This window comes from Nelumbo nucifera, chromosome 6 (assembly GCF_055504915.1).
Source record: "Nelumbo nucifera cultivar China Antique chromosome 6, China Antique-T2T, whole genome shotgun sequence".
Classification (NCBI taxonomy): Eukaryota; Viridiplantae; Streptophyta; class Magnoliopsida; order Proteales; family Nelumbonaceae; genus Nelumbo; species Nelumbo nucifera.
Genome location: NC_142654.1, coordinates 63,995,440 through 64,066,865, shown reverse-complemented (window position 1 = coordinate 64,066,865; position 71,426 = coordinate 63,995,440). Strand labels below are relative to the sequence as shown.

Here is a 71,426-nt window from a genome sequence, read left to right as displayed (position 1 = left end):
TGGTCCAGTTCAAAGATTCAATTAATCCTACACTGTATGTGCCTAGGGTCTCACCCTGGCAGCTGAGACAGGCCACCCCAACCGACTTGGTGGCACCACAGTGTCAGCCTTGTCAGGATAGGTCTCCCCAGACCGACCCACTGGCTGTGAACATTCTAAACTAACACGAGTCTCATTAAGTGTCCAGTTTAAGGGTATTACACAGAAACATACCAAGGGAACATGAATCAAATATGTATCTTTATTCATTTACAATAAACTCATAAAGTACATCATTCTGATTGAAGCTAAGGGCATACAAAACTGTCTAACAAAGCTAAGGTTGGGGCAGCTGGGGGAACTGTTGCTAATACTGATACTGGGAGACTTGGTGCAGTACGTGTTGTTGATAGAGTTGAAGTTGTTGGAACTGTTGCATTTGAGCCTGCATGGCCCTCATGCATTGCACCAGGTCCTCCAGCTGGTTCGGGTTGGCCGTTGGGGGCACGATCGAAGATTCGGTGAATGTCGTTCCGACTGTAGCAAGGAGTGGGGCGATGACAGGTGCCATTGTGAGAGGCACGTTCAAGCTGGGGATTCCGTTCGCTGAGAGGGGGACGGTGAACTGTCCAATACAGACAGTAGGAAGCTGGGGTTGTTCCTTGGAGTTGTCCATTTCCTTGCTTCGTCCGACGTTGCTAGAAGAAGCCATGAGCACTGGATTGTTTCAAAGAAGAAGAAGGAACTGATAGAGTTTGGAGGGAAAGGCCTTTTTGAAGCGTTTCCCACAGACGGCGCCAAATGATGTAGCACAATCCGGTCACTCCTAGTTGGCGCTCGCGTGGCTCCTGAGATGTACCTGAAACGAGAAGAAGGAGGAAGAACTCCCGTGGGGTTTCTTGGCGGGAACGCTCCGATGCTTAAGTTAGTACTATGTGCAAGAAGCTAAAGGAGAGTGAACACTAAGAGTGCAGGTTGCGCTAGCTATTCCCGATGCCCTGTTCCTTGAGGATAAGTTCCTTATAGCTGAATTCCGTTGCTCTAGGCCCTCTGACTTCTGACAGGGCAGGTATAACCGCCACTGTCAGTCTGTCACAGCCGTTACAGGTAGGGCTGAGGTGGCATGCGTGGGGCCATCATGCAGGATACGTGTCTGTCAGGTGTGGGACGCCTTTCTAAAGGTGGTAGGCGCGACGAGGGGACATGCCTGCAATTCGCAGGTTTGTTGGGTACGGTGGTCGGGTAGGAAGCCCTCCTACGGTATACCGAGCTATTCTCCTACGAATCGCCCTGAGTTGGACCGTCCCTTGAGTGACGGGCTGCCTGCAGCCGGTTATGTCGAGCCAGCCGACCCGAGGTCTTTGTGCCTCGGGGCGTCCGAAGAAGAATCGGTGCGTTCTTGCTTGGGAGTGGCCCAAGGTCCATTGGGAGGAGCTCGGGTCTCAAAAGGGGTTGGGGTGCCCCGAACTCGGGACCCCCCGAAGTGCTTTAACCCCGGGAGGAGGTGCAGGCGAGGCGACTTTCGGCGAGTAGTTTACCTGCCTAGTTGCCGTGCTGAACTTGGTGGGACCTCCCACCGAGTTGTGCTCACGTCCGTTGTGCTGTCATGCTGAGTCACTGTTTGAGCTAGGTCACGCCTACGTGTACCTGAGCTACGAAGTCGGGCCAAATCTCCCTCCATCAGATGTCATGTCATCTTAAAAAAAAGAAAATGGAACCAGTCGATAATCAGGAAATCACCGAAAATGGTGATCCTTGAAAAAGGGCTGGTTTCAAAAATTGATATTTGGTTGATTTCTTGAAAATCACCAAAATCAGCCAACCAAACAGAAATTTCAGTGCAACCAATTAGATCTATTCACGGGCTGGCCCGAGCTTTGCCTCTATATCAACATAATACATTTAGGCCTAAGCCCAAGCCCAACCCGACCATTGGGCCTAGATCTTGAGCTTAAGTCCAACTCTCATATAAAGCCTGAAACTTGGCTAGGAAATTGGGATAAAAGATTCTCTCTTTTTTTTTCTCAATAATAAAACTAATTTATTTATATTATAAAGACCTCAAAACCCAAAAATAATGAAAAATCTCACTACGATTTAAAAAAAGAGAAAAGAAATAAAGAAACCAACTTATTATATATTTTTATAATATAAAATATATTTTGTTATATAATATATTAATAGGCCGGTTTAGGCTTAAATCAATCTGTTTTTGAGAAATTCCAAACCCAACCCGAAATGTCGGGCCTGATGTTTTTGGCCCGAACTCAAACTCATGCGTTAAATTCATGTCCAAACTCAACTAAAAATGGATCAGACAGGACTGATCCATCGGACTAACCGGCCCATAAACAGGTATATTACTGATTACACCAAATAAATGGTCTTTATTATGTGCTATAAATAGAATGTTATTTTAATGATGTTTACCGGATAATGTCATAGTTGCCTTGGCCTTACGTCAGAGCTAACAGCAATTCCAAATCTGATCGTTGCACGTGCAACGTACGTACGTACACGTGGCAGCGAACGAATAATAAATGAGGGGAGACGCCAAGTAGGTGAAGTGGAGTTACAACGTATAAATACAATAATGGTTACATTACATGAACATGATATGCCCGGACCCGGTTTATGTGTCGGAGGTCCTAAACTCATATTCGTCTCATTCTATATATCTCTCTCATCCCCTGCCCAACAAACCAACAACCGACCGTGTACTCAAATTATATATAGAAATGGGTTTAGGACGATAATACCCTTCTTTAAAATAGATTCCTTGGTATTGAATTTGAAGAGGGGAGGGGAGAGAGAAAAGGAATGAACCGAATGACTGATGGAGGAAAGACGAGGAGGGGAGAGGGAGAGAGAGAGGGAGAAGGAGAACTCCATTGATTGAATACAATAAAAAATAATAAGAGAAGAAGAGAGATAGGGACAGGTGAGTGTGGAAAGTGGAAAGAAAGAAAGAAAGAAAAAAAAAAAAAAAAGAAAGGGGGGAGAAGAGAGAGAGAGAGGGCCGTTTCCCCTCCGAGGCTCCCTAAGCCCCATCATTAGTAGATCTCTCTCTCTCTCTCTCCTTTCTTTTCATACACAAAACACAGACTCACAAACAAGACGGGATAGACAGGGAGAGAGGGGAAAACCGGAAAAGCAGGAGAGCCAATTCTCAATTTTTCTTTCTCTTTCTTTCTCTCTGTCTGTCTTCGCTCCCTTTTCTGTTTCTCCTCCTCCCAACCAGGGCCTCAACAACCAAGGAACAAGGAGCAAAATTTTGAAAGGAAAAAAAAAGGAACAGTCATGGGCTGCTGTGAATCCTCTCTCCTTACCGAAGCTGACCCGGATAAAGAGAAAAAGCAGAATCAGCACAACCAAAACCCGCCCTTCAACCACCCTCCTCCCTCCGCCGACGATGGTCCTGCAGGAGCTGCCGCTGGTGGCGTTCCTCCTTTCTCGGAGTTCTCTCTTTCCGACCTTAGAGCCGCCACCAATAACTTCAGCTCCGACAACATCGTCTCAGAGAGCGGCGAAAAGGCCCCTAATCTCGTCTACAAGGGTCGCCTCCAGAATCGACAATGGATCGCTGTCAAGAAATTCACCAAGACGGCCTGGCCCGATCCCAAGCAGTTTGCTGTATAAGCCCGCCTCCTCCATTTTTTTCCCTCTTTCCTCATTTTATTTTTTGTCCTTAATTCTCTTTTTCTTTCTTTATTTCGATTTTATAGATATGCTTTTTAATGATGTGCTGATTATTGCTGTTTCTTTTTTGGTTTTTAGGATGAAGCATTGGGTGTGGGAAAGTTGCGGCATCAAAGGATTGCAAATTTGATCGGTTACTGCTGCGACGGTGATGAGAGGCTGCTTGTTGCAGAGTATATGCCCAACGATACCCTCGCTAAGCATCTATTCCACTGTATGTGCGCCTCCCTTTTGTTCTAATCTTACTTCTTCATATATCTGGTTGCAAAATTTGAACTATTCTTGGGGCATTATGAAATTCTTTGATTATTTCAAGCTGGCTAAAATTATGGAGTCAAATACAAACCACTTGTTTGGAAGATATTCGTGACTTTCGCAATCAATTGCTTGATCTTAATGGGTAACTTTCTGGGCACCTGATTGAGATTCATCTCGTTGTGGTGGCGTAGTAAAGTGGGTCTGTGGGAACATGAATAAATGGCTAAAGTCCCTAGCAGCATTCCTGGGGTATTGCATTTGTAGCTTTTGTTGGATTAAATTTTCATTGGGTATTCCTTGTCTGAGTCTAATAAGTTGGTAATATTATTTGATACGAGTTGTCAGACGAGATCAAATTGAATGGTCCAACTAATGCAATTATTTTATCCTCATTTCAATAGCTTTTGCATTTATGGTCAATCGCCTCATATTTCCTTGCGTTTCTTTTCTGTAAGTCCTAACTGATGATTATGAATTTAGTTTATTGGCTTTAGTTGTAAGAGGTATTAATTAACTCATCTTAGTTCAACTTGAGATTTTCCCTCCCCATCTCAGGTTAGCTACATAAGTTTTAGTCCTCCCTTTCAGCTGAGTGTATATAGCTCTAATAAATCTGTATGCCAATTCTCCTGCTTCCTTTGTACGAATAGATGTAAAACCTAGATGCTAATTCTTCTTTTTCACAGGGGAAAATCAAACCATTGAGTGGGCCATGCGCTTAAGAGTTGCTTTATATATTGCTGAAGCTTTAGAATATTGCAGTACTGAAGGCCGGCCTCTGTATCATGACTTGAATGCTTATAGAGTCCTCTTTGATGAGGTGTTATTATTCATCTCTTTTCTCAATTTCAATATTTATTTTTTTTCAGTGTTCTATTGTTATGTAATTCCAAAGAATAAAACTTATCTAACTTCTATATCATGCAATTATACAGATTTCTTCATTTCTTATGCAGTTCACCTTTGCATAGTACTATTCAAATGATGTAATGTGTCTTTAACTTCCAAATGGTTTGATGGTTCTATTTGCCCTTGTAGGATGGTGATCCTCGGCTTTCTTGTTTTGGACTTATGAAAAATAGCAGGGATGGGAAAAGTTATAGTACAAATCTTGCTTACACTCCTCCGGAGTACCTACGAAATGGTATCTTTTTATAATTACCTATGAAATGGTATCATTTCTCTTTTTTTCTTTTTTGTTTTTTGATGAGTGACTGATAGAATTTTTTAAGATTTAAAATAAGTACATGATCAAATCATCCACCCTATGGTGTAGTTAGCCTCGGAATGGTATCACTTACTCTTGGTCCTCAAATTTATGGTTTTGCTTGTTGTGCATCTACTCCTTGCTTGTTAACATCAATAACCCACATTAGATAAATCTTATTCAACTTTGAATAAGGAAAGATCATTCTACAATGATTACTGCTAGCCTAAGTATTGAATTTGTTCACACATTGTGGTTCATTCCTATAGAAAATGTCTCTTTAAGAGAAATCATTAGGGTTTAAAGGGTTTTGACATAAACATCCCAAACCCACAATAGCTGAAGCTTATTGCAATCTTTCATTTCTACTTTATGATTCTTTGAAGTTTGGGAATAAATACTGTTCTTCTTTTAGTCAGTAATGTATCTGGTATTCTGGTTACACTTTTTTATATATTTGAAAGAGAAAAAGGTTCAAGAGATGAGCCCATTTTTGTGCTTGTTATAGAAGAAAGCATGGTCTCTACATGATGATTGAAATTATGCATTGATACCCAAAATAAATTAGGTTCTCTATCCTCCTGATCAAAATAAGCTTGGGACACCATTTACTGATAAAAAATCCTGTTGTTTCCTTTCTTTCCGAAGACACCAATAGATCAAAAAGGGAGCAAGATACCATGATATACAACCTTACTGCAAAACCTTTTGCTGGATAAGAATCATCTAATGTTTATAAATCTGTTGGTATGATCTATTGGTGACCAAACAGCTTGTGAAAGTTTTGACCACACTTGATTTTTTTGGGGGATCAGCAACAGAAATTACTTTCATTAATTGAGAATTAAATCATTACATATGATGCTGGAAATTAATCCAGCAACCCATTCATTTTTTTTTGGGTAATACATTGGCTGAAGACAATGAATGAGTTCACAGATTTTTCAACAAATGATATGTTAAGAAATTGGAAAGAAGTTGCTAGCTCAATTTCAAGAAAGAAGACTTCGAATCTCAATTGGAACCCTCCTCCTGGTTTTATCAAACTAAATTTTGATGGTAGTAGTATGGGGAATCCAGGGCCTTTGGGTATTGGGGGGGGGGGGGTATTAAGAGATGAGAGAGGTTAGCTTTGTTTTCTGGCCCAATTGGAGTGGGAGACTCCTTGAGGGCTGAGGTGTTAGCAGCCTTGAAAGGGGTTCAAAGGGCCAAAGAAATTAATGCTAAGAAACTGATTATTGAGGGAGATTCTGCGATTGTAGTGGACTGGTTGAAAGAAGACACTGCTAAGATGTGGAGCTACAACAATGAGAAGAGAAAGTTTAAATGGCTGATCAAGGATATGGAAGTCCAATGTACTTGGGTAAAAAGAAATGCTAATTCCTTTGCTGATGGATTAGCCAGACAAGGGGTTAATAGGGCTTCTGAGTTTTGAGCTCAGTTGTAGGTTTTTGTGTTTTTAAGTCGGTTGTATTCTCATGCCTAGGGAAGCTAAGAATTTTTAGCTCCCATTCTTTGTAACTTTATTCCCTTATTAATGAAATCTGTGGTTATTGATAAAAAAAAACAAAACAATTCTGCCCAAAAGAGTTCTTCCCTGTAAACCCTTTGCTTTGCTGGGACGTCAGCCAATCCATTTCCCATTCTTTTCACCCACCTGAAAGTAGCTTCCACCTATGTAGTCAATATTCTTCTCTCTTATAGTTTGCCTGAATATTCCAAGCACCCGGATTGGATTGTTGCAGCTCATTGAAGAAATAACTAGCTTTGAGTCTCCATCAACCTCCACCTTCTTCAATTCAAGCTGTTTGGCTAATTTCAGTCCTTGTAAGAGAGATGGGACCTCAGCTTTTAGTGAGTCTCCATGCTCAATCAGTTCCAAGTAAAATGCTACCACCACACCTTCATTTCTAACACTCCAATTCTTGACGGTCCAGACTTACCCACAGAGCTTCCATCAAAGTTCAGTTTTACACTGTTATTGTGTGAATTGTGAAGGGGATTTCCATTCAGAGACAACTACATGCCTTTTACAATTGTGGACTTGTCATTGTTTCCAATGATCTTAGTATACCATCTACTGAGAAAGATTTAAAGGCTTGTTTGCTTGAATGATCATTCTACTCAACACACCAGCCACCAAAGTGAACAAGAAAGAGGAGGGGGGAACCCCTTGTCTCAAACCTCTCTTTGCAGGGAAGAAATCTCTTGCCACTCCATTGACCAAAATGGAGTAATGACAAGAACTAATACATCCTTTAAGCCATTTACACCACTTGTTACTAAAAACAACTTTCTCTGAGATCTCAATAATAAACTTGTAGTCCACCAAATCATAGGCCTTTGCTAATCCAACTTGCAAAGTACTCTTTCTTCCCCTTTTTTTCATCTTATCATCTGTATTTTCATTAGCAATCAGGATTTGGTCCACAATTTGACAACAGTTGAATTAAGATGAGATGAAGAGTGTTTGATGAATTTAAAACTTATTTGGAATATACTAATACACATTTTTCTTACCATGCCTCAGATTTGTTCACCATATGTTTCCTTCTGGTAATTGTAAAAAGCTACCTCTATAGAAACATTTAGCCATTCATATGTTAGTTTTCACAAATTCATTTCTCTTTAACTGTATAATTGAAAATTTAGTCCTTTTGATTCAGAATAACGATGTCATGCCACCTACATAGAACATGATGTTGGTATACTGTACTGTAGCATCCAGTTGGGAAGAAAGTAACAAGCTGATTTCTTCACCTTGTTCTTGAATATTTTGCACGACAATCTATGGAGTGTGAACTGTTTTATCATTGTATTACAATAATGGCTATTCTTCTTTGGTTTTGACTACTAGTCCAGTCTTGGTTGATTTCAACTAATTCCATCTGAAACAATGATGATGTGTATATTTGTAGGGAGGGTCACTCCTGAAAGTGTTGTCTTCAGTTTTGGTACAGTCCTCTTGGATCTTCTTAGTGGAAAGCACATCCCTCCAAGTCATGTAAGCTCTTTTACTTCTATAGCCCATTCAGACTTTTTTATGGACAAGCTGAGATGGAAGTTCTAAACCAGTGGAATCATGATTAGAAAAAGGTAGCCTGAGGTGGTAAAAGAGATTTATGGACTTACATTTTGACAGAAAACATGGTTGTTGATAAAGCACAATGGCAGGACAGGGTTTGTGTAACTAACCCCAAATACATGGGATTAAGTCTGAGAAGAGTGGAGTTAATATGTACTTAAGTTGATATAGGAAGACTGTTTCTATGAATATCTTCCATTCCCCATATTTGTCACGATTGACAAGATCAACATAATTCATTAAAAAGTAGTAGGAGTTATTCCTTAACTTATTTGAATGTGTGGTGGGAAGGGAAATCATCACTAGATGCATTTATCAAAAACAGAAAAAAAAATCACTAGAGGTCGACCATACACAAGAAATAACAAAATAATACCAATCCAAAACAACCATTTTTCATTTGAATAAGTTCTTCATGCTGGATGCTGAAGATGGTGACAATATGCCTATGGACCATCTGAAGTGTGAGCATCCAACAAGAACTATTTGGATGCTTCATAGTGTTCTCTCTTTTTTGGGATTACCAGTAATATGTCCTCCATTGGTCTGGAGGACTATCTAACATGTATAAATCTGCTAATTTAATTCATTTCCCTTCTTTCTGTTTTTTTTTTTTGGAAATTTCTAGCCTATTTACTTTCAAACACTACAATTTTTTCTTTTAAGTGATCAGTAAATCCCACCTTTTCCAAAAAGAAAGAAAAATTACATGGATCTCCCCTGTACTTTAGGGGTGTGACACTTAACCCCTGTTCTGTTTTCTGTGACTTAACTATGCCTTGGTATAATATTGAACCCCCTAATGGTGGTAATAATGAGTTAAAATCAGACCATTTTATAATTTTTGAAGCAAAAATTGAGACTGAATAGGGGAGGAGTTGGTATTTGCAATGGGGATTTTAGTAGAGATTATTAGGATGGGATAAACAGAAATAACAAAGGGCTGGTGGTGGGAGCAATGGTAAAGGTTAGGCATATATAAAATGGAGATGAATGGATTGTTTGTGGTGGAGAAGGTAGAGATAAGAAAGGTGGTGGTAAGGGGGAGATGAAACAAGTTGTGGAGTGTGGGCAATGGTGGAGGTGTAGGATACGAAGGTTCAACAGTGTTCAGGCAATGGTGGTGGTTATTAAAACATTGGTAAATCATTTGGAGATGGTTGAGATTAATTGACTGATCCTAGCTGATCAATTCATATGGTGAGTCACTATGGTTTTTCACCTAAAAAAAAGACTTAAGTCACTAAGGTACATATATCAAATTTCTGTTTTGAGTAAATGTAGAAGAAACCTACAAATCACATCTTTTTTTTTTCTTTTTTAGTAAAAGATCAAGAATTATACAAGGGGAAACCCCACAAAAAGAGCTAATACAGTTCTCAAGTAGAGGAGTGCCTTATAGTGTGAATGACTCATATGTACAAATTATCAGTGTCCTATTACCTTTACTTGACATTGGTTGATCATGGCATGATACTTAGCTAGAATGTTTGGTGTGGTTGGAAATTTTATGTTTATATATGTCCAATTTATTCTAGTTTGAAATAATATTTAAGATCCTTGATTATTTAATCTTTGTATGAGTGCAGGCACTTGATATGATACGAGGTAAAAGCATACTTCTCTTAATGGATTCACATTTAGAGGGAAACTTTTCCACAGAAGAAGCAACAGAAGTCATTGGCCTTGCCTCTCGATGTTTGCAATATGAACCTAGGGAGCGGCCCAATACAAAGAACCTTGTTGCCACACTTTCTCCATTAAATACAAAACCCGATGTAATTTCCTATCTTTGCTTATGGTCTCTATTTTTGCATGCTTGAAAAATGCAATAAGAACCTTGAATAAAGTGTTGGGCCAGAGCTACTACATTCTTATTGTGCATCCATGCAAAAACAATTTATTTCTACTTCACTGAGATGCTTTTTGTTTTCATTTTTATGAGAATGTAAGAACAGCTTATCAGGATAATCTTGGTTCTGATCCGACCTCTGTGATTCTCTTCATACAGGTGCCATCTTATGAAATGATGGGAATACCAAAGCAGGAGGAGGCCCCCACTGCACCCCAACATCCTCTCTCTCCAATGGGAGAGGCCTGTTCACGCATGGACCTTACAGCAATCCATCAGATTTTAGTGATGGCACACTATAGAGATGATGAAGGAACCAATGAGGTAATTGATTTGTATGTATGGGTAGTCTGGATCTGGTCCCAACAACTGATCCCAATAATCATTGCAGTTGTACATCAGGAACATCTTGCCATGAAGGACAAGGAAGATGTTCCCAGTGCATGGCTGCAATGGCTGTTGGGGCAATCTTATGACTAGATCCTGACTCATGAATGGGGAGTCTGGGAGATGCCTTTTGGTGCTTTTCTTATGGTTCTTTTGATGTTTATTTTTGCAGTTGTCCTTCCAAGAATGGACACAACAAATGCGAGATATGCTGGAGGCCAGGAAACGTGGGGACTTTGCATTCCGTGATAAGGATTTTAAAACTGCCATTGATTGTTATTCTCAGGTGAGTGTTCTATTTCTGGTGTGGTGAAGGGAATTATTTCATGTCTGTAACAAGTTTTTGTTTTCATATAAACGAAATTGGATTAGCTGAACGCTTTAGTTGTTTAGCAGGCTGTGGTGGGGCCCATGCATTTTATGACTGGTGCGGAATGTTATCATTGGTTCCACAGCCTTCTGAACAGCTATTGCGTTTAGCAAATTCTATCTCCATATAAACATGTTCTTATGGAGAATTTTGAAATAGTGATTGTTTCATCAATCTTAAAAGCAAACGTGAGGTTAATCAGCTTACTACCAATCCATGAGTTGATGAAAATTATTTAAAAATGACAGAAGGGAAAAACATAACGTGAAAAAAAAAGTGACAACCCAAGAAAAGGAAAAGGTCACAACCTGTGAAGGAAGTGGAAAGAAGTATCACCAAATACTAAGACCCAGAAACCATCTGAGTTGGAAGGCGTTCCCCCCATAGGTTTTGGTTCTTGGTGTTTTCCTGATCAACTATAGGGCCTGAGGGATGGTGCCAATTCTCAATTGCCTAGTGCGGTTTCTAAAATCTTATTTGACGAGGGCTGCAATGGATTAAATCAGATATACCTAGTTCTTTTAATATTTGAATTCCAATTGAATCCATTCCATCTGATTTAAGTTTTGATTCAGATAGGTTTAGATTTTATATTATACATTAATTTTATGTAGATATAAGCATAACATTGGTTTGGGTTTGATTTGAATTTGGACAAAAAGATGTAATTTGCAGCTCTATATTTGACTACCTATTCTATCATTTTGTGAATCCAAAGATCCATCAGTGTTTGATCTATTGTTTTTCTTTTAGCTATTTAGTTTTTTTTTTTTTGTTTTTTTGCTTTTAGCTCCTATAACGTCTGATATTTCGGTCATCAGCCTGAGCAAAACATTTCCTTTATTTTCTTTGGTGTTTTAACGTCATTCCTTTTTCGCAGTTTATAGACGCGGGAACAATGATTTCTCCAACTGTTTATGCACGGCGGAGCCTATGCTATCTCCTTAGTGACCAACCAGATGCTGCTCTACGAGATGCAATGCAAGCACAATGTGTTTATCCAGATTGGCCCACGGCCTTCTACATGCAGGCAGTTGCCCTGGCGAAGCTTGACATGCACAAAGATGCAGCTGACATGTTAAACGAGGCTGCGGGACTAGAAAAGAGGCAAAGAAGATGAGAGGCAATGATCCATGAGAATGAGATTCGAGTTCGACCATATTCATATTTATGATAATGCATTCACCATGCAGTTGTTGATAGGAAGGAGCACACCGAGCATGTGTAATCAAATCAATCAATCCAGTTGGGAAGTTGGCTTCTCAACCCAAAAGAAAAAATGTGAGGGGAACCCAAGTTTTTTTCTTTATATATCAATGCATGTTCCTTTTTTCTTCACTCTATATTTTCCATTTTTTTCTCCATTCTAAGGAAATAATTTCTTTTTTCAAGATGTGTATGTGTCTTATTAAATAATATTATAATACAACAAGAATTTTAAGAGGTGATAGGTGGGTGGGTTAAGCAACGTATAACTCCGCCTTGCCGTCAATGAAGAGGCTCATGAACTCTTCCCCATCCACGGTCTCTTTCTCCATAAGAAGTTGAGCAAGCTTGTGGAGGATGTCAATATGGGTCGTAATGATCTGCGTGGCCCTTGCATATGCCCTCTCTACCAGTTCTCTCACTTCTGCATCCACTACATCTGCAGTGGCCATTGAATAATCCTTCTGGGATGACATCTGGAAACAAGACAAATACCGGACAGACCTTTTAATCATATGAAGATAGAGAATCATTAAACGATAAAAACCATGTTTCCTCCAGATTAATCATTTATGCCATTTCACAATTTAAAATCACTAACATCTTTAAAAAAAAGCTGGATTTCTCATCCTCGAGTCTGGTTCTTGAAATTAATCCGACACATTTCGGTATTCAAATAAAATTTTGATTCAGAAATCGAAATTTAGAGGTTTCCTAAGTTTGGAAATCAATTCCCATGTGTAAGGTCCATCACTTGTTTGCTTTGCTAATAATATGGTTGGATCCAAAAAAAATGGAAAAGGGAGATGTTCTGAGTCTTTCGACACAAAATACACTAAAATATTTTATTACAGTTAAAATAGAAACAAATTGACACCACATAGGAGAATCAATGTGAAATGCCTTCTACTGGGAAATGTTTTTTCTGGGTAAATTACAGACTACCACATGTACTTTGGGTAGTGATTACTTAACCTCCCAAAGTTTCATTTGTAACAAAGACCTCTTTCTGGTTTGGGCAAATTTGCCACCACCATTAGCATTCCAAAAGTCGACTTCAAAAGCATTCTCAAGTAACTTCCATGTGCATATTTAAATATTTCTAAAACCCTAAATTGACCTTGTATCATTTTATAAGACCATTTTGTGCAAAATTGATAAAATACAATAAAAAACAGAAAATAAGGCTCAGTTTGGAAAGAGTACAAATACAAATGTGTAAAGTGCAAATTGTATTTGTACTCTTTCCAGACTGAGCCTAAGGAAAAGCAGGAAATTGTAAACTAAAACAAAATACAAAAAATAAAGAAAACACTGAATTGCAAAAAAAAAAAAATGCAACAAAAAGGAAATTGAAAAAAATATTACAAAAATACAGAAAATTGCAGACAAAAAAAAGGAAAGTACTGATAGAAAAATACAATAGAATACAAAATTTGATCTTTACTGTCAAGTCCACTAACAGAGTGGGGGCAAAATGCCGAAATCTAAAAAGAGTGGGTCTTTGTCACAAACGAAAGTTCATGGGAACTAAGGCCCCATTTCATTTGCGGAAATAGGGGTTTGGAATCAGAATTGGAATAGGTTATTTTGATTCCAACTGTTTGGTTGGGTGTAATGGGAATCCCATTCCCATTCCTGCTGAATGGCATTTCACCATTTGAGGGAATGGCCATTCCCTGCCCTTCCCTTGGGAATGAAATCCTATTCCTGCTGATTCTAATTCCCATTCCCATTCCTGTCTGGGTCTTGAACCAAACAGACTACGGGAATGGAGCATTCCGGTTCCAATTCCAGAGGATTTAGATTCCAATTCCAACTGCGAACCAACCCTAAGTGTCACAACTCCCAAAGTAGATGGCAGTCTGTAATTTACCTTTTTTTTTTTTACATTATCCCTTGCATAACCTAGGTAAAAAGTGGTGTTGCCGTTTGAAGTTGAATGTGCTCAATCATATCATTTTTTGGACGTTAAAATAAAATCATTTATGTGGAGTCAAAACAGGAATGCAACACCATGGCTTAAGACACCACGACCATTTGAAGAAACAGAAATAAATCACACATTGAAATTGTGTGGGCGAAACGTTTTATGAAGTGGCACTTCATAAAATTAACAGGTGGCAAATGCCACCAAGCTAGATCAAAAAACTCTAATCCATAATCACCTCCCCCCCTCTAAAAAAAAGAAATAATAATAATAATAAATAAATATACAAAAAGAGGTAAAAACACTCTTTACCTGTTGACCTAAGAAGGGATTGCCACCAGGTCCACCAATGGCAACCTGTCCGATCCTTTTACTGAATCCAAACCGTTCAACCATCTGCCTAGCCACACGTGAAACCTGCATGAAGTCGTTGGAAGCTCCAGTTGTGACATTATCTTTCCCGAATATGACCTCTTCCGCAACCCTGCATCGGCAGTGTGTAGATTAGAAATAAATCATATTTTGTTTTCTGCCAATCATGATGTTCATTCCAAATCCCCTATAGAAACCCAGAGGTTTCTCGTCTCCACAGAACAGAGATGTCCTAAGGTTGAGGTTAGTAAGGAACCCAAATGGGAGCTCTTTTTTTTCGACGAGTAAATGGGAGCTCTTCATAACGTGTATTCTTTTTCTTTTTTGGCATCACGTGTATTCTATTGAGAAAGGGCAAACAATGCTACAATGAGGTCAGTTGCATCCCCCCTCTTTGCACTCAGAAGCAGGCCCTCTAACTAGGAAATGGAAATCCATGGTAGATATGAAGGTTCACTAGAAAGAAGAGAGTTAGTGAGAATGGTTGGAAAAAAAGAAAAGAAATGAGAGAGGGAAGTGTTTGGACTGGATAAAAAAAGGAAATAAGAGAAACTAGAAAGGGAGCAAAGGCCAGAGAACATGATTGATGAGGCTGCAATTTCTATTTTCATACCAGGGGGGAGGGGGCGGGGAAGGGGCGGTTTGGGTGGAATATGCATCCATAAATATTCAAATAAACAAAACCCATACATGTGCCCAAAAACAGTTAACTTATTTTATTGGGGACACTGTTGAGGTCACAATATCCTGGACACAGCAGATCCAGACTTGTGGACAATTTGAATTCCTCTCAAGTGCGCACAAGGCAAATTGGCTGAAAAGGTTAGAAACTCGCAATGCAATTTTTAAATCTGACTTGAAAGCAATGGATTATTTACCATATGGTTCATTGATTTGGTTCAGCAGTGGATTATTTAGTTAGGAATCATCTGAATGTCTGTTTATGAATTCTTTACCAAATGCAGATGATGATGATCTCTCCACAGGTTATTTATTTCACTAAGATTAACAAACCAACTCTTTGATTTAATGGAATGATAAGAAAGATGGGTCTACGACAAACCTTCCACCAAGTGCTACAGCCATTTGGTTCTCCAGGTAGCTTCTGCTGTATAACCCAGACTCAAGCCGCTCTTCACTTGGAGCAAAAAATGTAAGCCCACCAGCTTGCCCACGAGGGATGATAGAGATCTTAGCAACTGGATCATATTCTGGCATGAGTGCACCTACCAGAGCATGCCCAGCCTCTGCAAATAGCTCGAATTATGTTAAACAGTTGACATAAATTGCAGTACTCCGGAAGGTAGCACCTACAGCAGTGGGTAAAACATACCATGATAAGCAACTAATTTCTTTTTCTCATCTGACACTACTGCATTCTTCTTCTCAGGCCCAGCAATTATCCTCTCCAAAGCATCAGATATCTCGTCTTTGCTTATCTCCTTGAGGTCCCGCCTGGCTGCAAGAATGGCTGCTTCATTCATCAAGTTTTGCAAATCAGCACCTGTAAAACCAGGAGTTCTTCTTGCAATCTTTTCAAAATCCACATCCTTTGCAAGTGCCTTTCCTCTGGAGTGCACCTGTCACAGAGAGAACGGTGTTATTGAAAAAAAAAAAAGAAAAACTACAATATATTCTATTACTTTTTGAAAAAATTGCCTGATATTTTCCATTCGAAAACTGCATGTATATGCAGGAATAGACTTCGGATCAATGTCTAAAGAACAAATTATTGTCAAGATATTGTTGCTTCAAATGAATGTGTGCATAAAAAAAGTAAACAAAAACAAATAAATAAATAAATAAATTGAACTGAAATATAGCAATTGGTCAGACTAGAAGAGCTGATAATTTTCAGGTTATCAATTAATTGCCCATTAATCACTTGTCTACTCCGAATCTAGATTAATCACTGGTTAAACCAGAGATCCATTTGGCAAGGACGAACCATATAATTCTGTCCACAGGAGGTGCTAGTTCAAAAATGTTAGGCACCTCAAAGAAAGCTTGATAGAACTTGAGCAGATTTAACTGGACCCAGCAGAGCTAGGAACATTTCAGGAAGACAGAGGCAATTTTATATATATATTTGACAATTATGACAGAGGTTGAGTTGTATCTTCTGACTCTTCAGATCCATTAAGTTACATTTGCAGTTTGTGCCCATTGTTATTATTACATAAAGCCTCTTACTGCATAGCTGGTATCCTCTCAGAATTAACATAGTTTCCCCTTCCATTGCCCCGCATTTGATCCTTGCATCAGGATAACTACATCCAGAATGTTCTCCAATGGCATTTATTATTTTTAATCTCTATCTTGGTCAGTACACAAGTTGCAGGAGATGCAAATCATCACTGAAGACCATACTATTGGATAAGCAAGTGCTTGACTACTTAATCATGTTTAAGTCAATTAGATATATCAAAACAATTTGTTGCAAAATGAATTTTCTTAAGACTTCTTTTCCGTGAAAAAAGAACAAATGGCCTGATTTTACTTCTTTCTACTCACACTAAAGATTTGTTGCTGACAAACCGAAGGTTTTTATTATTTGAGTTGAAAGAAAAAAAAATAGTTATTAACTGAAAGGAAACTACATCATAAACGATTTTAAGATAACAAGAAATGATATTTTCAAGCAGAGTTTTATTCTCTAAATTTGAAACTTTCCAATAGTTTTGTTCAATCAATTTACTTAACTTCAGTTCCCTTTAATTTCCTTTCCAGAGCTCCTAGGTTAGTATTGATTAATGATTTCACAAATTTCTAATAAGAAGAAAGGTTTGAAGAGCATGGAAAAAGCGTTTGATCAGACTTCAGATTAATTGAGCTAACCTGAAGTATCTTGACTCTACCGGCCACATCAGGCCTGTCGACTGTGACCTGCCGATCGAACCTACCAGGCCTTAGCAATGCGGCATCAAGGACGTCCGGCCTGTTGGTGGCAGCCAGGACGATCACACCACTGTTGCCAGAGAACCCATCCATCTCCGTCAGAAGCTGGTTGATTGTCTGCTCCCTCTCATCGTTTCCACCTCCGAGCCCAGCCCCACGCTGCCTACCCACGGCATCAATTTCATCAATAAATACAATGCAGGGGGCCTTGGACTTTGCCTTTTCGAACAAGTCCCGAACCCTCGATGCTCCAACTCCTACGAACAACTCCACAAACTCCGACGCAGCACACGAGAAAAACGGCACTCCAGCTTCTCCAGCAACGGCACGGGCCAAAAGGGTCTTTCCAGTTCCAGGAGGTCCGACCAAGAGACAACCTTTAGGGATTTTCGCTCCAAGTGCAGTATACTTGTCCGGGTTCTTTAAGAAATCAACAACCTCCTGCAATTCCAATTTCGCCTGGTCGGCACCGGCGACATCAGCAAAAGTCACCCCAGTCTCCGGGACCTCCTGGAATTTGGATTTCGACCTACCGAAGTCCATCGGACCACCGAGACCGCCTGGGCCACCTGGGCCTCCCTGTGCTCGTCGGAAGAGGAAGAACAATCCAGCGAAGGCGAGGAACGGGAAAAGAAGATTCCCGATGAAATTGAAAAGGCCGTTGCCGGAGTCACCCTCCGAGACGGAAATGTCGACGCCGTTCATCGCGAGGATGTCGATCAGATCTGGGTCGTTAGGGACGGTAACGGTGGCTCGACGGCCATCGACAGCGGTGAGCTGGAGGGCACTCCCGTCTTTGCTGAAGCGAACACGTTCGACCTTTCCTTTCTTGACTGCATTGAGGAATTCGCTGTATCGCCATTGACTACCTTCAGGGAGATCAGATGTCGACTGGGCTTGTGGTTTTGGGGCAGTAAGGAGAAGATTTTGGGAGAAAGGAGAGGATGCAGAGGGGTTGGCCTTGGTGGCTTCGGCTTCAATTGCAGGTGGGGGAGATGGGGTGTTGATGTTGTTATCTATGGCCAGGGCCGCGGGAGGGTTTTGTGCAATGGAGGAGAAAATTAGGGCAGCCAAAGTGGCCTGAGATGGGATGTTTCTGAGGGTGTTTGAATTTGAAATGGGGTTTCTTTTCAGAGTGGATTTAGTGATGAGGAATTTCCTTTTAGTGATAAGAGAAAGAGGGAAAGAGGGTTTGGTAGTTTTGGGGGTGGGGGGAGAGAGGTGGAGTTGAGTACCAAGGAAAGTTGAGGAGAGGAGGGGATTGGATATGGAAGCCATTGCTCGCTCGCTTTGGCTGTTTCCAAGTTTACTTGGTAATAGGCTAATAGTAATAGACCTTCTCTCTCCGTAGGAATTATCGAGTTTTTTCAGTGAAGTCGAATTCGAGCTCCCTGAGCGAGGCGAGGGAGTACTGTGCTGGCCTGGGTCTTGTTCTGTGTTGAAATTGGAGATAAAGAGCGGACGGAGGGGCGTCAAGAATTCACAGTAAAGGTTCTGCTAGAATCGATTAGTACTGTAGGCTCGGATTGATGAATGATGATAGATTTCCGGATGGAGATGGTGTACGTGGATGCAATTCTGATTTTCTTGTTAATAGAAAATGCAATTTAATGGGTGCCTTGGATTTTGATTGTTGTTCGGACTGCATCTACGTGGTGTAAACAGGTACCAGTCGTTTTTATTCTTGGCTTCTTGTTATTTCTTATTTGATCAAAGATACGGCCACGTAGTCGTAACACGAGGGCGTCGTGGATATTTTTCATACTTAAAAAAAAAAATGTCTTTTTTTTTTCTTTTATAGATATCCTTGCTCTTTGGTGATGAGACGCTCAAATAAAGAGGTGTTCATTGTTTGCTTCAAAAAGCAAAATCAAATCGAATCAAATTAAATTTACAGTTTGGTTCGGTCTGCACCTTCGGTTTTATATTTTGTTAATTTGTGGTTTATGGTTTTGGTTTGAGTTTTTGAATTTTATAAATCGAATCAAACCGTAAATCAAAATTATATATGATATAAAATATAATATATAAATGTTATATACAGTATAATATATCTTAAAATTATAAATATATAATAAATTCTTTAATTTTATAATAAAATAATAAAATAAAAGTTTTGATTTTTATAGGTTGATAGAATCAAAGAATGGTCCATAGTTCTCCAACCGTATTAAAAACCATACCAAACTATAACAAAATGGTTTGGTCTGACTTGGTTTCTATACCAAAACGGTTTGATTTGGTTTGGAAATTTTTTAAACCATAATTTATTAATTTGGTTTAAGATTTTCTCTAAACCGAACCATAAACACCCCTACTTGAATCTCGTATAAAGGGTGTTTCACTAGCGCAACACTGCACCTATTCCCCTCCTCTCAAAGAGTATGGGTCTGCTCCTTACAAATCCCTCCAGACACCCACGTCACAAAGCCTCACATTGGGAACATCTCCCGTATTTATTTGTTATTATTCATGGGAGATGTTTCCAATACAGGGATGTGGCTGTGAAATCGGTGTGAGGAGTTGATCCCAATTCAAATTTAGTGGTCTCCATCTCTCTGGAAAGAACAGATCAACTGAGCATAGGGCATCCCACAAGTGCCCCACATGCACATTTTTCACCATACACAAGTGGGAGGTGTTGCGGCTAGTGGTGCAATTTGGACAGGTTCAACCTAAAATATTTTATACTGACGGTCTAGGCTGTCCAATGTGGACTGCTAAAGTTTTCTCTTTTATTGTATCCTTTCTTTGCCACGTATGCACCTAGTTTCATGTGGGGCTGTGCAAGGGGCCTTCATCATAACAGCAATTAGGTGCCCAAAAGTGGTACATGTAAAGAATTAAGCTAACGAAGATCATGTCTCATTATCATATTATCATATAAAGTGATGACAAGATTCTCGTTGAAGTGTTCAAGGTGCTATATATGAACACTCCCAGGGTGGCTCATTACAATATTTAAAGGATCAAAAGAATTGGGTAGAGGTTAAAGCCCCTTTTTGAGAACATTTATAAGAAGTATTTCTTTTAAGAGCCCGGACCATACATTAAGTGGTTATTAAGTGATTTTGTGTGTTTGGTAAAAAAGTGGGAAAGTACTTCTTTAAAAAAGTGAGTTCAAGTTGTTTTTTTTTTCAATACTTCTTGAAGAAGTACTTCTCCAAAAAAATGAGACAAACCGATCCCTAATAATTTTTTGTAATACCTAAAATACCCCCACACGAGGGTTATACTTCCTTCTCCATTCACTCGAACATCTCTACTACCAGGTAGTGGCGCACCAGTTGCAGACCCACCGACGACCATCAGCGATGAGGAAAAGTGGCAGGCAGACTTATTGTTTGACCACTTTCTTCTATTTTTCTGAAGTTATTTTTCTCATTTAATCATTTTTTTGGCTTTTTTTTCTAACTTGAACTCTCTGTTCTTCATAGATCTACTTGAACTGTCTGTTTTTTCACAGATCTACACTTGAAGTTATTTTTTGCTTTTTTTTTTTAACTTGAAACTCCATAGAGATCGAACTTTGTTTTTTCTTCCTGGGTTAGTTCGCAAATCTGGGATCGAATACACTACCACAGAGGTAAAACTCTGGGATCGAAACCCAGATTTGGTTGCTGGTATGCAGCCTTGCCACTCACCGTTCCTGTTTTTTCTTCCTTAGTCTTTAGCCTTGCCACAGAGATTGAACTCTAGGATCGCAAATCTGTTTTTTTCTTCCTTAGTCATCGTTCCTATTAAACGCTGCCACTCACCACTGTTGCTGGTCTGAACCCGCCGCTGCAACGACGATGATGAACAGGGAAAGGGAAAGAGTGAAGACTAAGGAGAAGAAGAAGAAAAAAAAGAAGAAAGAGAGATGGCGTGGGAGAAAAAAGAGAGATGAGAGATTGGAGGTGGAGATCAGAATGGATTCACCGCCGCCGTTGGTTCTGTGTCGTGAGGAAGATGATGAACAATGGATTTCGGGGTGGGTGGTTCTGAAGCAGAAAAGGAAGAAGAAGTATGAGATGGAGAGGGAGGTCGGAGTATTTATTATTTATTAGGATTATTTATAATTATTATTTATTACTGATGAAGGGTGATTTGGCCTGACCTCGCAGCACGGGTACACGTGGGCGTGACCTTGCTCAAACAATGACTCAGCATGACAACGCAACGAGCGTGAGCACAGCTCAGAGGGAAAGTCCCATTGAGTCCAGCTCGGCAACTTGGCAGGTAAACTACTCGCCGGAAGCCGCCTTACCCTTACCTCCTCTCCGGGGTTAAGGCACTTCGGGGCGTCCCGAGTTCGGGGCGCCCTGACCTCTCTTAAGGCCCGAGCTCCTCCCAATGGACCTCGGGCCACTCCCAGGCAAGAACACACCGATCCATCTTTGGACACCCCGAGGCATAGACACCTTGGGTCAGCTAGCTCGGCATAACTGGCTATAGGCAGCCCATCACTTAAAGGATAGCCCGGCTCAGGGTAATTCGCGGGAGACTAGTTCGATATACCCGACAAATCTATGGACAGTAGACATGTCCCTCGTCAGATAGCACCGCGTCTACCACCTTTAGAAAGGTGTCCCGCACCTGATAGGCACGTACCCTGCAACGACGGCCCCGCGCGTGCCACCTCAGAAGTCAGAGGGCCTGAAGCAACGGAATTCAGTTATAAGGGGCTTATTCTCAAGGAACAAGGTATCTTCGAATCACCTGCGCAATCTGCACTCTTAGCCTTCATTTTCCTTTTGCTTCTTGCACACAATACTGACTTAAGCATTGGAGCGTTCCTGCCGGGAAACCCCCCGGGAGTTCTTCCTCTTTCCTCTCGTCTCAGATACCTCTCAGGAGCGACGCGAGTGCCAGCTAGGAGTGACCGGATTGCGCTACATCAATTGGCGTCGTCTGTGGGAAACGCTTCAAAAGGCCTTTCTCTCTAAACTTTCTCAGTTTTTTTTTTCTTCCTTGAAACAATCCAACGCTCATGGCTTCCTCTAGCAACGTCGGATGAAGCACGGAAATTGATAACTCCAGGGAACAACCCCAACTTCCTTCTGTCTGTATCGGACAGTTCACCGTCCCCCTCTCAGCGGACGGAATCCCTAGCTTGAATGTGCCTCTCACAATGGCACCTGCCATCGCCCCACTCCCTGCTACAGTCGGAGAGACGTTCACCGAACCTTCGGTCGTGCCCCCAGCGGCCAGCCCAAACCAACTGGAGGACTTGATGCAGTGCATGCGGGCCATGCAGGCCCAAATGCAACAGTTCCAGCAACTTCAGCTCTATCAACAACACGTACTGCACCAGGTCTCCCAGTATCAATATCAGTAGCGGTTCCCCCAGCTGCCTCAACCTCAACTTCAGTAGCCGCAGTTCCCACCTCGGCACCCAGCCTCGCAGCAAGCTAAGTCTCGCCGCCAGGATGAGCGCCCCTCTGGCCAAGGCGAGGCCCCCCAAAACCTCCCAAAAAACCAGGCCTCCCCCCGCAGCAAATGAGAGAGATCGGCTACCCCGATCTCATCGCGGGCGGACAGGTCGGGAGGACCCCAGCTCGCCAGATCTACATCACCTCGGCGGTCGAAGTTTGAAACCCTGCTCCTTGAGAACCGGTTCGAGGTCCTGGCAACAAACTCCAAGCAGGATCCCTCTGTCCGCAGCCATCACCAGCAGACCGGGCTACTTCCTGCACAAACCATTCCGGACAGCGCAGAGGTGAGCAGCACGAACGTCGAGCACACCAAGAAGCAGAGACGCCGCCGCCGAGCTCACCAATCTGTTACCCGCGATTTGCTCGAGCTCATGGGCAAAGAAGAGGTAAGCTCAGCCGAAGTCAAAGCTCCCCTCCTCTCGGTTCCATCCCCCCTATCTTCTGAACTCCTGGCAGTCCCAATGCCCAAAGACTTCAAGCTCCCCCCTCTTGACATGTATGACGGGTCGTTTGACCCAAATGATCACGTAGATGCCTTTCAGTCACAGATGCACCTGGCGAGAGCCAGTGATTCGTGCATGTGCATGGCCTTCTCCACTACTTTTAGGGGAGCAGCCCGTACGTGGTACTAGAACTTGGCACCTGGGTCGATAAGAAGTTGGGCGCAGTTCGCACAAGCCTTCACGTCCCACTTCGTCACAAGCAAACGGTGCCCGCAAACTGAAGAAAGACTCCTCAACATAGTGCAAAGAGAGGGAGAGTCCATCCGGGGCTATATCAAGCGGTTCAACGATTCTTGTATGCAGATACCGTGCCTAAACCCCGCCGTACGCCTTGCAGTAGCCAAGAAAGGCGTGACACAGAAAGAGTTCAAATGGCACATGGTCGTCAATCAACCAGCGACCATAACCGAGTTTCTAAAGCTCGCGGACAGGTTCATAGCCACCGAAGAGGAGATCAACCAAAAGGGCGAGGGCGCACCCAAAAAAAGAAAGAGGGAATGAGAGCTTTCCAGTCAAGGGGACAGCTGAAAGAAAAAGGATACAGTTCAGGGGGCAAAGTCGGGTCAATTATTCCGAGCTCCTGTAGCGGACCGAGCTGACTACACCCCACTGAACGCGAAGCGGGCCGAAATCCTGATGGCGATCAAGGACGCCCTGTACATGAAGTGACCACCCTGTCTGAGGGGGAATCCTAATGAAAGAAATAAGAATATGTATTGCAATTTCCACAAAGATCACGGTCACAGTACCGAAAGTTGTAAAAACCTTCGTGACGAGATAGATGAGCTCATCCGTCGTGGATATTTGAGAAACTTTGTACAAAACAATAATAACAGTAGTAATAAAACAGGTCAACAAGGGGAGCACGGTAAGGATGCTCCCGAGTCCAGCAGCAGGCCGGCCGAACAACCGCAGAGGCAGCCCCAGAGGAGAGGCCAGTTCGGGGGACCATCCACATGATAGTGGGAGGTTCGATCGTCGCGGGTTGCACGTTAGCAGCAGCTCGGACGTCAGTTCGTGAGGCCACCCGGGAGGAGCAGAACCCTCCAAAGCGGCCAAGGACAGAAGAGCCAATCTTCTTCACAGAAGATGATGCGCGAGGGGTCCACTATCCCCATGATGACGCGCTTGTAATAAAGCTAAGAATCAACGACTTCGAGGTCAGGCGTGTACTCGTCGACTCAGGCAACTCAGCCGACATCCTCTTCAAAGCTGCGTTTGACCAGCTTCAGTTGTAGAGAGGCGACCTGAAGCCTACAAACACTTATTTGGTGGGCTTCAGCGGAGAAGAAGTCCGGCCCCTTGGGAAAGTAACAGTACCTGTGGAAGTTGGCACATGGCCCTGTGTGGTCAGATTCAAACACGACTTCCTGGTGGTCGCGACCCCCTCCCCCTACAATGCCATAATAGGTCGACCGATCACCCATGTCCTGCGGGCGGTGGTCTCCACCTACCATCTGGCTATGAAGTTTCCTACAGACTTCGGTGTGGGGGTAGTGCGGGGCGACCAGCTCGAGTCCCGCAAGTGCTATGTCGCCGCCTTGAAGGGAAAGACCAAGGTAGTCGACGACCTCGAACTGGAGCGACCTACGGAGCAAGGCGAAGAACGAGCCGCGCCCACAGAAGAAACTGTCGCAGTCCCGACCTCAGCGGCAGACCCAGCTCGGACGCTTCAAATCGGCGCTTCCGTCCAGGAACCTTTATGATCCGAACTGGTAAGCTTCTTACTTCAAGATTTAGATATTTTTGCATGGTTCGCGGTAGAGATGCCCGGTATAGACCCCGAACTCATAACTCACAAGCTGAATACTGATCCTGTAGTTAGGCCCGTTAGACAGAAGAAACGCAACCTAGCCCCGGAGCGGTGGAAAGCGGTCGACGAGGAGGTCGAGGAGCTCCTCGCAGCTGACTTCATAAGAGAAGTCCATTACCCGAGCTGGGTAGTCAACCCCGTTCTGGTAAAGAAGGCTAATGGCAAGTGGCGCATGTGCGTCGAATACACCGACCTAAACTGAGCCTGCTCGAAAGACTGCTTCCCGCTTCCCAGAATTGACCGTTTGATGGATGCGACCTCCGGGCACGAGTTGCTGAGTTTCTTAGACGCCTATTCGGGCTATAACCAAATCAAGATGGACCCAGCGGACGAAGAAAAGACTGCCTTCATCATAGAGTTCGGTCTGTACTATTACAAGGTTATGCTCTTCGGGTTGGAAAACGCAGGGGCAACCTTCCAAAGACTTGTAAATAAGTTGTTTGCGCCATTAACCGACAGAAAAGTAGAATGCTATGTAGACGACATGATCGTTAAAACTCAATTCTCACATGAATTAATACAAGATTTACATTCTGTTTTTGAAATTTTGAGTAAGTTTAATATGAGACTGAACCCAAACAAGTGTGTGTTCGGTGTGACCTCAGGCAAGTTCCTAGGATACATTGTTAACCGGTGCAGCATTGAGGCCAACCCCGATAAGATTAAGGCCATTTTAGATATGAGACCACCTTGAAAGTTGAAGGAGGTTCAGAGATTGAATGGCCGCGTAGCCGCCCTAAGCTGCTTCATGTCTAAATCGGCGGACTGTTGTCTGCCATTCTTTAAGGCAATTAAGTAAAGGGTTCGAATGGACCTAAGATTGCCAGCTCGCGTTCGACGAGCTCAAGAAATACCTCGCTAGTGTGCCAACCTTAACCCGGCCCGAGGAGGGCGATGTTTTAGAACTGTACCTCTTGGCGAGCGACGAAGTGGTCAGTTCGGTGCTAATAAAGGAAGTAGATCGGGTCCAACGACCCATCTATTATGTTAGTAAAGTATTGTAGGGAGCAGAGACGAGATACCCGGAGATAGAAAAACATCTGAGGCAAGTATTACTTAAGCCCGAGGTCTCTGGTCGGTTGACGAAGTGGGCCGTTGAGCTCAGCGAGTACGACCTCCAGTACAAGCCGCGAACTGCCATAAAGGCCCAAGCTTTAGCAGATTTCATAGTCGAATGCACATTCAGCTTCGAAGTCCCCAGGCTGGTTGAACACAAGGCTCTCAACTCGGTTGAGTCTGAAGCTCCCAGGCCAGTCGAGTTCGAACCCCGTGAGGTAGCAACCAGTGTGGCATCTCTCCTAGCTCGGCCAACCGCGAGTTGGGATGAGGAGCCCTGGATCCTTCACGTAGATGGCTCCTCGAACCAACAGGGCAGCGGAGCCGGAGTGGTGTTATATGGCCCAAGCGGCATGAAATTGGAGTACGCGCTACGCTTCGAGTTCACGGCGTCTAACAATGAAGCAGAGTACGAGGCGTTGATAGTTGGACTAGCCCTAGCTAGAGAAGTAAAAGCAAAGCACATTGTTATCTGCAGCGACTCCAGCTCGTGGTCAACCAGGTCACCAGCGAGTACGAAGCTCACGAGCCAACCATGATTGCCTACTTGACCAAAGTCAGAGAGGCCCTACTCAACTTCCGGTCACACTTCATCAAGCAGATACCAAGGTCAGAGAACGCTGAGGCCGACGCCCTATCCAGACTAGCCAGCGTCAGCGACATCACCATGAAGACTGTGTACATAGAGAACTTGCTCCGGCCTAGCATTCTCGGGGGGGCAGAGGAGGTTGCTCCCGTTGTTCAAGTAGAGCCGAGCTGGATTGACCCACTCACGAGCTTCCTGCTACATGGGACCCTCCCTGTAGATCACAATGCAGCCAGAAGGGTGCAGCGCCAGGCAGCCAAATACATTATGATAGATGAACGGCTGTACAGGAGATCCTACACGCTCCCCTATCTGCGTTGCTTGCGACCACCTGAAGCCGAACTCGTACTCCGCGACACTCATGAGGGATTATGCGGCGGACACTTGGGGGGCAGGGCCCTCGCCTAGAAGGCACTTCGACAGGGGTATTATTGGCCAACAATGAAAGCAGGCGCTATTGAGTTCGTCAGAAAATGTGACAAATGCCAGAGACATGCCAATATTCACCATCAACCCGCTGCCGACCTCAAGTATCTCACCAGCCCGTGGCCCTTTGCACAATGGGAAATCGATCTACTCGGGCCATTCCCGCCAGCAACGGGTGGAAGGAAGTTCTTAGTAGTGGCAGTGGACTACTTTACCAAGTGGGTAGAGGCCGAACCCCTTGTAACGATCACAGCCCGAAATGTCCAAAACTTCTTTTGGAAGAACATCGTGTGCCGCTTTGGATTACCTCAGGTATTGATTTCTGACAATGGCATGCAGTTCAAAGATATCAAATTCCAAGACTGGTGCCAGGACATGGGAATCCGACAGAATTTTACTTCAGTCGCACACCCTCAAGCAAATGGCCAGGCAGAAGTTACGAACAGAGCCATCCTCCGTGGACTGAAAGCACGACTGCACCGAGCTAAAGGATTATGGGCAGATGAACTACCCAGTGTTCTATGGGCCTATCGGACAACGGAGAAGACCGCCACGGGAGAAATGCCCTTCAATCTCACCTATGGCACCGAAGTAGTGATCCCCGTAGAGATTGAAGTACCTACGCTACGATTAGAAGCATACAGTGATCAGACAAACGAAGATGAGTTACGTACCAACCTCGATCTACTCGACGAAGTAAGGGACCTCGTGTACATCAGGACTGCAGCCTACAAACAAAGAGTAGCCCGGTACTATAATGCCAGGGTCAGGAGGCGGAACCTCCGCATTGGCGACCTTGCCCTTTGTAAAGTTATGGTACCTGAGCCCGGCGCTAGCATACTCGGGTCCAACTGGGAAGGTCCCTACCGAGTGAAGCGAGTGCTCGAGGAAGGAACTTACGAGCTCGAGACCCTCGAAGGGAAACAAGTACCTCGGGCATGGAATATTGTCAACCTAAGACAATACTATCTGTAAGAATCGAGTAGGCCACAAGCCATTCCCAAATCCTAAGGGCCAGAATACCGAGCTAATATGACCTCGGCATAATAGGACCCAGTCATCTCTATGTTATGGGCAGACTCCGAGAGCGGGCCACGAGCCACTCCTCTAGCCTAAGGGCTGAAACGCCGAGCTAATGAAGGAACCTCGACAACATACGAAGCTAAGTTGCCACATCAGCACGAACTAAGTACCTGCAGCGCCTGAGGTGCAGGCGGCTCGGGCACGAACCTTACGACAAATAGCCTGCCCTGGCATGCGAAGAGTTAAACCCGTAAGGACAATTGACAACAAACTACCTCGGGTGTAGACAGGTCGGGCATGAGCCCTACTATGCCCCTCACCCGGGCATACACAAAGCTATCCCTACTAAACAGTTCGGGGCCGCGATGGCCGTTAAGGAACTCCCACCTTGGAAGTTCAATTCGATAAATTAACAGCTTGGGGTGAATGACCACTCCGACAAGATAGAATGCACAAATTCTTGGCAAAAAGAGAGAAAAAATCTCTTCATTACGGGAAGTTTGGTACACAAATTTCATTAAGAACGTCTTGATTACAAGGGAGATTAAGTTTACAAATACAGGGAGCAAACTACTTCAGAAGCTCGTTGCCCCTGTTAGGGACCTCCTCAGGGGCAGTAACTGGACCAACATCCTCTGCTTCATCCTCGGCACCCTCGTCTTCAGAATCTGGATCATCTTTTGACTGACGCACGATGTTGTCAGTGATCTGTGAAGTGGTGATGGCGCTCGTATCCAGGTCGGGGTAGAGGTGCCTGATCAGCCACCAACTAAGCTTGAAGCCCTTACGGTAGGCCTCTGTTATCACGTCGTCGAACCTTGAAGAGTTGACGTAGTCAATGACGGCCTGAGTCTTGGCCTCCTTGAGAGCACCCTCGAAGATTGCAGTCTTCTCTCTTATGTATTCCTGGAGGTACCCCACTTCATGCTCCAGCTTCCCCTTCGCCTCCTTGAGGCCTTGCACCTCGAGCTTCAAGGCATCCCACTCAGCCTTGAGGCTGTTCACCTCGATCCCTAAGGCCTCCTGACTGACCTTGAGGCCGTTCACCTCGGCCCTCAGCTTGTCTTTGTCTCGGGCCAGCTCCCCCTTCTCTGCCATTAACACCTCGATGAAGCTCTTTTGAGCCGAGGCGTCACTCTCCAGGCGGTGGACCTGACAGCGAGCTGCCCTCAACTCGGTATGGGCTGCACGAGATGACTTCTCAGCCTCCAGAGCCCGCCTTAGGTGCCGATCTGATTGAAGGGTCAAGGCGCGAATGGTGGTGTTCACCTGCAAAAGGGGAACCGGTCAAGAAGGAAATCAAAAAAAAAAAGAAAAGAAAAGAAAAGGGAAGGAGAAGAAAGACTCACCACTAGACCTGATCATGGGCCGGGTGGCCCGACGGGCCGGCTCGGCCCCGGGACGGGCTTGAACATTCTTATAGGTCCACGGGCTTAAATTCGGGCCAAAAAGCCCGGCCCGTAATAAATTCGAGCCGGGCTCGGGTTTTGTCATAATAGCCTAGCCCGAGCCCGGCCCGACCCGACCTAATATTAAACTTAAAATTAGTTATGTGATTATGTCCATTTGAATAAATATTTTGATTTAAGAATGTAAAATTGTGTTTTAAAATATAAAAAAAAGGGAAAAATACCATCTTGTAGGCCCATTGTTCATTTAAATAGAAAAAAATACTATCTGAATTTTTAATTCTAATTTGAATAGGGAAAATTGTTTTTTTTTTTTTCAATTAGGTTGGGCTTCGGGCTTTTTACCAGGGCCATGCTCGGGCCTAAGTTATAGGCCCGTTGGTCGGGCCGGGCTCGGGCTCAGGCCTAGTATATTTTCATTAGTGACAAGTGAAAGACCGACCCGGCCCATGAACAGGTCTACTCACCACCATAGTATGAGTAGCAGCTCGGGCGCCGAGCTGACCAGGAGTGAGTTCGGCCCAATCGCTGACCTCCCCCGGGTATGCAGCCAGCTTGCTCTTCTTCACGCTGCACTGGGGGTTCAGGACGGTTTGGCTCCCCTGACCCTCCGAGCTGGAAGCCGTCATCTCCACATCACGAGTGGAACTCTCAGAGAACTCAGCGGCAGCTTCGGCAAGATGAGCCCTGGCAACAGCAGCAGTATTGGCCTCGACAACGCTTTCACCAGCAGGTCTGGTGGGCTTGGTAGCAGGCTCGGTGGGCCTAACAGCAGGTTCTGCCATCACCTCGGGCCCCTTAGGCATGGCCCCTTCTTCCAAGTCGACGACAGGCGCGGCTACCACCTCGGGCCCCGAGGCAGAAGTCTGCGAAAGTTGGGGCTCGGCTGAAGCTCGCGGGAACTCAACGTGCGCCTTCTTGGCTACGTGTTTCTTTCTCTTCATCTGGCGAAAGAGCTTATAGTTGTCTATTCTCTCCGCCTCCGTGGGACCTGCAGCGAAACACGACATTAGCAACCCGAAGTAAACATATGAACAGAAAGCCGAAGTGGAGGAAAACCTACCCGGGCTCAAGCTCGCCTGGACGAGCTTCTCCTTAGAAGTGAAGTCTTTATAATTCAACTCGAGCTGAGCCAGTGATTGGAGCACCTTCTTGGTCTTCCCGTCTAGGATGACACCAGGGTCTTGAACGACTATCCTCCAATCGGTGGGGAAGGGCCACCCCGTACTGCTCCGGACTACGAAGTAGTTCCGCTTCCAAGCTGGGACTTTGCTCGGGAGCTTGTGCATGAGTTTGAAACCCGGGCGGGGGGGGGGGACAAGTAGTAGGATCGCCTGTGCCCGGAGAGAGCGCCCGAAGCGCTCTTCTTTATAGCCAAAATTGTACTGAGAACATCTAAATCTATGGAGAGGGAACGATCAAAGCAAAGAGAGATGAACCCCACCACATTCCGTATGGAGTTCGGGTGGAGTTGGTCCAGGGTGATGTTAAAGTGTACCAACACCTCAACGATCAGAGGGTGAAGAGGAAGTCGGAGCCTGGCTATCAGTTGCTCCCTGAAGATCACGATCTCGTCAGGACCGTGCTCCCATGGGAAGTTGCCGGTGGGAAGGCTATACGAGTATTCCTTAGGGAGGTGGAACCTCTGTACGAGGTCCTGAAGCCTCTCCGAAGTCATTATGGAAGGCCCGAACTGATCTGGTTCCCGATCTCGGTGGGAGGTGGACGCCAGATGACCCGAAGCCACCCGTACTTCGGATGGCTAGGCAGCAGAGGAGTCACCCCGAGCCGAGGTACCCACCTCGGGCTCGTCGATAAGGCTGTCTACACTAGATGACATAGCGAACTAAAAGGAAGAAACAAATTGAAAAGGGGAAGGAAGCTCGGGGAGACTCCCCAAAAGAAACGCGATCGGACTAGGAGAACAGGACGAACCAGAAGACCCGAGCTAAGAGACCTCCAATGCGAGCTCAAACGATAATGATGAGAGTTTTGTGGCGAAGAAAATGGCCAAGGGTCCCCCTATTTATAGCCAAAGCTGCGGGTTCCTCGAGGCGAAAATGGTTGAGCACGTTTTTGACGTTTGCGAAGTCCAAATCGCGTGAGATCCATGCATAATCCAGATGCGACTCGAGTCTTTTTTGATTAAACCGGGCGCTAGACCGGTCCAGCTGGACGGAGCGCGCGACAAAGCGGCATGAATACCAACGCCAAATCCACCCGGCGCGTCATGACCTCCCTGCGCTGGGTCATCGCCGCCAGCGCAGGGAGTGGGGGGCAATTGATGGAGGGAGATTTGGCCCGACCTCGCAGCACGGGTACACGTGGGCGTGACCTTGCTCAAATAGTGACTCAGCATGACAGCGCAACGAGCGTGAGCACAGCTCGGAGGGAAAGTCCCACCGAGTCCAGCTCAGCAACTCGGTAGGTAAACTACTCGCTGGAAGCCGCCTTTCCCGCACCTCCTCCCCGGGGTTAAGGCACTTTGGGGCGTCTCGAGTTTGGGGCGCCCTGACCTCTCTTAAAGCCCGAGCTCCTCCCAATGGACCTCGGGCGACTCCTAGGCAAGAACACACCGATCCATCTCTGTACACCCCGAGGCATAGACACCTCGGGTCAGCTAGCTCGGCATAACTGGCTACAGGCAGCCTGTCACTTATAGGACAACCCGACTCAGGGTAATTCGCGGGAGGCTAGTTCGGTATACCACAGGAGGGCTTCCTGCTCGACCGCCGTACCCGACAAATCTGTGGATAGCAAACATGTCCCTCGTCAAATAGCGCCGCGTCTGCCACCTTTAGACAGGTGTCCCACACCTGACAGGCACGTACCCTGCAACGACGGCCCCATGCATGCCACCTCAGTCTTGCCTGTAACAGCTGTGGTAGACTGACAGTGGCGGTTATACCTGCCCTGTTAGAAGTCAGAGGGCCTGAAGCAACGGAATTCAGTTATAAGGGGCTTATTCTCAAGGAACAAGGTATCTTCGAATCACCTGCGCAACCTGCACTCTTAGCCTTTGTTTTCCTTTTGCTTCTTGCACACAATATTGACTTAAGCATCGGAGCGTTTCCGCAGGGAAACCCCCCGGGAGTTCTTCCTCTTTCCTCTCGTCTCAAGTACCTCTCAGGAGCCACGCGAGTGCTAGATAGGAGTGATCGGATTGCGCTACATCAATTACTATTATTACGATTACTATTTATTATTATTATTATTCTTATTATTATTATTATTATTATTATTATTATTATTATTATTATTATTATTATTATTATTGGGTGCATATGGTGATTCACGTGTGGATCCATGCAGACTCTTAGTTAAAATGTATAACATAACATGTGAAAAGCATTGTATATATGTATGAGTGAAGCGATGGTTAAAATTGTCATTTGTGTCAATATAAGCACTTATGGGGAAAATAGCTTACCAAACATCCCCACCCTAATAAGTGCTTAAAAACATAATAAGTGATTTGAAAGGTGAATTACCAAACAACCTTAAGTGGTTGTTAAAATAAGTACTTCTTTGTTGCACAAGTACTTTTAACAAGTACTTAATCATCTGACAGGGCCTAAATGTTTTGTTGGTTTGAAGGAAAAAGTAGGGAAAGGTAGAGAAACCTTTACAAACCTTATATAGGTTACCGCACATTTCCCTTCCTTTCCCTACCTTTTCCTTCAAACCAAACATAGTCTTTGTAAATTAAAGCAAACAAACCTGCCTATCTTCTTGCAAATATCGGGGCTGATGAAAGAATGTTTCTTTGCTATATTTTCATGTTTGAGCTGCAGGAGGGAGTCGAAAAGCTGATTATTGAGGACGGAATTGTGGCTTACCTACAGTTTCAATTAGATGGTAAGGTCAGTTTCTTATTGTTTTTTGTTGTAGTAATGTTTATTTTTTGTTTTTCTATACGTGGGGATGAGTGCATAAGGGAGTGCTTTGTATGATGGGGTTTTGGGGCAAGGTCGCTTTATGTAGTTCAAGTTCATGTCACGAGAAGTACTAGAGAAGACAAGTGGGGCTATATTTGAATTCATTAATTTAATGTTATTTTTTTGGTTAGTAGTTTCTAACGATTAGTTTGTTAATTGACTTTGGTTTGTTAGTGGATTTTTAACAGTTACTTTTATTAAATGCTTCAAAAATTAGTTTTTCATATAAACTAATTTTATATAAAGTCTTGTAATCTTAAGTTAGTGGATTTGTTAGTGGATGTTCGAATAACTAGTTTTTGTTTTTTATATAAAGTCTTGTAATCTTAAGTTAGAGCAATCAATTTTTTCCTTTGTGAAGCTTAGAGCTTTTCTTTTGAAAGTTGAGAGAGTTTCTCTTGGGTGAGTGAATCCCAACCCCTTTTGGGAGAATGAATTCCCAACTAGTTGATTCTATATTGTAATTTGCATATTATCAATGAAGTTCCATCCAATTTTTTTTCTTCTCTTACAATTCATTTTTGAGCAAATTTCTTTCATTTCTTTTCTTCATACTTGAGCTATGTCATTGCTCCTTCACTTGGAGTAAAGTTTGGGGATAGAAAAAAAAGTTCAGTTAACATATGGGTCTCACACTAAATAATAGAACATTATTTTTTTTGAAAGCCTTATAATTAAGCACATTCAAGAAGGATATATTTGATTAGATTAGAAAGGTGAATTTCATGTAACAATTGTGAAAGTATTATTGGCATAACAAAGAAAAATCCTATTGAAAATTAATGATACTAATACTTTTGAATTTTCAGTTATAATAAAGCAATGGGCTGGGCAAATGTTACAGTGCAGAAATTGAACCAGGAAGCAAAAAAATGAACCAACAATGATAAAGTGAGAAGTCATAGTTGACATCTTAACATTGTTAAAGTCTAACATGGCTGATTAGTATACTAGTGAAATGTGAGCCAATAAAAGATAGATAGATCATGTGGTGTCTTTAAATGTTTTGTTGATATTGATGTTTAACCAGTTGCAAATATTCTTCAACTTAAACTTGTACCCACTAGGTCCTTTTCATATTCAACTTTTAGCAAATTAATCATAGTTTTAAAAGGCATAAAGCCTTGAGGCACGAGGCTTTGCCTTACGATTGAAGTCTCATGACTTTGATCTAAAGTGCCTTTGTAAGAAAAAGGTGTAAGCCTCAAGCCTCAAGTCATGAGGTTTAGCATGACCTAAGCCTAAAAAGCCTACACAAATGTGTTATTTGATACCAAAATAGAAATGATTGTTTTATGCTTGCTTTGGTAATTATGGGACAAATAAAAATATTCAAATAAATAGCCAATAGAGCAATGTTAAGGATTCTACCTGGACACATCAATGATGCATGATTAGTCATTCTTATCCTGGCTTTATCATTATCTTGTTTGTTATGTTTCTCCTTTTATCTCTTCAGTCACATCTTGTAATCAAACTTTAATATCTATATAATGAATGGATCTCATATGGCTATCACTAAGATTTTTCTCTCAAAACCTATGCTCTGTTATGGTGTCAGAGCTTAGAAGCTATCAAAATCCATCAACCATGTCAATCAGTAGCACTGTTCTCATTTCTTTAACTTTACAAAATATCACTCTTGGGCTTTAGTAGGAGAAAAATGTTCTATTGATATGTGGCACCACTAATTCGGTCATCTAGCTCATCGGATTGTGTGGCATGTAATCTCTTATAATAAATTACCTCTTTGCTCAAATAAGTCTCTTGCATTTTGCTCCTCATGTCAGCTAGGCAAGAGTTACAAGTTATCTTTCTCATCTACAGAGTCTCATGTTATTGCTCCATTATCTCTTGTGTTTGCAGACCTATGGGGTCCAACACCTTTTTGTTCAATTCAAGGATTCAAATATTATATTGCTTTTGTTGATGCTTATAGCAAGTTCACTTAGATACATCCTCTGGTTTCTAAGACTGATGCTTTGATTGCTTTTATTAACTTTAAGACAGTGGTGGAAAAGCTCCTAAATTGCTCTATTAAATCTCTTCAGATAGATGGTGGTGGAGAGTATCAGGCTTTTAAACAATTTCTTATTGAGCATGGAATCACTCACAGGCTTTCTTGCTCACATACATCTTAGTAGAATGGTACAATTGGGAGACACCATCGTGTGATTGTGGATATGGGTCTCACTTTGTTGGTACATGCCTCTGTCTCTAAAAGATTTAGGTGAGATGTCTTTGAAACAATAATTTTTCTTTATAATAGATTGCCAATACCTATATATTTGGGTGCAAATCACCATGGAAGAGCTTGTTTCAACTAAAGTCCAAAGTATCCGATACGTATCATTTCGGGACCCCTCCGATAAGCCCCTACAGTAGGTGTATCGAAGGTCTGATCGGTTCAGGGGGTAGAGGAGACCTAAACCGACCCCCTTGAATCAGTTGCAAAAAAAATAAAAAAAACATCTCCAAAATGTGTATCGATTCGCCTGATACACCCCTATCGACGTATCGGGTGTATCAATATTTTGAACCTTGATTTCAACATAAACCTAACCTCACCATGCTTAGAACCTTTGGGTGCACATGCTTTCTATGCCACAAATTTGATTTCAGATTTGTGGCATGTGTGTTTTTGGGTATAATCCATCTCATCATGGGTACAAGTGCTATAATATTGCCTTAACCCGGACTTTTGTCTCATGCCATGTCATTTTTTATGAAACCACTTTTCCTTTTACCACTTGTGACACATTAACTCTTTCAAGCCACCCATCTACTACAATTGGGCCTCCACCCCTTCTTCCATTACAATCTGATGTATCGAGGCCCCATAAGCTACAACTACCCCCTCACTCCCAGCCTGCACTATTATCTGAATCCATGCATGAAGAAATGCCTAACCCAAACATGCTTACTTCTATTAATGTTCAGCCCACCCCTATACCCCTAACCCAAGACCAAACCATTGCATCCACATCAATGCCGGTTCAGCTACAACCTAACCCATCTATACCACAACCTCTTAACTCGCATCCAATGGTTACTCGGGCTAAAGTAGGTATATTTAACCCTAAGAAGCTTTATATGACTTCCAAACACCCTTTCCCTGACCTCCTTTTAGAATCCACCTCTGTGAAACAAGTGCTCTCCCATCCCAAGTGGCGAGCTGCTATGGAGGATGAATGTATTACCTTAATGAAGAACAATACATGGAAGTTAGTTCCACATAAGCCCAACACTAATATTGTGGATTATAAATAGGTATTTCAACTAAAGAGGAACCTGGATAGATTTATTGCCAGCTACAAGGCCTGATTCGTGGCTCGAGGCTTCACCCAACAAGAGGGGATTGACTATACAGAGACCTTTAGTCTAGTGGTCAAATCCCATTCCAATTTGACTTCTCCTCCTTACGGTTGCATTCTCACATGGCTGGCTTATTAAGCAATTGGATGTCCAAAATGCATTTTTACATGGGTATATGTTTATAACAATATTTATGAAGCAACCCCCCGGCTTTATTGACACTTTTAAGCCTAATCATGTTTGCTTTTTTCAAGTCACTTTATGGGCTTAAACAAGCCCTTTGGGCTTGGTATGCAAAATTGTGTTCCTTCTTACTATCTCAAAGTTTCATATGCTTTAAGTCTAATAACTCTTTGCTTATTCATCGTGATTAAGTTGCTTGTATATTTGTTCTTGTCTATGTGTTGTCCTTATTGGGTCCATCCCATAACATCTTAATGAGCTCGTTAGTCGCATGCCATCTTCATTTGATGTCAAAGACCTGGGCTCACTGCATTTTTTCTTGGGCATTGAAGTCATTCAACTGAAATCTGGTATCTTTCTCCATCAACAGTGCTATGTAATTGATCTCTCACAAAAGCTTCATCTTGAGGATATATGTCAAACCAGCACTGACTCTAATGAGTTCCTCTTATCGTTTGTCCAAACATGCATGATAGTGATCCTCTCTCTTATCCCTTGAAGTATAGACAAATAGTTGGTGCACTTCAATATCTTTCCTTCATGAGGCCTGACATCACCTATTCTGTTAATAAAGTATGTCAATTTATGGGTTCTCCCACCACTGTTCATTGGAAGGCTGTCAAACAGATACTACGAAACCTAAAACATACCATTCATCATGGAATTTGCCTCATCCCCTCATCTTCTCTTTCTTTTCATGCATTCAGTGATGCAGACAGTGTTGGTTGCCCAGACGATAGAAAATCTCAAGGGGGATACTGTATTTATCTTGGTCCCATTCTTCTCTCCTGGTTGTCCAAAAAGCCACCCACAGTTTCCCAATCAAGCACTAAGGTCGGATATTGGAGTGTTGTTGTGGCGACCTCAGAGCTTCTCTAGTTACACTCCTTGCTTTGTGAGATGGGTTTCCCATTGCCTAAATTGTCAGTTTTGTGGTGTGACAATCTTGACACCACCTATCTTAGTGCCAATCCTGTTCTTCACTCATTTCCAAACATGTTGAGTTGGACATTCACTTTGTTCGGGATCATGTCACCAAAGGTACTCTAGCTGTTAAGTTCATTTCTTCACGAGATCAGCTGGCCAACATCATGACCAAACCTTTCAGTGGACCATGCTTCTCTTGGCTATGTCACAAGCCAAACGTTCTCTCCTTAACGTTCACCTTGCGAGGGGATATTAAGGATTCTAGATGGACACGCCAATGATGCATGATCACAGTCATTCTTATCCTGGCTTTATCATTATTTTGTTTTTTTTTTATGATTATCTTTTTTATCTCTTCAGTTACATCTTGTAATCAAACTCTAATATCTATATAATGAATGGATCTCATATGGCTATCACTAAGCCTTTTCCCTCAAAACATGTGCTTTGTTAACCAAAATAAAAAAGTTCCTAATTTCTCACAGGGTGTTTGAAGAGTTCAATGTAACAAAGAGCAAAAAGAACTTTCATCATTTCCCTTCATTTCTAGTTAAATCAAATGAGATATTTTTTGTTATTCTTACACTTTTTGGTGACAAAAAACATAGCATACTAAGGGCCTGTTTGTTTGCTTTGAAGTTTGACATATAAAAATGCAATAATTACATTAAGAGGTATATTGGTATTGGTGAACTTTTCTTTCCTATGACTCTAAATGCACAGAAATGTTGTTCTGAATTTTGAAATCTAAATTATGGAAATTATCAAATATTCGTTTTGACCTCATATATGAGAGTTTTTGTTTGCCTTTTCGGGGGTATCATTGGAAAACAAAAAATTGTATAATTGCACTTTACGAGATAAGAGATAAGAGGAACGAACAACCATTTTTCTCTTAAAATTAAAAGATTTTTCTTAAGAGATAAGAGTTAAGGGTATGTTTGGTTTGAAGAAAAAAGGTAAGGAAAGGAAGGAAAAGAAGAGGCCCTAAGTTTGTCATTTTTTTTTCTACTTTCTCCACATAAAATATTGTCTATCCGATTTTTGCTTCTCAACTCTTCCTAATAGATTTCTTTTTTATTGGATTTTTTTTGCATAGATTAAACCAAGCAAATTGTTTACTTTCTTATATAATGTTGGGTAACCAGAAATTTGGTATCAATTATGTGGATTGTTCATTAGAAGATTTCATTAATAATAGAAACATTAATGAACAAACAAGGCTAGACACATCATAGTTTTATGCCACCTATCCCCAACATATGAGAAGGAAAACATAGTTTTGTCAACTGAGTCCAAATGTCCAATACCTGAGTTGCTATTTGATCCAATTATCATGGATTTGTATATATATATATATATATATATATATATATAAGTCTTATATTTATATAATATGTGTATAAGTTAACATGTAAATAAATTTTCTTTTATTTATTTTAGGCACAATTTTAGGGTAAATTGCTAAAACCTACCCTAAAGTTTGGTAGTCGCAATACCCCCCTGGAATTTTTGACATAATTGCAAGTAGACAGCCCTATTAGAATCCTTTAACAAAGAGGCACAAAAATGTCGAAAATACCCATTCAATTACTTTTGGCCAAAATGTTTTTTTTCCTAAATTTTCTCTTTTATGAGATTAATTTATTTTCCAAATTTGCCCTTCAAATCAGTCACTCAAAGGTAAAAATACAACTTTAAACCATCATATTTTTGTTCATAAAGTTTGTATTATTTTTACCGTAGAAACAACCTCAATGGTAACCATGGTTATTTTGAACATCTTTATGCATCTTTATGCATCTTTATGCCTCTTTTTAAAGGAGTTGAACAAAAGGGTCTACTTGCAACTGTGTCAGAAAGTTCAAGGAAGATAATTGCAATTACCAAACTTCAAGAGAAGTTTCAGTTTTATGTAAAACTTTGGGGAAGGTTTCAGCAACTTATCATCTCAGTAAGAAAAGAGCTGATTAATACAAAAAAACTTAGCACTTTCCAAATTGCCCACAGGACAGGCGAAGGTAGTTATTTCAAGGGGGGTTTTGATTGGTGAAAGCCATTCCGGCAGCATACATTTTTACTATTATTAGGTGGGCAGTGGGCTGTGTTGGATCGACACGCGCAGGACGTGCTGTAATCTAATTGGTTGAGGTGGGTCTTGATTTAGATTGAATCTACGATTTGGTTTCGTGACGGAGGTTTGGTTTGTCATGATGTGTCGGCTCAGCTAATCTACTAACAACGATAGCTCTCTCTCTCTCTCTCTCTGTTTCTCTCCATAGAATAATAAACATAGTGGCCCTCCGGTTTCCAACATAGAGATATATTAAATTGGCAAATGGCAATGGGATTGCAGGAGGAGATATTTGATTGATTCTTTATGTCTGCATGTCTGCAGTTGCTTGATCTCCACGATAATTGATTGTAGAGAGGTATGATGTGTGCAACCTGCCCGCCGGCCGGAAGTGTTTGGCCCATCCCTCCTTGTCCTTTAATATTAACAACAGTAAGCGCTTACAGGATGATGAAATGGTTATGGTAGTGTCTCATCACTGAGAATTGTGATGTCGTAATGTCTTTGCCATGTTGTGTCTGGCGGGTTATCTATATATCCCCCTTCCCATTACATCTGTCTCATGACAAGGGTAGAAGCAGAACAGCAGTTGAACAAATTCATGGATTGGGAGACAATGGTTTATATTGTATGGTCCCACAAACATACAAACCTGTACTATTGGTTGATGATCTGCTTCCTTTGTTGCCACTGATCGATTCAGTTAACCTTACCAATCCTCAGGCGGTGGACAGTACTGGAATCCTTCCTCTTCCCTCAAAATTTAATTGATGTGAACTCATTGGAAAGACAACGACCCTCAGTAAATTAAGTAGCGTTGTGTAGAGTAGAGATCGATGACCATTTCATTAATTAATAACTAAGAAACAGTTGATTCTGTCTGGGAGACAATGTACTACTACTACTACCCTCTTGGTCTCGTGGGCTAACATGTTTTAGTTAATAGTTTTGTTTATTGTATGTCTTGGATTGGATCTCATATGTCAACAAGAGTTTGAACTAAGACAGTGAACCAACATCACCCACTATTTTTGAGTTAACAAATCAGAACCATATCAGTACTGTTAGAAGATGAAGACGTCGGGATGCTTTCTGCTGTCCTTCAATTCCCCTTGTCACAGAGTTCTCTCTCTCTCTCTGTATATATATGTATATTTGGGCGCTACAAAGTGAAGTGGCCTTTTGAGTTGAGTTGCACATCGATCGAGTGACACATCTCCTTTGTTTTGGGCTAGCTAGCTAGGAAGAGAAAAATCTCATCCTTTTACCCTTATAGCGGAGTATGTTTGTTTTGAAGGAAAAAATCTTTAAAAACCTTATAAAGGTTTCCCTATCTTTCCCTAGTTTTTCCTTCAAACCAAACATAGCCTTAGAGTGGATCGGAGAAGAAATCCCTTCATCATTATCGTCGTTGAGCTGCAAACTGTGTTGATGATTTTGCTAAGCTATACGATGTGATGGGTGGATCTCTAAGGCTAGCTGGTGGATGCATATGCCACTATTTATTGAAGAGAGGAGCAAATGACTTGGGAGGTGTTTGGTACCATAGATGCCCATTCCCTTCTCTTCTGGAATGCACCACATGAAAAATATATGTTCGTTTAGAACGAGTTAATTAGGTTGGTTCAATGCAAGAATGCATAATATTGCAGATATTGGAATCTACCAAATTCTTGCTTCCATAATACACCACACCATATCTATATTTCAAAATCCTGATACTTAGAACATTATCAAAGATGTGGTGAGTTCCAAAACCTAACATTTCGAACACACTAACAGGGCCAATAGTACAACACATCACAGTTTTTATGTCACAGTACCAAACACCCCCTTAGCCAACCAAGTTGGCACATAAATTAAAAGGCCTCTATTCCAAAAGGATGATCAAGTCCCGTTTCTTCTGTCTCACACCAAGGTCACGGCACTTTTGTTCAATGTTCAGCCAAAGACAACGTTAGAGTGTATATTATTGTCATTTTGTATCCTGGCTAAGGCTGAAAGCGCTTACACAAATTAATATTGCTAGCGCGCTGCATGTATAGCGCACAACAGGCAGAGTAAGCCCCATGAGAAAGCAAAAACAAAATGAAGGACAACTTTTGTCCCACCATGTTTGTACCTTGTTCATTAGATGAAGCTAATAATTAATAAACTGCCTGCTAGCATTTTTTTGGGGGGATGAGAAAAAGGGTCCATCTGATTGGCAGTCAAAATCAGAATCGGAATCAAAATCTATTGGAATTGGAATGGTCTACTTTCATTGTTTATTGTTTGTTATTTTGTTTAGTTCAAATGGAAACCAGAATGGGAATTAAAATCAGCTGGAATAAAATTTCATTCTCAAGGGGGAGGGGGAGGGAATGACCAGACCATTCCACCAGAAATGGGAATGGAATTCTAATATAATTCTGCCCAATCAAACACTTAAAATTGAAATGGCCAATTTTAATTCGGATTGTAGAATACATACGGCTATTCTCATGAACCAAAAATGGGCCCCAAGAAACTAAGAGCTTGTTCTTTTGTTCTAAAAATCTGACATTTGAAAGTGCAATAATTATATGAAAAGGTATATTAGTACTGTTGAACTTTTCTTTCTCTCAATTTAAATGCAAAGAACTGAATTCTGAAAATTATCAAATATCTATTTTAATCCTATATATGAGAGTTTTTGTTTGCTTTTTTGGAAGAATAATTGAAAAATAAAAAATTGTATAATTGTATTTTAAAAATTAAGAGATAAAAAGAAACAAACAACCATTTTTCTCTTAAAATTAAAAAATTCCTCTTAGATATAAGAATTAAGAGAAAACAAAGAAACCCTACAGTATTGATATTGCTAACCGAATCGAACTTATAAATTAGTTTTGCCATTTGCCAAAACGCCTAAAAAACAGGCGTTTGTTAGGACGGAGCTATCATAAAGTTGGAGCTGCATCAACGTACATATCTACATCGACTAAACAATGTGATGGCCAGTGCACCGTACACGTCAAAGTTCTGTTAAGGGTCTGTCGGGGAGACACGGTGATATCAGCACACATGGTTTTAATATATGCATGCATGGTTCGACCAATAATTATAAGATTTGGATCAACCGCAGAATCTCTCGCTTTCAATCATATTGTTTAACGAAGCTAAGACAATTATACAGAGGGTGTCCCATTTACAGATCATTAAGTTCTGAACTACATCCTAATTTGACGTTGACAAGCGAAGCCATAATACGACTTCCATCGCTTTTTTGATGATTGCTATAAGAATTGTTCATCATCCGTTGAGGATTTTCAAATTAATTTAGCAGACCCATCGTTGAGATTGAGCCAAGCGTGGCAGCAGAAAAAAGAAAAAAAAAATATATATAGAATGATTGGCTCAATCCTGATGGCGAAGAGTCCATGCCGCCATGTCCGTTCTGCAAGCTTTCCCTCTGTGTCTCATCCTCTAATGTCAAAGATTGAGAAGAAGCTGAAGGAATTGAGGGGTGACTGGGGAGCGTTGTCTTCGTCTTCTCCTTCATCATTGTCCCATCGCACAGTGGAATCACTGTGCAACGGCCTTACTGGTCTGGCCGACTTGCTTGAAAGCATTGAGAAGTTGCTTCAACCGCCGTTCGCCTGCCAGGCAGCTTCTGCACTAGTAGTCCATGGCCAACAACCCCGCTGTAAATGGGTGGACGAGGTGTTGAATGGATCTCTGACGCTACTGGATGTGAGTGGCACCATCCGAGACGTTTTGTTGCAGATGAAAGAGCAGGTGCACGGCATTCAGTCGGCACTCCGGAGGAGGAAGAACATTGCCGAGTTTCATGACTTAGAAAGTAGCATTGTTTCATACATGTCCTGTAGAAAGACAATGAGCAAGGTGATACCCAAGTGTATGAGCCATTTGAAGAGGATGGAGAAGAAACATGGCTCGTCTCTTTCAGGCGACGACAGCCATGAGATTGTGGTTGTGGCTGGTATTCTGAGAGAAGTTGAAGGGCTTTCGCTCATTATCCTTGACTCGCTCTTGTCCTTCATAGCCGGCCCGAGGGCAGCGCCGGCCGGTTGGCCATTGGTGTCGAAATTGATGCACAACAGAAGAGTACTGGGAGTGGCGTGTGATGGGCAAAACGAGGACTACGCCAATGAAGTAGAGAAGGTGGATGCTGCATTGTGTGGCCTCGTCAGTGGTGGTCGTAGGTCATCGTCGTGCAAAGATAATGAAGCGGTGGCCATGCAAGATGTGCAGAAATGGTTGAAGGTGTTGGAGATGAGCGTCGGGGCACTTGAGGACCGTTTGGAATGTTTGTTCAGGCATTTAATCAAAACAAGGGTCTCCCTTCTCAACATTCTTAGCCAGTAATACCTACCAATTATATATATACATCACCCTCGCTATACTTTGCTTTAATTTCCTCCTAAATGTAGTCTGGGATCCCGTTATTACCAAGCAAATGTCAATTAATTACAACGCCTCTCCGCTTGAATCTTGATACGTTTTCTTTTTTTCTTCTTTTCATTTCCATGCCGGCAAATGTTTATTTATTTGCCTCCAATCAAAGTGCAATTTTTTTCTTGCACGGCCGGGTGGATAATATAATGTTCAGTTCACTACAAGTAGGGGTGTCAATTGGACCGGATTTGGTCCAATCTTATCCGGTCCCATATGAATTCATTACAAATAGAACAGGTCCAGTCCAAATTGGTTTTAATATAGATTTCTTCCGATCCAAACTTGTTTGGTCCATTAACACCTGCATTCTTATATTCTATCAATAGACTGGACTGGATATTGACTCAATCGGAACCCATCCAATATAAATACATTACAGATGGATCTGGTCAAATCCAATAAATATTTTTGGAAGGATCCAATTCAATGTCTTATTGGATCGTCCAATTCGTCCAAATTGAGTGATAGGTCTTGGGGAACACCAGTCACGTGTGGGTGGGGAAGTATGTATGATACAAACACAAGCTTTTTAGAAGCCAATTAAACTAATGAGTGCATGATAGGTATTTGGGTAATTGTCAAAATCAACAAATTAAAGCATTGCCATTTGGCGGCCCCATGTGTTTGTCTGTAGGCGTTGCTTGCTGGGTGTGTGAAACGTCTCAGACTCTCAAAATAAACCAATCCGAGATGGAGAGAGAGAGAGAGGAAGGAAGCGCCAAACTCTGTTTTAATTTACACAAGCATGTGTATTCACGTGGCATTGGTATTTTATGTTTCTCTCGATGTCATTCCCAGAAGCAACAAGTAGGGCTTTCAGGAGTTGAAAGCAGCTGCACGAGTGATGAAGTTTTTTTTTTTTTTTTAATCATATAAACAAGCACACGTGGATTAACTTCTTCTTCTTCTTCTAGTAATAATTAGGTTGAATCAAAAAGAGACCAGCTGTCAATATGCCAATTGTTTCCGGCATGCATGGTGGGAAGAAGTAGCGTTATATGATATAAAAATCATCCAGAAGATTTGCAAATAAATGGAAAATGATAAGATGATGAATGCCACGTAACTATGCTAGGGCAGATCAACGTGGTTCATTCAATTCCATCTTATTAAGCAATAAAATATGTGCCCGTCCTCATCTCTTGTCTGGGGGACATGTTGCCACTCTACTCGTGTGTGCACATTTTATATTTGATATTTTGATTCCTGAGCTTCATGGCCAAGTTTCACCACATGACAGCTTAAGTGTAGTTGGGACTTGGGAGGGTGAGATTCTTCATGTCTCCTCCTTACTCTTCTCTTCTTCTCCCTCTATGCCTATATATAACAAGGTTCCAAAGGTGGTGAGGCCACATATTAATCTCTCTCTCTCTCTCTGCAACATAGATAACTGGGTTTCTCTGGCCTGTTAATTAAAAGAGAAGATGGCTACCACCCTTGCAACTCCTACAGCGCCTTCTCATGCTCGTTCTACCAGTTTGCCTTCCACATCTCATCCTCTAACTCTTGCCGTTGAGGAACAGGTGCAGAGGTTAAGGGCTTCCGAAGCCCTATCCTCCTCCTGCTCATCATCACCATCATCACTCTGCCACAACTTGAATGGTCTCCATGACTTGTTCGAGTGTGTGGACAATCTGCTTCAGTTGCCACTCACCCAACAAGCTCTCTCCCACCCCAAATGGGCAGACGAGGTGTTGGACGGATCTCTCAGGTTGTTGGACATCTGTGGCACCACTAGGGATGTTTTGTCACAGCTCAAAGAATCTCTGCAACAACTTGAATCATCTCTCCGGAGGAAACGAGGCGGAGAATCTGGTTTGGCAACCCAAGTTGGTGCTTACATGACATTCAGGAAGAAGATTAATAAAACTATCCACAAATGTCTAGCAGATTTGAAGAAGATGGAGAAGCACACCTCCTCTGCTCTCTTCATTAGCAAAGATCTTGACCTTGTTGCCATTGTCAACGTACTGAAGGAAGTAGAAGCGATCACTGTCTCGGTGTTCCAGTCCGTATTGTCGTTTGTATCAGGGCCAAAGGCACAATCAAAGACCAGTGGTTGGTCTTTGGTTTCAAAATTGATGCAACCAAAGCGCATAGCATGCGAAAGGGAAGAAGAGGATGGCTGCAGTGAGATGGAGAAATTGGATGGTGCTTTGTATGCTCTGATCAACTGCCAAAAGTCATGCATGGGCAGCGGACTGCAGAACGCACAGAATCAATTGACTGAAGTTGAGATGAATATCCAGGGACTTGAGGATGGTTTAGATTGCGTCTTCAGGCGTTTGATCAAAACCAGAGTCTCCCTCCTAAACATTCTCAATCACCATTAAATATATATGTCCATTGGAAACTCCTTTGAGTTTTGGACGTCTATACATTTTTGTAGAATGATATCAAGTATATGCATACAATACGCTCATGAAAAAATTAGTATTCAAATAATGAAACAGAAAAGGATTCAATCTCAAATTTCAAATTGTCTATTGGTTAGTGATCTTTCTCTTTGTTCCCCCACTTTGGTTGATGACATAGAATAGAAAAAGCAAACTTCTTCCAAAGTTATATGACCTCATCAGTGGAATATTCAGTCGAGTTTCACCCAGTTTGGCCTTGTCGACCCATCTACTTCCATCGGCAAAGCCAGTCTGCACATTGATCTAACCCATGAATTCGGTTGCGTTGAGCTTAGTGTTAAAACCGTGTCATGGACTCACCTTAATCATGCATGCGGATTGCTGGATCTGGTTATGCTCTACCCTCAACAGAAGAACTTTCAATTGAATGATTACTCTAAATTATTGTTGTTGTAGTAGTTATTAGGATGATTTCTCCAGAGCAATTAATAACAGAAGTTCTTTAATTTATACACAGATCAGATCGATCAACCAAAGATGATTAATACAATATATCTCAACAAATTAAATAACAGGTCAACTACCATGATTAAGATCAGAAACATATTAAATCTGTAACATAGACTTATTTCAAGGCTGTCAAGATTCCAATTGTCTCCCTTTGGTTATAGGTGAGATCCATTCATACAACATAACCTTTTTGTATCGGTGTATTTAAGCATATCTAAATACATCGATATTGATACTATACGTCTATTGGCCCATGTCACATTATATGGCCTCTATGAAAACTTATGAGGTGGAGGAATCTATAAGAACCGCTTTTTTTTCTTAATTTCTTTCTTTTTAATGATCTTATGACTTCTTTCCTTTGGGTTTAATTCCGAAAGGAAGAAATGTACATAGGATTATATCTCTACCATTGAAGATATATAGTAATGCTATCTTGGTGGGTTCGCTTCACATTTCAGCGTGCCCAAATAATGAATTAAAAGCCAAGCCAGTTAATTAACCATCTGAAATACTGAATAGGAGACAAGGTGCAGAACGTTCATGTGCAGAATCTTTATGGTCTTTATAATTAAATTAGATATCTATATATATATATAGTTAGTTAGTTAGTTTAGGGTTAGTCCATTGTTTTGTTCATATTTAATTTAAACATTATGGAAGCATCATGGAACATGAAGCAGTTACATTTTGATATAATATATGATAACAATAATGTGGCAAAGGGAATCTCATTTTTTCTTCTCACATTTTATTTATTTATTTATTTGGGTAAGACATCTTCTCACATTTTTAAGACATATACTCTTCATTGTGGTCGTTTCCTGTTTTCTTAATTTCTGTCACAAAATGTAGAAATCCATCTGTTATTGTGATCTTTGATTTCAAATTTAATTTGGAAATCCGTCCTAGCTAGGAGACTAAATTTGGAAGGTAGAAAAGTAGGTTTCCATAATCTAGAAAGAAGTTGCCATTTCTTTTGTTTTGTGATCTTTTGCTTGTCTATTGCCAACATAAATTGTCGGATCCACATTCCTAAAAATGAAAATTAACAGACAACAAAGAACTTATTTACACCACTTTTCTCATTGTAACGCTAGCTAGAGTGATGGACTGGGTCATACTCTTCTCCATGGAACTTTAATGATCTGGTTAGGATTTAGGATTTAAGCCTCTAATAGATTTGACCAAGTGAACATATAATTAAAATAGATGGAAACTGTGTAACAAAAGAGCAGTATACCAATTTATATTGAAAATTTATCATATACACTTGTTTTAAGTTTTAACTCTCGTGTACATGTACAAGAAGGTACAGTAGAATCCATAGGCAGTTCCTTGAGAAAAAACTTGGGATGCCCTTGGGAGACTAGAGAAATAGATCTAGTATGGTATAGCTGAGACACAGCTAATGGTTCAGGACGTTGAGAAAGGAAACTCTTGTCTTCACTAAACTCCCAAAAATGTATCCCAATCCATCTTCAAGATCCTGAATGCTCAACTCCAGTGTTTCCAGTTGTTTCCGCACCTTCTGGACAATTTCACCATCTTTATTGCTTGGCTTCTGCCTGATGAGGTTAGACAGTGCAATATCCACTTCCTCCATGTCGCACCAGTCCGCATCTTCCCCTTCCTTTGCCACCTCACGTCTGTTGTACATCAGTTTGGAAACCAAGGACCAACCCTTTGACCTTGATAGTGCTGCTGGTCTAGATAAGAAGGACAAGAGGGACTTGAGGGTGGAGAGAGTGATTTCTTCCACTTCTCTGAGCACACTGACCATGGCAACAAGGTCATGGTCTTTGCCCAGGAGAGAGGACGAGGACGAGGTGTGTTTGTTCTCTGTTCTCTTTAAATCTCCTAGAGACTTATGGATGGCCTTAATCAGCTTCTTTCTGGACAAGGTGTATGTGGAAACATCATTTGCTATACCAGAGTCTCCTCTTTTTCTACGGATGGATGACTGAAGATGTTGCAGGCTTTCCTTCATCTGAAGAAGCACATCCCTTGTGGTACCACACACATCCAACAGTCTGAGAGATCCATCCAACACCCCAGTGGTCCAGCTTTCGTGCTGCTGACGGGCCAGGGATTGTTGGGTAAGCGGCAGCTGAAGCAGATCATCCACACAATCATACAGATCTTTGAGGCCACCCAGGTTGTGGCATATTGAAGACAGTGACGATGAGGAGGATGATTCTGAAGCCTTCATTCTGCATAACTGCTCCTCGACTCTAGCAGTGAGAGGATGCGATCTAGAGGGAAAGCTGATAGATCGAGCATGGTAACGAGTTTTCAGGTTGAAAGGAGAGGCAGCCATTTTTCCTTTAGGTTATTGAGCTAACACTGCAATGTTAGATAAGTCTTGCAGAGAGACGCTTACCCTTGGCAATCTATATATAGCTAGAAGAAAACAAGGAGCTAGAGACATAAGGAATCTCATGTTCTGTTCCTCATGTGGCTCAACTAAATGCATGTTCAGCGATGTTTGTTCCATATGTCCCCCAACTCTCTATCATCGTATTGAACTCAGAAGTCAGATCCTAACATACATATAATAGACTACTTATTATTGCTTGGGTGGTGTGACAACCTTGTCTCCCAAACAAAAAAGAAAAGATGTCGGTAGAACTGGCAAACATTTTTTAACAGACCATGTCTACTTCCCAAGAGTCTGATCTGATCTTCAACAAAACTTTTTCAGGGTCGTATTCACACTAATGTTACTCAACCCAACAAATTAAGCTTTAATCCCAACTGTTTGGCCGGGGTTGGGTTGGGCGCACATACCCTGTCTAACCATTGCAGTCTATCAAGAGCCATGTCTCAGATGTTTTAGCCCTGTTAGCTCCTCGTCTCTTGAACAAGGAAAGAGCATTAATATCTAAGCCAGCCATTAATTCATGCACAACTCTATTGTTAACTTTTTCTGTACAAACTGAATGGCTAAGATAATTATCACCAACAAATTAGATCGTTGAATTATATTAGGGTTGTTGTGGAACCAAGGGGACATAATCAGCCACTCCTAAGTGTACAGATGTTCAACAATTTAGAACACTTTATTAAGCAACCATTTCACATTTGTTTATAGGATATATATATCAATCTGTAACACCCTCGAATCCACGTGCACAGCAAGATCAAGATGCAGATCTTGATCTTATTGCCGGATTCTCAGTCGACAAGAAATTAGGATCCCACATGAATAGATAGATGGGTTTCTTATAAAAAATGTGAACCAGAACTAAAGTTATGGAGGGAGACGGTGTGGAGAAGTAAAGAATTCGGCCTTGTAAAATTTAATTAGATATGAAGCCCAATGTTGGGATTGAGATCACAAGTCATTGATTAATATCAAATTCAATTAGATTCCAATTGTTCCCAACATCAATTACATTATAGGGATTCACATCATAAACAACACAAATATCATTACAAAAATAAGAAGACATGTTAGATAGATGATAGAGCGTGGCAACTCCCAAATCCCAAGCACAACAACTTCACTTTCGCTCCTTTTAAACTGGAGAAAACGTTCTTATTAACATCTAATAACATGTTTGATGATAGGCTGAACAGATGTTCCCTCAGCCAGGTCTAGATGTTCTGTTACTTATGGGCTGAAATGTAGGGTAGGCTGAATAGGAGAGTTGGGATCTCCTCCCAACAAAATCTGCATGCCCCAACACTTCAACCCCAAAGGGAGGGATCCATGAGATACATGTGATGAGTACATCTCAAACATCTAGCCATCTAAGCCCATAAATAGCTTTTTGTTTACTTCCCTATAGCCATGACAAATAAAGGGGTAAATTAAATCTCAGCGTTTAAAATTTTCATTATTTTTCTAACTCATATAGGATTGAAGATTTGGTGGTGGTATTATTCAAGTATCATATCCATTGTTCCCATTCCATTTATAAAATACGATTACATTATAAATTTTGTAACCCGATTTGTTCAGTTCAAAAATTCACATAGGACAGACAGTAAAAGGCAAAAGAAAAAAGTGAATATTCACAATACTTGTGCTATATATAGCTAAAGAGTATATATCTGATTATATTTTAGAATGAAAATATATCATACAAATGCATGCCTCCTCTTGATTTCATGTACAAAGAGGTTACAAGTGAAATCCATCGGCTATTCCCTTGAAAAACACAGAATGCCAAAGAGAAAGAGAGAGAAAGAGTAAAGACTATATTGTATGAGTATTTGGAAGGATCCCCGAAGGCTTGTCTATCAGTGGTTGAGGATGTTGAGGAGGGAAACTCTTATTTTGATTAAACCCCGAAAAACGCATTCCAATCCATCTTCCAGGCCCTGGATGCACAACTCCAGTCCCTCCAATCCTTTCTGTGCATTTTGGACTACTGGAATGATGCATTTGTCTGTCTTGTGGCGAATGAGGTTACTCAGAGCAAAGTCTAACTTCTCCATTTCACACATGTTTTGATCATTGTCTTGCTCTGCTTGCACACGTTTGGTGGGCATTAATATCTTAGAAACAACAGACCAACCTCCAGCTGCTTGGCTAGACATAGAGGCCATGAGACTTTCAAACACGGAGAGTGTGATTGATTCCACTTCTCTAAGCACACGAACAATGGCGACAAGGTCATGGCGGTCTTTGTCTAGGAGAGAGGAGAAGCCACACTTGTTCTGGGTTCTCTTCAATTCTGCAAGACTCTTGCGGGTCTCCTTAATCAGCTTCTTTCTCGACAGCAAGTATGCGTTGACATCCTGGGCTAGAGCAGAATAATAATCTCTTCTTCTTCTTCTTCTTCTACGGAGGGATGACTGAAGCTCTTGGACGGATTCCTTCATCTGCAGAAGAACACCCCTTGTACTACTACACACATCCAACAGCCAGAGGGATCCATCCGCCAACACCTCATCGGCCCACTTAGCATGGGTCATGGCTTGTTGAGCGAGTGGTAGCTGAAGCAAATCGTCAATCCCATGGTACAAGCCTTCAAGGCCACCCAACAGTGATGACAGCGACGATAAGGAGAAAGAGGAAGATGACGATGATGGTTGCGAAGCCCTTAATCTGCACAGCTGCTCATCGACTTTAGCGGTGAGAGGATGCGGTCTAGAGGGCAAGCTGATAGAGCGGGCATGAAATTGAGCTTTGGCTTTTGGAAAAGCCATTTGTGTTTGTCAAAAAGCCTAGCCAGATATGGCAATGGTGCCCCAAAACAATATATATAAGAGTGAGGTTGAACCATTGAAGGGGGGGGGGGGGGGGGGGGACACCAAGAATCAAATATTCCATGGGACATGAGCTAGTCATGTGGCCTCAGTGTGGAATGGATTTAATTAATAAGATCAACAGAATAATTAATACATGAAACAATAAAAATATGATGCACACGAGTGGTCTAACGCCTTGTCTCCTAAGCAAAACGAAGGCAGCACCACCAACGCCGCTTTGAATTTTGATCATTTATTAATTGATTAGGGGCATCAAATATCGCGCAGATCTCAATGCAGTTTTAGGTGTGTAAGCTGCGCGGGTTGGGCCGGATTTGTGGTAAGTCCAGGCCCAATTTTAAGATTTAGGTTTTAAGACCCGAGCATGAATCAAGTTTGAGGTCAAATTCAAAATTTTCAATTCAAGTTTAATCTCTATTAGGCCGGGCTTAGGTTGGAACGAAATTGGGCCAGGCTCAAGCTGGGTTCAGGCTATCTAATATCTATCCCAGGTCTAACTTGAAAAATAGAAAAGTTTAAATTCTTAAGCCCAAACCCAATCCGAGAATTGAAAATTCAAAACCAAGCCATGTAAAAAAGTAGAGCTGAATCGGTTCGAGCTTGGATTGGGATCGCCCAAGTAGCGTTGTGTTTAAACGAGAAATAAAGGTTTAGATGAAGATGCATTGGGTAGGGAAAGAAGGGGACATCAGCCCACTCGTGCGTGGTAATTAACCAGTTTAAAATTAAAATTAAAATTCGTGAAATCCATAATGTTTTAATGCATGTAGGAAATGGAAGTGCCACGAAGCAACCAGAGAAACATGTCACATGGAAGAGTAGGTGTTGATGATAGGAAAAAGTGTGGCTCCTTGTTTGATGCAAGCGCCATTTACAAACGCGTTGTGGATGGAACTTCTCAAACTGATTACGTGTTCATTAATTGAAAGGTTTTAACCTTAAGGACACTTAATGATCTCCTAAATTTAAGGAACCAACATAAACTCATTGAGGATAATAGTTTAACATTGAAGTGGAGGCACCACCGACTCAATCTAAATTTGGGTTGTGTTCTACAAAGTTAGAAACGACATTTTTGTTTGGTGATCCAATCTATACCAAAAGCAAAGCAAGTTCTTCATGTCACCCTTATTTTTTTCCCCTTATAAGAATGGCAATGGGGTGGTGGGTATCATACTCCCTATCTCTGATTCCAATTTTGAAATAAATACCTGCCCCTTGATCCTGATTCTTGTTAGGCCCTTCCTTCTTTACTTCTTCCTCCATAACTCTTTCTCTCTCCTTCATCCTTTCTCTCAACAATTCAATTCTTAAAAACCTTCCTAAAATCTCTCTCTCTCTCTCTGTATCTCTTTCCAAACACATGCATTTAAATTAATTTTCATCAATGTATTTAAGGGTTCTAATATGATACTGGAGAGACACATGATATTTGAAAATTTTATGATTGATCAACAAGTATAAGTGGAATTTATCAAAATTCACAAGTAGGTTTTGAATAGTCAAAACTCTTTTGGTACCATGTCTTTCTCGCATCATAAAATTTTCCAAAAAATATTAACATTTAAGTTAAAACTTTTTCTAAAAATAATTAAGTTAAAACTTAAATATTGAAATAGATGAATAAAAAACAATTAAAATACTAATAAGGGAAAAAATAGATAATACAATAAGACAAATAATAAAAGTAAAGTTATAAAATCTAATAATTAACTAAAAATCTTATTATAATTATAAAAATATTTTAATATTATCATTATACAATCTATCTCTCTCTCTCTCTCTCTCCATGAGACGTTTTGGGCCCCATGCAACAAAATTTGTATTGATGTTGAAATTTGGTAAACAACAGGAAGATGGGTCAAGAAAATACAAATTTTTGGTTACCAATTTGAATAAATCTTGATTGATCCACTTTGGTTTACCAAATCTACTATATAAAGTTTTAGAAAATATGTCTCGAAAATAAATATTAGAAACACTATTAAATTTACTATTAATTAACATATTTTTGTTAAAATACTAATTTCACTATTAATTAAATTTTGAATAAAATGTTTTTCTATTATATTTCAAAAAATATTTACTAAAATTCACTATAAACGTTTTCTATAAATTATGTGAAAATTCACTACTAATTTTTTAAAAATATTTTTTGTGAACATGAATTGTATCCTTTATCTTATAGCTTCATTCCAACAAAGATACGTTTTAGAAGCATTGAGTGGTAAATCGAATGGATTAAATTGATCAACCTACAAAGTCATATTTAGGTAATAAAATTTTTAAAATAGAAATAAATAGAAAAAATTAGACACATTTATAATATTTTATTAATAAAATGAAAAAATAAGTGTAATAAAAAGAATTATTTTTATTGATAATGGAAATGGAATACATAATATAGAACTGACCAAAAATGAAATATAAAAATTAATAATAAATAGTTCAACTTTTGGGTTAAATTTGTTAGCCTTTAATGGTATAAATAAATAATAAAATTAATAAAATATAAAAATACAAAGAATGAAAAAAATACATAAGTTTTGAAAAATAGCATTCAAGCACATTTATAATATCATATTAAACAAAACGTCAGTGTGATATAACAAAATTATTTTTATACACAAAAACTTGTAGAAAAAATTGAACATGTCTATAATTCTACATTTACATTACTATTAAAAATATGAATAAGATTTTAAAACCTTCTTTTGACTAAAATACTAATTTTTAAATTTAGTCCCTATTTACTTATAAGGTTTAAATTATAAATTGAACTACTACTTTTCACCTCCTTCAAGTTCCTTAATTTATTTAAATCTTACATTCTTTTGATAAATGGACAAAAAAGAAAGATACATCAAAAAGATATATGAAACACTACAAAAAGAAGAGTGTAGCTAAGCTGGTAGGCCTGTCAATGATACTTGAAACTTCACATATTGAATTATCACATATTCAGATGATGTGTTCATATGATCAAATTTGAGATTTTGTGATCTGCAACTGGTTATAATAAAAAAACAAAAAATATAAAAATGAAAAATAAAAATACATAAAATTTATAGAAAGTTTTGAATATATTATTATTACTATCATTATCATCATCTAGAATTGTCATATGTAAAGCATGTGCCTGCTTACCCTCTATTTCTTTGTTTAAAAAAGGGTATAAAAGCTCTTTTATTATAGTTTTAATGCCAACTTTAATGGCTCCTAAAATGCTTATACTTGTATATTTAGTCCATCTCTAATTGTAAGGGTTGAAAATGTAACTTCAATTATTACTTTCCACATCATTTAAGCCGCTCTTATTAACTCTTATACTTAAGGCATTAGCTCACATTTTCTCTTATTAAATCCTATATTTAAATTAGTTTTTACTAATAAATGCTACCAATTGGATGCATGTCAATATTTTTAACAATATAAACATATATATTTTAAAACTAACTCAAAAACAAAACCATTCTTTATCCAAGTGGTGGCTAAGCAATTCAACCATCCAAATCAAATTGATCAACTTATGAAGTCATATTTAGGTAATAAAATTTTAAAAATAGAAATATAAAAATATAGAAAATTAGACACATTTATGATATGTTTATTAATCAAATTAAAAAAAATAAATGTAATAAACAAGAATTACTTTTATTGATGATGAAAATAATATACATAATTTAGAACTGACCAAAAATGAAAATATTTTACTATTTGGCAAAGATCAATAGTTCAACTTTTGTATCAAATGTGTTAACCTTTAATGTCATAAATAAATAATAAAATAAAAAATAAGAAAATACATAATTTTTACAAAAATAACATTTGAGAACATGTATAACTTTATATATTTATCATATTAAACAAAAAGTAAGTTTGACATATTAAAATTATTTTTACACATAGAAATACAAAAACAATTATAAAAAATTGGACACATTTATAATTCAATATTTACATTACTATTAAAATATGAATAAGATTGTGGAATTTAATTTTGACTAAAATACTTATTTTTGAATTTAGTCCTTATTTAATTGTGAGATTTAAATTGTAAAGTGAATTTCTACTTTTCACCTCATTCAATTCACACTATTTAAATCTTACACATTTTTGATAAATGAACAAAAATAGATACATAAAAAAGATAAAGCATTACAAAAAGAAGAGTCTAGACAAGCAGGTAGGCCTATTAATGATGCTTGAAACTTTACAACTTGATCTGATTATCACATATTTGGATAAAGTGTTTATATAATCAGATTTGGATTTGGCAATTTGCATCCGATTACTAATTAAAAATAAAAAATAAAAAATATATAAAACTTGTTGAAAATTTTAGATACATTATTATTATCATTATCATCATTTAGAATTGCCACGTGCAAAATAGTTTAAGTAGCTTGGACTTGGTATAACTTGGCCTAATTGATATTGTCATTAAGCTCATACTACAACTTTTTCTAACAACACCAGTGCAATGGATGAGGCCCGACTAGTACCCAATATTACACAAAGTGAAAGCATGCCATGCACAAAATCCCATTTTAGCTTATAAATCTCAATTCATTTAATAAAAAAAATATTCCCAATTATAAAAAAAAAAAAATTAGTCAAAAGCTTATAAAAAAGTTCATTACCCTATGTTTTCCGGGCTCAATAGAAATGATTTAAGGATAAGTAGACTGCACTCCACCTCAGAATTCTGAATTCTATTGCAAACCTACAACAATTCAAAATTTCAAATACCTCCACCTAAACGCCAATACCCACCCGTGTATTGACATCAATTCTAAGATGACACCTATCCCAACTGTACGGTGGAGATACGATTTGTAGGGGTGGACTAAACAGTAAAAACCCAAATGATTTATTAAGTTTGTTTTTTGGTTTAAAAGAAAAGGTAAGAAAATGTAAGAAAACCTATAGAACATTTATATATATCGATCGGCATTACACCTTGTGTATGAGAGGGAGGCTTTGCATGAAGGTTGGCCCTAACTATGCCTGTTTACAACCAATCCCATGTCTAGGTTGATTGAGCTATTCCTTGCCAAAACACTAAGGTGTGTTCAACGCCTAATAGTTGCCCAGTCAAGTCTACATCGGCATAATCCCCCTTTGGCTTGTAAACAGTACTCCCTTGAAATGACACGAGGTAGAGAAGAGCTTTGTGCCATATGCAATGAGGTTATAATCTAGTGCCGCTGACCTTTTGGTGGAGCCATCAATGGCCTACACTTGACCTTTACAAAAGGCCTTGTATAGGTCTCTCCACCTTTTGTTTTGAACCAAACACAACTTAAAAGGTTATTAGAAAAAAATTGTCATATAATATCGTTTAGCTGCATAGAGGTTTGACTTGAATAGTTAAAATCATGAATATGCCTCTTCAACCGCTCTTGTGATTCATAGGATTCGACCCTTTATATGCCCAGTATATGGTTGAAGTCATGGGCCGGAGTATGCCTAGCCAATCCAATGGGATGAACAAACTCACTTTTTATGGTGAAGTGTTGTAGATTTTTACATCATTTTTTACTATTTTCAGTTCTTATATATACCTATATATCGTTTATGAGTCTCCATAAATGTTTCAACATCAACCTTTGATTTCACTCGCCTTTACATCTTAATTCAAAGTCTTTTCTTTGGGCTTAGTAATCTTCTTGATTTGCTCAATTTCTTTAACTCTTCCTAGGAATTGAGTTTGTTGTTGCTAAGGATGGGCTGAGGGCAATAAGGTAAATTTGTTTCCTTAGCCGAGGCCGATGTATCCAACCTGAAAGCAAGAAATCACATGTCAGAGGCCCCGATTGTTATTCCGAGGTGGAGATTCCAACGGTCAAGTTAGTCAAGCGTGTATGAAGGATTGGACGAGGTCCGAGGTAAGGGCTCAGACGAAGTCACTCGAGAACAAGAGTGCTCAAGAAGAGTGAGCAAAATGGTTTACCTAGAAAGGGGACACCCCTATTTGTACTTAACCTTACCTTGGGAGTGGTTGGAGGTGATTGGCAATGGGTGGCAGGAATTGCATCCGGCCGATACCACACGGCACCATCCTAGGCGTTGCCACATGCGCCTATATCAAAGTTGTATTAATTTGATATTTCGGAATTGATTGAACCAGTGATAGATATGCCTCTTTTTCACCTTCTTACTACACCTTTCAAAGCTTCAGCTCTTCTCTTCCTTATGCGTAACCTGGAACCAAAATATTTATTATTAAAATCCATTTGTTTAAGGCCTAGGTATTATTATCCATCAGTTTTGATGATTTTTGATAATTAATACGTTGTCCTGATATTGCTGCAATATCTTCTAGCATTTCATCTTTTAGATTTGGCAAATAACAAATGTGAAATTGATGAAACCCTTCTTACTAGTCTTATTCCTTGTACATTTTTCTTCACTCCCTCTCTTTTAGATATGGTGATATGGGGTCTCCATCACTTGGTCCTCTCAAAGTAGAAAACTTTGTTTCTGCATTCCCATTCAACATGATCGAAAATGATGCGATCGTTAACTCCTCAATCATCTCTCTCCATTGACTCGAGAAATTCATTTTGTCCAAGGTAGTAAGCAAAAACCTCCAGCCTTTCCGACTATAGGCCTTTAGCCATTCTCAAGTTCAAATTCATATTCAGAGTTGTCAATGAACCAGATGTTGGTCCAATCCAATCTGATCCAATATGAGTTCATTACAAATGGATCAAGTCCAACCCAGTCTGATAAATCTTTTGGATAGGACTGATCCAATTCAATGTCTTATTAGACCATTCAACCTGTTCATATTGGTTTTAATTCAGATTGCATTCGACCCCAAACTTGATTCATTGACACCCCTACTCTTATCTTCTGTCAATGGACCAGACATTGGTTCAACCTGACCCAATCTAATATAAATCCACTACAGATTGATCATGTCCAGTCCAATGCAATTAATAATTTAGACCATTAAGTCTGGTATAGCCCAATACTCCAATTCAATATGTCTTATTGGACTGTCCAATCCATTCAAATTGGTTATTGGTTTTGATTCGGGTGGATCCAACCTAAACTCGGTCCATTTAACACCCCTAGGTATTATCATAATTGCCAATCCAAGATTTTATCATTACGCCAATTAATGGGTCCTCTAATCCAACATCAAGTATAGGACCATAAACCCTAAACCCAACTTCAATATTCCCCATCTTTGCTTTACACTTGATGTACCCCATCTCCATAATTCCATCCCTTACTGTTTCTGGTCATGGTGCCGACCCTGTATTAACAAAATTTGTACTAACATTCTTCTTAGGATGGAGTAGATGGACTTACTCATTGGATCTTCTGGATTGACTATCCTGTGGACCTGGGCCTGATGGACTTACTCAGAGAGTGGATGGGCGTGGACTTATCTTTATTATAAGTCCATTACAGGCCTACTACACTTTTATGATATAATTTTGTTTTTCTTTCTTTATGTATATTTTTTAATGTTCTCCTTATTTTACTAATCTTCCTTTATTTGAACAGCGTCAATCGTCCTGTCATTTTTGCAACGTTGTGTCTGCACATTAGGCAACAACAAATAGACCACGGCATAAAAAGATGGTTAATTCAATTCCCCCAAAACATACATGGGAAAATCTATGATGCCGGAAAGATATAATATCGGAAAGGATTTGATCAATAATTAGAGCCCCAAAGGGATTTCCTACTCATTTTTCCTATCCAATCTAATTGCAGTCATATATGATTTGAGAGATGTGTGACTGCAATTCATGGTGGGTAGAGAGTGGGTAGGAAAAATGAATAAAAAATCTGGGTTGATCATAGCCTCTATCCCTGTATTTTGAACTTTGAAGAAAACCCACATGATTAATTACCACTTTTCTGATCTCCATTGAATGGTTATAAGTTTTTTTAGGCATCATATTCGAATCCCTTGCTCTTTTAACACTGCCTAATGCAATGCTCAACAATTCCATGTGGGGTTGCCTGCCTGCCTGCACGGTCCATATAGTCTAGCAATGGGGAGAAATTCAAACAGCTAAAAGCTAAGCATTTACGTATATTGGTTGCATCATCATCTACGTGGGTTTCTGATTGTTTAATAAAGGTCTTAGGAGCGTTTGTTTAGCAGCTAATAAATGACAGTCGTGCAGAATATCATTTGAGGTGTGAAGAGGGGGATTAAGTGCAATAAAAAAGAAAAAGAAAAAATAAAAGCTTCATCTAGAATTCAATTTAATTTGCGTGGATTACACGGTTGCTTTGATTTAATGGTTTTACACTTTGGGACTTTGACAATAATGAATGAACTACCAAAACAGATTATGTACAAGCGACATGCCTATTAATTAATTGTCCCCCACGCCAGTATTAAATATTGAAAACTGGGGTAGTCTTTGCAATCAGGGATTGATAGGAATTGATTTCTGTTTAATGGTTTTTATACAAGAGACTCAACTCTTAATATATCCCTTCTATCACATAAATATGTGGTTGAAATTTTCCAATCAAACCCGAAGATGAGGATCATATAGTTGTCATCGTTTTTGGTTTCAACATATAATGAATGGGGTATGCATACCCCTTACACCCATGGAATATTAAGTTTCACTGATTAATGGCTTACAACTATTAATTTTGCTACATTTTATGTTTAGGTTAAAGTCGGAATACATGTGAAACAAAAGACAAATTATATATAAACAACAAATAAATAAATAAAATACCATAAACAAGCAGCAAAGTTTTTCAATAATTTTCTTCACATAAATTCAAAATATTGTTACATTTAACGCCTAATACATAAAATTCATATGCTTTCTTACGATATGTGAATCGTAAAAGATTGGATTGGGCCGAATAAAATTTAATAAAATTTATTGGGGCAGGTAGGCGGGTCTCACCAAAATAGGGTAGAAATTGCATCTTTTTGCCTTCCTTTTGATAAATATTAATAAAATTTAAGTTGGTCGCCCTCCATTGGAGTAAGTTTTGAGATTATCGGGTTAAATAAAAAGTTTAGGATGATCAGAACATATAATTGAACATACAAGGTTACATTACACGCCATTGAAGTCGTTGCTCCCCTACCGTAGACCACCGTCGTTAGGTAAGGGTCCACCAATTCAACATGATGGAGGAGGAACTTGGGTTCCTATTTAAAGGGCCCTCTGTTCTAATATGCAATGCAGCTCAAGTATGTACACCATGAGCAAGTGTTTGATCATAGTGGTTCTCTTGTGTTTGGCCTGCTCCCTCTTGGGAGTTTTGGCAGAACAATGTGGATGGCAGGCTGGGGGAGCTCTTTGCCCCGGCGGGCTTTGCTGTAGCCAATATGGCTGGTGCGGCAACACCGATACTTACTGTGGGGAGGGTTGTCAAAGCCAATGCAGAAGCGGTGGCGACATCACCTCTCTCATCACTAGGTCTCTGTTCGATGAAATCCTCAAGCATCGAAACGGTGGAGGTTGCCCAGGAGGATTCTATACCTACGACGCTTTCATAGCCGCTGCGCGATCCTTTACCGGCTTCGCGACAACAGGTGACACCACCACTCGCAAAAGGGAGATAGCAGCTTTCTTGGCTCAGACCTCTCATGAAACCACAGGTGGGTTAACGTTGTTGCTCCAGATCGAATCCATACTTATTGGTAATTAAAAACAGTGATTCATTATTTGATTTGTTGATAAAAAAAAAATCAAAATCAAAATCAAATGTGTACAGGAGGATGGGCAACTGCACCAGATGGCCCTTATGCTTGGGGCTACTGCTTCGTACAAGAACAAGGCAATCCCGGGGATTACTGTAGCCCTACTCCACAGTGGCCATGTGCTCCCGGCAGGAAATATTACGGCCGAGGACCCATTCAAATCTCATAGTAAGACTCTCTCTCTCTCGCTCTCTCTAGATCTCTCTCTGCAAATAATGGAATAAAGAGATCGAAGTAAATGTGTTGAACATACATTATTGACTGGTGCGGTGCAGCAACTACAATTACGGGCCAGCAGGAAGAGCCATAGGAGTGGACCTCCTGAACAACCCTGATCTGGTGGCCACTGATCCGACCATTTCATTCAAAACAGCCATCTGGTTCTGGATGACCCCTCAATCCCCCAAACCATCATGCCACGATGTGATAACCGGACAATGGACGCCAAGCGCTGCCGATTTGGCTGCCGGACGAGCCCCGGGCTATGGCGTCATTACCAACATCATCAACGGAGGAATTGAATGCGGCAAAGGTTACATCCCACAAGTTGCTGACCGCATTGGCTTCTACAAGAGGTACTGCGACATTTTAGGGGTGAGCTACGGTGATAACCTTGACTGCTATAACCAGAGGTCTTTCGGTCTGTCTGCTGATCATCTTCTGGCTACAGCCTAATTAACTCTATACATGGTTTGAGCTTCTCTATGTAATAAGCATAGCCCATGCTTTATTTTCCTCAATAAATAATTAAATAAAAATAAAATGCTGATGAACAGTCATCGTCATCATCATTTATCACCAAGTATATGGTTGCTACAGCCAACTATATATATGAAGTCGGCCACTTGAATTCTGTTCTGTTTAGTTTTATTTGTCTGACCGCTTAACTTGCAATCAATTATGAAATCCAAGTTTTACAATGCTCTAATGTTATTTGACTGGTCTTGACTGTTCCAAGGGGACGACTACCTTCCTCCTTGCTCTTGGGATCTAAGGTTGTCCTAGTTAATTAGATTGCAACAAAATGGCGTCAATACTGGGGATGTAAAACTTATTGGACCAGATTGGAATTGGAGTATATCCCAATCCAATCCAATAATATAAATCTTATATCGAATCAAATCTTATAAAGTTCAATTCGAATTTAACAGTTAAATGATATCGGATATGTGAATCTAATCCATTCCAATTTAATTTCTACAAAATTTAACATATTATTCAAAGGAAAAAAAATAACTTTCTATATATATAAAGACAAATTACAAAAAAAAAAAATGTGCCAATATTCAGTATCTTGTATTTTGGGCCTAGTGCCACTTTGGTCCTCAAACTTTAAAATGTGCCAATATTCAGTATCTAAACTTTCAAAATGTGCCAATCTATAGTACCTGTTGTTAACTAGCTTGTTAATCAGTCGTTAACTGAACAAAACTAAGAAACTAAGGTTATAGACAAAAAATACATTTTGAAGTTGCCCTATAAACCTTAAGATTTAGAGCTTCATGATAGAAAGAATGAAAGCAAAATTTAAACTCATGGAAAATGTAAATGGGTGTAATAGATCAACCAAGTAATCTATTACACAAACAGAAACTAATATTTAACTTCATGTTTGAAATGAATATTGATCTTGCTTGAAGTGGTTATCATGCAAGCTAGGTGGTCTATAACGTTATTACTCCACATATGTACAATATTGTCGCCTACTTATGTTATAATACTATCTCTTGTACTCCACATAGTGCTGGTAGTGTTCACTGGGGAATATATCGATTCTAATAAAATTTCATGTCACTACCCATGGAAGTGGAAATGGGAATATGTTGTGCAGATAATCTCTTGTACTCCACATAGTGTTGATAGATTTGAAAAGACACAAATGCCCTTCAAGTGTTATCTAATTCTATTTATCAACCATTCAAACATTGACAAAAAAACTGAATAGTCCCAAATCCTTGCCTCTTCTATTCAAGAAAGTTGGGGTCACCAGAATGTCCACGTTGACGTGACTCTAACTTTCTTGAATAGAAAATGCAAGGATTTAGAACTGTTCATTTTTTGTCAACGTTTGGATGGTTGATAAAGAGAATTAGATGATATTCAAAGGGCATTTGTGTCTTTTCCAATGCCACTTAACGGTTGGTTAACGACATGCAGTAGATTGACACGTTTTGAAAGTTCAGGTATTGAACTGTCGCATTTTAAAGTTTGGGGACCAAAGTGGCACTAGGCCCAAAGTACAGGGTACTAATTGGGGATTTTCCCTAAAAAATACAAACATCTTTTCAATTATTTTTACCATATATATGCATGTCTTTTTATAAAGCATAATATAAAATAAATTACAAAAATGAAATACAAACATATTTATAAATAAATAAATTATAAGAATGTAGGGAGTCCGCCAGTCCGGATCACCTGCCAACAAAACACGTCCTAACCCTCTACGAACATGATCTTACACCACATCTCATACATGGTGGGTCCCTCTTTTATGGTGGGTCCCAGTCTCACGGTGAAATGTGCAACGTTAGATCAAGTTGGCAGAGTGTTGGAATGTGTTTTATTGGCAGAAAATCTCAACTATGTAGGATTGGAGCAGATTGGATTCATTCAAATCTGATAAGGGATTAACTGAATTTGATTTGATCTAATCTGAAAATCCGATACAGAATAATTAAATTTGGCAAAATAGAATTGGATTCAAATTCGATGATCTGGTCCACAAGTTAGCTGAGATGAATACACCTAGCCCATGGATGTTTATATTTGAGACTAAAAACGCAACGGTCCAGGCCCAGGCACATCTGCCATGTATGCGATGGACCTAAGTGACTTGATGCCAAGGCCTAAGAGTAAGGGGCTCTTTGATAACAACTGAACTGGATGAATGAATCAACCATGGAGGAGGTTGTGAACTCCTTAATAGCTGAAGCTGAAGTTGAGCTTATTATTGCCCATTATAAGATAAACCATTAAGTCATTCAGTTCAGCCAACTTGGTCTGTTATCAAATGACCCCTAACATTTCTTCTAAACTAAGCTGGCATTTGGCAACCTCTGGTTAGTTGTAGTAGAAACTTGGGATAGAATCCCATTCTCACCAGGAATGGGAGGTCTAAGGGTTTGAGGGAGGCTACCTCTACTCTTGTTGTTTAACCCATTACCCAAGAAAAGAATAAAATCTGTATAGTTAGGCTTGTCAATTATACCTAAAATTCTGCGCCTGATTCAACATCCAATTCAATTATTTCATATTGGGATAAAATAAATACAATTTTGAATCGGATTCAAATGGAAGAATACATTCTAATTGAAAATTGGATCGGATTCTGATGTATTCCCATCCAATCAAATAAAAATCTAACTTCAATATATAATTATATATTAATATACTATATATCAAAGCCTTTACACTATATTTGATTTAAAGAAAAAAGTAGAAAAAGATGGAGAAACATAGGGAAACCTATACATTCCTAGCTTTAATTTAATGTATTTAATACATAATCGGGCTTCTGAGCAAGACATATCAGAATCAAAATTGGATGCCTTATTCATACATCGGATCGACTTTCGCATGATGCCATTAATATCTTATCGCATTAATTGTGCTCGGACTAAGTTGCATCCAATGCGATTACAGAACTATGTATAACTGTTTGTCGACTTTAGCAGTGTTGCCCTTTAGCTGCTGAGGGGGCTGTTGGAAATGTCCTTGGATATGAAACCTTACCATGTATGTGGGGTAAAAGAATACTTACATATAATATTCCTTTGACCAAAAAACAAGGACTAAATGGCTTGTGATGATCAAAAATGGTCCCAACAGCCGAAGTTTATCACATTTAATTTTGAAAAGGGGTTAAATACTTAAACCATCCTTATAATTTAGGAAATGGATATATATATATATATATATATTCATATATTCTATATTTTTTTAAATTACTCCTGCTTAGCTTGTAAGCTGTTTTACTGTGACAACATTGTTGATCTTCTCAACAGTTGTTGGATTTCCAGACCTTGTGTTAGTGAAACCACGTCCAGACCTTCCTGGTCTCCGAACACCATCTCCAAGATCTTCATCAGTAGACATTTTGTTCTTTCTCAAAGGCAATACTAGAATAGCAACCTTTTGAATACTCAATCCAGATTTCTCATCTATTTCACCAGCTAGACTTCTTTCCTTTGTTCTTGGTAGCTTGTTGCCATTGGGGAGAGAGATGAACTTGAAACCTTCATCATCTCCATGACCTTCAGTAAATGAAGTTGTAAATCTCTCAACCATTACCACAGAAAAAGGAAAGGAAAATAGACAGAGAAGTACTGCTCAATTAAATAAAAGAGCAGGATGGCTTACAATATCAGCATGGCACAAAACAACACAGAGCTTGAAGTTTTTATTTAATTCCCTTATTCAATAATATAGGTAATCTAGATGAAGCAAATGATACCGAAGACTGCATCAACAATCAATTTAATCCAAGAAAATATATAAAAGCTAGTATTAGCGGACAATTCAAAAAAACCAAAAAAAAAAAAAAATCATGGGTCCCTCCAGTTCAGGTTATTACTTGGTGCTCAAGTTGAGTGCTCAAGACAAATGAGATGCTGCATGGTTAGTGAGATGCGATGGCCCAAGTGAATAACAAACATAATAGAGGATGACACTAATTGCATATGGAACACGGTGATAGAGACCTTCTAAAAGTATTTTAGGATCATTAAACAGATCAAAGAGCTTCATTTTTGAAGTAGTTGTTTTCCACGAACATGTAAAAGAAGTTCTGACAATAAATAAAAGATTGTCAGATGTGGCCAAAAGTCAAAACTATCTCTCCCAATTCAACCTCTTTTTTTCGTCTTCATACATCTCTCTCTCCACCCTATTTTCCGTCTCCGCCACTGCAAGTTGCAGCGATGGTTCTCTCTCTTTCTCTCTCTCTCTCTCTCTCTCTCTCAATTCCTTGTCTTCCCGCCACTGCCACTGCAACTTGCAGCGGCAGCTCTCACTCTCTCTGCCATGTCTTCCTACCACCGCCACTGAAATATTTTTCTGAAAATGTCATATAGTAATTAATTACTGAAAATGTCAGAATAAATTGATATTTTAATTATTGTAATTAAAATATTTTTCTGAAAATAATTATTGTCAATTTTAGATAATAATAATAATATTTAATTAATTTCATATAGTAATAAAAATAATATTGAAAATTTTCATTAATATGTTCATTTAATAATATCAGTAATTATGGAAATTACTAATAATTACCAAATATACATTATCAATATTAAACTTTTCCAATAATTTTCCATTTTAATAATTACCAAAAACAAATGTAAATTTCTCCAATGTTTTAGTTATTAATGTTAATTATCAATAAATTTCATTAATTATTTGCATATAATTATGAGTAGTGAAGTACTGATAATTATCAGTATTTATTAACTAATGGTGATATCAGTAATAATTAGTTTAGTAATCTTTTACTAAAAATTATTACTAATAATTATTTTAGTTATTAATAATTTCATAAATTGTTTACTATTAATTATTGAAGTAATTGAGTAATGAAAATTATTAATTATTTAATTATTTCCCTAATAATTATTATTTTCTGTTAATTATTTAATAATAATTTATTTATTTCACTATATATTTAAATAATATCAATAATATTAGTAATTTCTATAAATTATCACTAGATTTCACTAATTATTTAATGGTAAAAATCAATTAACAATAATTATTATCAGTAATTACGACTAATAATGATTAACTATTATTGATAATAAATAATAATTATTACTTATTATTTTAATATTTCTAAATCAATTACTATTTAATATTTTTTTAATATTCAAAATCCAGTGAATGGTCCATTTCCGTGTGGTCAATTCGACTCGGGTTGGGTAGGACCAGATCGGTTAGATCTAACTTGGTGAGTTGACTCAGCTAACTCTCTGAGTTAACTCACAAAGTTGGTTCTGTTTCAATTTGCCTCGGTTGGGAGCGCTTTGGAGCAATAAAAATTATTATTCAAAATTCTCATACCTACCGCAATTTTCATTAATTCTATAATTTTGGGAATTTTGTGTTACTAAATTTTTTAATTTATTGAATTAAGTTTAATTTATCATTAACTAATGGAAAATTTATATTTTATAACAAATACTATTTCATTTTACAACGAAATTTGAATAATAATTTTTAGTAATTTTTGATTAACTACACTTTTCTAAATTTATAGTAATTTTTAAATTAAATGGGTCAGACTAAGACCCTAGCCAAACATATCAAAGATCCAAGCCGTTTGATTCTTCTTCTAGATCCGATTAACATCTACAGTAGCTAACAAAACAAATGTGAATGGATCAATAGAGTGGTGAGCCCCCTAATTTCGTTGGAGTAAGGACCTCATTAGTCATTACTTTACATGGTTTCAACTTTCTAGTGGCTGCTTTGAATATAGTATTTCAAGTGGACCTAAATTTTTGAATGGTTATATTTGATTCTTGTACCGAATCAAAGCTGGACCTATACATTACTCAATTACTCTGCCCTTTGATCGTCTATTCCTTTTTCTTAGGGTAAATTACAGATAAACACACTGTACTTTGGCAGTAGTGATAGATAGGTACTTTGAATTTTCAATTGTAAAATTTGAGAGTCCTGAGTTTTAAAAAATAGACACTTAGGGTCTGTTTGATTGCTGAGAAAAGTGGACTGAGAAAGGATGGGATGAGAAGAGGAAAATTTATTTTCTCAGTTAGTTATAATGTGTTTGTTTGCTGAGAAAAATTTTGTGAGAAAATCCACTTTCTAGTGTTTGTTTTGCAAGAAAATTTATAGGAGAAAAATCATGCTAAACTATAAAAATGCATGTAATTTACTTTTATGACAACTTGCACCCCCCAAATGTTGGGATGACAAGTTGTTTGCTCTCAAATGTTTCAACAGAATTTACATGTGCATAACCAAATCTCTACATTCAACCATCAGCAACTCCCTGCATGTTATTTTTTCCTTTCTCTTTTCCATAAATCATTATCTGCAGTTCTTAATGAAGATATGTGTTCTTTGAGAGAGTATCCAGTGCAAGAAGAATCAATTACCTCCGTGGAATAAGGGGACAAGATGAGAAAATGGGAGAATATATTTGTTGTTATGGTGATTTTATATGTTCCATAACCCGTTTGTTGAACAAAGTTAGTTATTTACCTTGGGATCCAAAAGTCTATTTTGAGTTGCTCTCACTGTCATGTTTCTTTAAATGAATTAATTTTCTATTATCTTCATTCTTCCTTTTCTATGCTAAAAGTTGCAATTTTCTAATTGACTTTGCAACCATTGAGGCCATTCAAAGCATAGATTCATACATGAGCAAGTTCAATATGATGAGATGATGAAGCTGCCTCAGAAAAATTCATCCTTTCCATGAGGATAACTGAGACTACATTTGTGCGATTGTACTTTTTAAAATGTGATCAGAAAGTGCCAATGTAGGAAATAAGTCTATCCACAATTTTTAATAAAAAATAAGTTTACAATCTGGAAGTGAGGATAACTGAGACCACATTTGTGCAATTATACTTTTTAAAATGTGATCAGAAAGTGCCAATGCAGGAAGCAAGCCTGTCCACAATTCCTAGTAGTAAATAAATCTATGTTCAATCTGACATTGTTACTTCCCTTTGGCTTCTCTGCCTAAAAACAACAGCCTCCAGAAGACCAATGGAAAGTGGCAATTGAAAAGAGTTGGTTTCTTCCTCTTGTAAGGAGTTTTTCATAATAGTTTATGGGCCTCTCCAAATTATTTTTGGTGGTGCTCACAATGCAATCTGAGTTCAGAAAAGAAATATTCATTTTTCTTATATGAGAAAGAAGATATGTTTCAATTTTTCACTCCATTGAAGTAGATAAGCATCAATATCTTTGGCTTGGGTCCAAAGGAGCTTTGCTTTGTTGAACAGGGAGATATTTGCACAAGTTGGAACCACCGTAGGAAACAGAGAAAATACTGTAATAGTCTTATAGATATGAACTCCCCTCTAGGATGCTAATGGATATTTAAGCTCAATGTTGACAAGAATTTGTTTGTGAATCTGAGTTCAACATATGTGTTGGGTCCATTTTTGTGAATATGCATGTGGATTGGTGATGAGCTTGTTAATCTTATTATTTCCCGCATTCAGAGATGTAAATGAAGCCACAACAAAAGCTTCCAGGAATACTCTGCTCCTTTGTTATGTCTCCTGTTTCAACTTTCAACTCAAGAATAACTCTTAAGTTCCATTATATGGGTAAGGAAATTTAACCAGCCAGAGTAGAAGACCAGCTAGTAGGTACACTGAGAATATGAAGCAATCAAAGTGTAGATTGGGATCACACTACCCCATGTTATTGCTAGTGCATCTTTAGAGAATATCATTACCATAACTATAATTTTGGTAGGTACAGGTGACTGCAAATGAGCATAGCTGCCTGCAGAAGAGGAAATGAGCATATGAAAAGGAAAATATCAACTAGGTGCAAGAACTCCTCATACAAATTGGGTATGAAATTGGAATGTCACACTTTCTGTTTTTCAGTTACATTACTCACATATAGGATGAAGAGAATAAAATCTAGCTCGCTATTAGCGCTGTCATGAAAAATAACAGGATGCCAATGACAAGACAATTAAATAAGAAATGATTATTTACTGTGTAATGTAGAGAATTTCAGACTTAGTTATGGCAGGTAGGAAACCAAAACCAGTAGTAGGAAGATGACACATTGAAATGATCACAACTCATTGTAGTGAACAAAATAACTTAAGTTGGGCTCTATATCCACAGGTTTCGAGTCCATCAACTTATAATTCACTTAATAAATGCCGTCCTATCACATTGAAAGCAAGCTATACCCCATCATCTGTGAAGAGAGGCAAGCACAAGGAAGAATGAGATGCCTTATACCAGTGGAAGCCTTACTAACAATCACAATCTTATCATTATCAATTTATAATCAAATAGCTTAGTTAATATTTCCCGGAAAACCAAAGATTTCTCCAATCTCCATATGTAAATACCTCTACATAGTTTCTAAAAAACTTTTGCCATTAGTGAAGAAGAGCCATAAATAGGGTTTCAGAATAAGGAAGCCATTAAGGATTCATTCTTCAATTACAACAGAAGGGTGCAGCTTATAAATTCCCAAAGAGTAATAGTCCATGATTGCGAAGTACTGGAAGCACACATTAACAAAAGAAAAAATGAAAAAA

General features: G+C 39.7%; 7 protein-coding genes across 7 annotated transcripts; 4 read left to right on the top strand and 3 right to left on the bottom strand.

The window, feature by feature from the left end:
• The first annotated feature begins 2,799 nt into the window (after positions 1-2,799).
• On the top strand, positions 2,800-12,228 carry LOC104587098 (serine/threonine-protein kinase BSK1-like). The gene is made up of 9 exons (XM_010244552.3): positions 2,800-3,612; positions 3,757-3,892; positions 4,623-4,756; positions 4,975-5,080; positions 8,062-8,147; positions 9,818-10,006; positions 10,240-10,404; positions 10,640-10,753; positions 11,718-12,228. The coding sequence occupies exons 1-9, from the start codon at positions 3,280-3,282 to the stop codon at positions 11,955-11,957; spliced, it is 1,503 nt and encodes a 500-aa protein (XP_010242854.1). The 5' UTR covers positions 2,800-3,279; the 3' UTR covers positions 11,958-12,228.
• Positions 12,120-18,895, bottom strand: VAR1 (FtsH extracellular protease family). Its single transcript, XM_010244551.3, has 5 exons — positions 17,184-18,895; positions 15,679-15,925; positions 15,409-15,592; positions 14,286-14,457; positions 12,120-12,519 (listed from the first exon to the last, which is right to left on the bottom strand). The coding sequence occupies exons 1-5, from the start codon at positions 18,519-18,521 to the stop codon at positions 12,298-12,300; spliced, it is 2,163 nt and encodes a 720-aa protein (XP_010242853.1). The 5' UTR covers positions 18,522-18,895; the 3' UTR covers positions 12,120-12,297.
• Positions 18,896-43,227: 24,332 nt separating this feature from the next.
• On the top strand, positions 43,228-44,373 carry LOC104587096 (uncharacterized). Its single transcript, XM_010244550.3, has one exon. The coding sequence runs from the start codon at positions 43,283-43,285 to the stop codon at positions 44,261-44,263; it is 981 nt and encodes a 326-aa protein (XP_010242852.3). The 5' UTR covers positions 43,228-43,282; the 3' UTR covers positions 44,264-44,373.
• Positions 44,374-45,777: 1,404 nt separating this feature from the next.
• On the top strand, positions 45,778-46,686 carry LOC104587095 (uncharacterized). Its single transcript, XM_010244549.2, has one exon. The coding sequence runs from the start codon at positions 45,778-45,780 to the stop codon at positions 46,684-46,686; it is 909 nt and encodes a 302-aa protein (XP_010242851.1).
• A 1,655-nt stretch (positions 46,687-48,341) lies between these two features.
• LOC104587127 (uncharacterized) lies at positions 48,342-49,572 on the bottom strand. Its single transcript, XM_010244598.3, has one exon. It carries the CDS (start codon positions 49,538-49,540, stop codon positions 48,629-48,631), a length of 912 nt encoding a protein of 303 aa, XP_010242900.1. The 5' UTR covers positions 49,541-49,572; the 3' UTR covers positions 48,342-48,628.
• Positions 49,573-51,351: 1,779 nt separating this feature from the next.
• On the bottom strand, positions 51,352-52,389 carry LOC104587094 (uncharacterized). Its single transcript, XM_010244548.2, has one exon. It carries the CDS (start codon positions 52,378-52,380, stop codon positions 51,469-51,471), a length of 912 nt encoding a protein of 303 aa, XP_010242850.1. The 5' UTR covers positions 52,381-52,389; the 3' UTR covers positions 51,352-51,468.
• A 9,239-nt stretch (positions 52,390-61,628) lies between these two features.
• Positions 61,629-62,957, top strand: LOC104587093 (basic endochitinase-like). Its single transcript, XM_010244547.3, has 3 exons — positions 61,629-62,053; positions 62,170-62,323; positions 62,431-62,957. The coding sequence occupies exons 1-3, from the start codon at positions 61,645-61,647 to the stop codon at positions 62,828-62,830; spliced, it is 963 nt and encodes a 320-aa protein (XP_010242849.2). The 5' UTR covers positions 61,629-61,644; the 3' UTR covers positions 62,831-62,957.
• The last annotated feature ends 8,469 nt before the right edge of the window (positions 62,958-71,426 follow it).

Bases quoted from the DNA above. Each gene is read 5' to 3' on its own strand.
- LOC104587098 (XM_010244552.3), top strand. From the start codon at position 3,280: ATGGGCTGCTGTGAATCCTCTCTCCTTACCGAAGCTGACCCGGATAAA. The intron at 3,613-3,756 runs GTATAAGCCCGC...TTTGGTTTTTAG, and splicing joins CCGATCCCAAGCAGTTTGCT to GATGAAGCATTGGGTGTGGG. The intron at 8,148-9,817 runs GTAAGCTCTTTT...GTATGAGTGCAG, and splicing joins AGCACATCCCTCCAAGTCAT to GCACTTGATATGATACGAGG.
- VAR1 (XM_010244551.3), bottom strand. From the start codon at position 18,521: ATGGCTTCCATATCCAATCCCCTCCTCTCCTCAACTTTCCTTGGTACT. The intron at 14,458-15,408 runs GTTTGTCGTAGA...CTGCCGATGCAG, and splicing joins GCTGTAGCACTTGGTGGAAG to GGTTGCGGAAGAGGTCATAT. The intron at 12,520-14,285 runs GTAAAGAGTGTT...TCTTGTTTCCAG, and splicing joins ATCCCTTCTTAGGTCAACAG to ATGTCATCCCAGAAGGATTA.
- LOC104587096 (XM_010244550.3), top strand. From the start codon at position 43,283: ATGATTGGCTCAATCCTGATGGCGAAGAGTCCATGCCGCCATGTCCGT.
- LOC104587095 (XM_010244549.2), top strand. From the start codon at position 45,778: ATGGCTACCACCCTTGCAACTCCTACAGCGCCTTCTCATGCTCGTTCT.
- LOC104587127 (XM_010244598.3), bottom strand. From the start codon at position 49,540: ATGGCTGCCTCTCCTTTCAACCTGAAAACTCGTTACCATGCTCGATCT.
- LOC104587094 (XM_010244548.2), bottom strand. From the start codon at position 52,380: ATGGCTTTTCCAAAAGCCAAAGCTCAATTTCATGCCCGCTCTATCAGC.
- LOC104587093 (XM_010244547.3), top strand. From the start codon at position 61,645: ATGTACACCATGAGCAAGTGTTTGATCATAGTGGTTCTCTTGTGTTTG. The intron at 62,054-62,169 runs GTGGGTTAACGT...AAATGTGTACAG, and splicing joins GACCTCTCATGAAACCACAG to GAGGATGGGCAACTGCACCA. The intron at 62,324-62,430 runs GTAAGACTCTCT...GGTGCGGTGCAG, and splicing joins GGACCCATTCAAATCTCATA to CAACTACAATTACGGGCCAG.